This window comes from Phyllobates terribilis, unplaced genomic scaffold (genome assembly GCF_046119375.1).
Source record: "Phyllobates terribilis strain yellow unplaced genomic scaffold, ASM4611937v1 Scaffold_3__8_contigs__length_932513732, whole genome shotgun sequence".
NCBI lineage: Eukaryota > Metazoa > Chordata > Amphibia > Anura > Dendrobatidae > Phyllobates > Phyllobates terribilis.
The window spans coordinates 425,823,441-425,895,529 of NW_027362763.1; the positions used below are offsets into that span (position 1 = coordinate 425,823,441).

The window sequence follows — 72,089 nt, forward strand, 5'->3', positions numbered from 1 at the left end:
AATGAGGCAAGGGCCGTAACATCCTTGTACCTCACAATCAACACCAGCAGCAGGAGAAGCAATGACTTGGTCCATGTGGGGGGGGTGCGTCTCTCGGGCTTCTGTCCCCTGTGGCAGGCAATATCTTCCTGCCAGTGGATCCTCAATACCATCAAAGAGGGTCTTCTTTTGGAATTTGAGTCTCATCCTCCTCAGGTCTTAAAGGTCACTTCCCTTCCTTCTCGAGGAGCTCAAGACCCGTTATCAGCCGGTATACAAGACCTTCTGGATTCCGGGGTAATATCTCCAGTCCCCCCTGGCAGGGAAGGGACGGGTCATTACTCAAAACTATTTCTAATACGGAAACCTTCAGGGACCCATCGCATCATAATCAACCTGAAGTCCCTTAACCATCAAATAAAGTACAGACAATTCAAGATGGAATCCATAAGATCAATTATCCCACTAATAGGGAAAGACTGTGATGGCAACAATAGATTTAAAGGATGCATATTACCATGTACCAATCCATCCGTCCCACAAGAAGTTCCTACGCTTTGCAGTCTCCCGGAACAATGTGACGAAACACTACCAGTACAACGTACTGCCATTCAGCATCTCGTCAGCACCTTGGGTGTTTACAAAGATTATGGCAGAAGTCATTGCGCTCAATCAAAAGCAGGGTGTCTGTATAATTCCATATCTAGACGACATGTTGATTGTCGCCCCTTCAGTTGGGACCCTCAATCTTCATGTGTCCAGAGCCTTAGAAACCCTCCGCTCTTTAGGTTGGATTCTAAACTTCAAGAAATCGGAACTCCTTCTTTCATCAAGGAGAAGATTCATGGGTGTCCTACTAGATTCCAACAAACAAACTTCATTTCTTCCGCTGGAACATCAAGCAGCACTCAGATCTAAGGTTTCGATTTTCAGAGATCAGAAAAACCCAACCTTGAGAGTGGCCATGTCATTCCTGGGATCGATGACGGCTTGTATCCAGTCGGTAGCATGGGCTCAGTCCCACTCAAGACTCCTTCAGGAACATATCCTGAACTCATGGAACAGACGACGGGACTCTATAAACAAACGGATCAAGACCCCCGGTCGAGTAAAGGCTTCACTCTCTTGGTGGCTAAACTCCAAAAATCTTCAGAGGGGGTTACTTGGATCCAAGACCCTCTAATTATGATTACTACTGATGCCAGCATAAGAGGCTGGGGGCCATGGTGGCTCGGACTCCATTTCAAGGCAGATGGAGTCAGGAGATGAGTATCAGATCTTCCAACTTCAGGAAGCTAAAAGCAGTAGAAGAAACACTCAGAGCTGCAATCAACCTGATTCAAGGGGCTCACATCAGAGTACTTTCGGACAATACGACTACAGTCGCCTTCCTTCGACATCAAGGAGGCACAAGGATAGACAACCTGAAATTAGTCACTGGCCGAATATTCTCCAGGGCAGAACAACATCTTCTGTCGCTTTTGGAAATTCACCTGCGGGTCTTAGACAACACACAAGCAGACTTTCTGAGCAGGAAAGACATCCATGCAGGAGAATGGAGCCTGAATCATCCAGTTCCTAGCATCAAAATGGGGTCTCCCCGAAGTGGATCTCTTTGCCTGTCGCCGAAAAGCAAAAGTTCCTCTCTTCTTCTCGCTAGACAGAAGAGACAATGTCCTGGAGTTAGACGTGTTGGCTCATCCATGGCACTTCAAACTGGTCTATGCATTTCCTCCAATTCCCCTTCTGTCAAAAACTATCCAGAAAATTTGATTAAAAAAAGTTGCCACAATACTGGTGGCCCAAGAGGCCCTGGTTCGGAGCAATCTCAGAGCTCTGCCTGGACGGCCCAATGATACTTCCACAGGTCAACAACCTTCTCTCACATGGCCCACTATTCCACCCAGTCCCTCAGTGGCTAAACCTTGCAGCCTGGTTACTGAAGCCAAGATCCTAAAATCCAAAGGTCTCTCGGAGAAAGTCATAAGAACTCTTCAGCAAAGTAGGAAACCAGTAACCAACGCCATATATGGCAAAATATGGAAAAAAAATTATATCCGGAGACTCCTGATCCCCTGCACCCTAACATAGCTCGGATCCTTGATTTTTTACAGAGGGGATTGGAATTGGGACTTAAACCTAGTACTCTTAAAGTGCAGGTTTCGGCCCTAAGCTCTGTGTTCGATCAAGAGATTTATGACTTTGGCACTCAGACTTCATCTGAGAATTCAGACTCATGTTCCACCCTGGGATCTTAACTCTCTCTCTCCCTTTGAACCTCTATCCTCCGGCACGATACAATCTCTCTCTCATAAGACTGCCTTTTTAGTAGCCATCACTTCAGCCCGAAGAGTGGGAGAACTTCAGGCCCTCTCTATCAGAGAACCCTACATGAAAGTGAAAGAGGATAGAATTACACTTCGCCTGGATCCCTCATTTCTCCCGAAGGTGGTTTCAGATTTCCATCGCTCTCAAGAAGTCATCCTTCCCTCCTTCTGTCAGAACCCTGCTAATTCAAAAGAAGCAAAGTTCCACCTCCTAGATGTCCGCAGAGTTGTTTCTACACTATCTTCAACAAACCGAGTCTGGGAGATTGGACCAGAATCTCTTTATCCAACACTCAGGGCGTAACAGAAGAAGGAAATCCGCTATATCCACTATAGCAAACTGGATTAAAAAAGCGATCAGCGAAGCCTACATCAACCAGGAGCTAGCTCCACCGATTGTTCTGAAGGCACATTCTACCAGATCTACATCAGCTTCCTGGGCCGAAAGAGCGGGCACATCTTCAGAGCAGATCTGCAGGGCAGTGACATGGTCTTCCCTTCACACGTTCTCCAAACATTATAGAATAGATCTATCATCTAGCAGCAATTTAGCCTTTGGTAGGAAAGTCCTCCAAGCTATTGTCCCTCCCTAATGAAATATCGTTGGTATTCCTCCAATGCTGTCATGGAAGGCGTTTTGAGAAAATACAATTAGTCCTTACCGGTAATTCGTTTTCTGGGAGCCTTCCACGACAGCATGAATTTCCCTCCCTATGTGGTTCTGAACTGTCAGGTAACCATTTTCCGGGTGATCTTGGTAAACACTGGTGATTGACGGTGGGGAGGGGCTTTTGACCTCTCTGTGTTCCTGTCCCCCAAAAGAGCGTGGACGACATCCTACAATGCTGTCGTGGAAGGCTCCTAGAAAACGAATTACCAGTAAGGACTAATATTTTTTTCTCCACTGTAATTGAAAATTATCCAGATTTTAAAGTAGTGGCCCAAAACGCAATTGCAATAAAAAAAATACAATTTAGTAAGGAGCCGCTTTAGTGATAGGAAAACCAGGCTTGGGTTTCCAGTGCCGCAACTGCACGTCACAGAACACTGTGACGTGCAGGGGAGGAAGTGGCATTATAATGAAGAAGAGGCAGGGATATCTTCCAGGCCACCTATGCTCTGGAAGGAAACATTAGCATAAAGATATGAAAGATGATTTCACAACAACTAGACCTCTAATATTAGGCATATAGGTAGGACTAGATTAGCATTTCTACTTCATGAATGCCTAGATTAGTAGGTTATATGCGTCCCAGGGGGTGACAGGTTCCCTTCAAAGTGATTAAACATGAAAAGAACATAAATTTTATATCACTGTATCATCATTTTGACTTGCAGAACTCCAAGTCACCACACTGACCCCAATCACTCCTCAGTGCGCCCTCACACCGCCCACAAAGCACCTCAGTGTGCCCTCACACTGCCCCCAAAGCACCTCAGTATGCTCACCCAGCCCCCAAAGCACCATCATGCACCTCAATGCGCCCTCACACCACCATCATGCACCTCAGTGCGCCCTCACACCACCATCATGCACCTCAGTGCGCCCTCACACCACCATCATGCACCTCAGTGCGCCCTCACACCACCATCATGCATCTCAGTGCGCCCTCACACCACCATCATGCATCTCAGTGCGCCCACACACCACCATCATGCACCGCAGTGCGCCCTCACACCACCATCATGCACCGCAGTGCGACCTCACACCACCATCATGCATCTCAGTGCACCCTCACACCACCATCATGCACCTCAGTGCTGCCCCAGACACATGCCGCTGACTGCTGGAAACAGAGAGAAGTGAGAATGCTTCTGTACAGGTAACAAAAGGGGAAGATGCTGTAGAAAATGTAAATGGCCACGACAGCAGCTGAACCACGTGATCTTACACTGACACATGACCTTCTGACATCAGGCGGTATCTAATCTTGCTCTGCCGCTTGCTGTCTTTATGGTTGTGGCTAAATCCAAGTCGGCTAAAAGACCTGGTCCCTCTGCCCACTTGGAACTAGCCGGCTCTGTATAGAGAAAGCTAAATCCAAGTTTAAATCCAGGTCCTTCTGTCCACTAGGATTTAGCCTGCTGTCTACGAGAAAGCGAAATCCCAGTGGGCTAAAGGACCAGGCCTCTGTGTTTTAATACTAGACCTAGCAGGCTAATGGACCAGGTCCTTCTACCCGCTTGGATTTAGCCTGCATTATATAAGAAAGCTAAATCCCAGTCGGCTAAAGGACCAATCTTAAACAGTTTTATTAAAACATAGAATTACTTGTATAACAAAAAGGAGACATATAATTATATTTATACATACAAATATATAACAATGATCTTTACAAATCAATACGTAGAATTAAGCCATGATGGACATTAGGGCCAATGAAAACAAAAACCTTTGGTACCCGAGTTCCCAGGAGGTGAAACCAAGCTGTGTCCCCAAATGGCAATGGTGACAGAAGTAACCTGGGACTTCTGTCTGGATGTTTGAGGAAAGAGGGGGCATGGGAAAAAGAGGGAGGGGCACGGGTGGAGGCAGTACACCCAGCCCCGTGCAAGTAACAGGACCCTGACCTCGCCATGCAGACCCCCCAGCCCCACGCAAGTAACAGGACCCCCTACTTCCACACGCAGACCCCCAGCCTCATGCAAGTAACAGCACCCCCTCCTTCCCCAGCAGACCCCCAGCTCCATGCAAGTAACAGCACCCTCTCCTTTCCAATGTAGACCCCCAGACCCAAGTAACAGGACCCCTTCCTTCCCCCACCTACAAAATTCCCTGTGCAGCCCCCATATATGAACATCCACTTATCTGCGCCCCCAAAACCCCTCAGCTCCTCGGTACCATCCCCCCACAGCCTCAGCGCGGCTTCCTGGTATCAGGTTTGCAATGAAGAATGAGGCCCCGCCCCTTTCAGGGACATCATCAAATTGCATGGTCACATGGGCATGACGTCAGCAGAAGTCCTTTAGCCGACTTGGATTTAGTCTCTACCCTGTCTCTATGGTGACGGAGATGTAAACAACCCGCGGCAGTGACTAGTATACGCCGTGATCCGGGGTGAGACCGGGCTGCCGCCGCTCTGCCCGTCCCTCCACGATGTCTCATACACAAGCCGAGAGCGTGATCAAGAACATTATCAGGGAAATCGCCCAGGAATGTGCTGCCAAGGGGCACACGGTGTCAGAGACCATGGCGGCATTTGTGGTGAGTGACCTGTGATGGAGTGGACTGTAGCTGATCTTTCACCGCTCAGACTGGCAGGGCATGCTGGAACTTGTAGTTTTGAAGATTGTCACTATAGTAATGTGACTGCTGAGTGTGAAGCCACCTGGTGTTGGCCACCAGACCTGCACCATGGCCACCAGCAGCCTCTGCTCCTGTCTGTCCAGCAGTGGCCTAATAGTCCTAAACAACCAGGGTAAGGTGAGTGCATGAAATAAGTGTTAGCTTCCTGGAGAGCTGTAGTGCTCTGCCCCGCCCACTGCACTTACAGCTCATTAGCATACAATATCACTGATGGATTTCTCAAAGACAATAAAACTGATTTCTACAAGGAAGGTGAGGATTTACTCCACATTACAGCGCCTGTACATACATGCCATTAGTTTATGGTATAAAATCTTGATGACAGTGCTCACTATGCAAACTGAGGGGACATAACTGTGCACTTTGGCCACTCCAAAGGTGCCCCGAAGCCCCCTCGTTTGCATAGAAAATACAGTTCATTTAAGGCTATGTGCCCATGATGCAGAAATGCTCTGGATTTTTTCCTGAGCGTTTCTGCATCTCCCTGGCAGAAAAAACGCATGCGGATTGTACATGCGGATTGTACATGCGGATTGTACATGCGGATTGTACATGTGTTTTTCCTGCCAGGTACAAGCGGATGTGAAGCGTTCTTCACATGCATTTCTGCATGCGGGTTACAAAGCGCTTTCCTAGCGATTTTAGCATCACTTGGAAAGTGCTTGACAACTTGTTCACACTATATAAATCCATGCAAACGGCATGGATTTATATACTGTGACCAAGTTAGTTAAAAAAAGAATAAAAATGGTAAAAAATAAAAAAAAAAACATACTCACCTTCCGATAGCCCCCGGTCTCCTTCTCCGGTCTTCCCTGTGTCTCGCGGTGCTGTAAAAGGACCTTCCATGACGTCATTTAGTCATGTGACAGGTCACGAGACCACCAACGTCAGCGGTCGCATGACCTGTCACATGACTGAATGACGTCATGGAAGGTCCTTTTAGACCATCGCAAGCCATTGGGGAGCCAGGACGCATCGCTGAGGAGACCGGGGGCCATCGGAAGGTGAGTATAATGTTTTTTTTTAATTTTAATTCTTCTTTTTTTTTTTCAGGTACCATGACACTCGGGTCTGGATGAGAGTCTCCTCTTCTCCAGACCCGGGTACCATCAGCACATTGAACCGCACGATATCCGCATGTGCACATGTAGTCATGCGGATATTAAGCGATTCAATGCAAGTCAATGGCGGCCAAATCACCGCAATTCCTCAAAATAATTGCTGCAGATTTTTCTGCAATGATAATCCGCAGCCGAAATTTCTGCAACATGTGCACAGCTCATGCGGATTATCATTGGGAAACATTGCAGACCTTCTACCATGCGTTTTTTAAGCGTTTCTGCAGCGGAATTGCCGCTGCGGAAACGCTTAAAAAAACGCATAGTGGGCACATAGCCTAAAAGTAAAATTTTTCTAAGGGCTAAGTCCCAACATATTTGCTTAAGTGATTTAGTTAGAGTTTTGGGGGTGACAGAATCCCTATAAAAGTGTTATGCCACGCGATCCCTGCAGCTAATCAGCGCTGGCTTCACTCTCTCCACCTTCGCACATATCCCATACATCTGGAAGTAGTGAGAGAGCAGCGGCTCTCACTTCTTCTGGATGTTTGTGATTTGTCCAAAGAAGGGGAGAGTGAAGCGAGCTCTGATTGGCTGCAGGGATCGTGTGACATAACACTGTCACGCAATCCTGGGGAGAGCTAGTGCTGATACCACCGGAATCGCGCCAAAGGTTATTATACGTGTTATTATTTTACAAGGTTGAAACAAAGGGATTCAGAAGGGGTTGTCCGAGTAGTGGACAACCCCTTTAAGAAAACCTTAACAGATAAGATTTTAGGGTTCACAAGGTCTATTGTTAACCCCAAACATATTAAAATACAATAAAATAACCATTTATTTTATGTGTTTTGTTTTTTTTGTTAAATCTCAGGTGAAAGCCATAGTATTAGACCCCAGAAATGGATTTAATGTGGATCGCACTCTGACAAAGGATGATGTACAGAAGCTGATCAAGGTAACACATCAACTTCTGACATACCGTACAGACCAAAAGTTTGGACACACCTTCTCATTTAAAGATTTTTCTGTATTTTCATGACTATGAAAATTGTACATTCACACTGAAGGCATCAAAACTATGAATTAACACATGTGGCATTATATACTTAACAAAAAAGTGTGAAACAACTGAAAATATGTCTTAGATTCTAGGTTCTTCAAAGTAGCCACCTTTTGCTTTGATGACTGCTTTGCACACTCTTGGCATTCTCTTGATGAGCTTCAAGAGGTAGTCACCGGAAATGGTCTTCCAACAATCTTGAAGGAGTTCCCAAAGATGCTTAGCACTTGTTGGCCCTTTTGCCTTCAGACTGCGGTCCAGCTCACCCCAAACCATCTCGATTGGGTTCAGGTCTGGTGACTGTGGAGGCCAGGTCATCTGGCGTAGCACCCCATCACTCTCCCTCTTGGTCAAATAGCCCTTACACAGCCTGGAGGTGTGTTTGGGGTCATTGACCTGTTGTAAAATAAATGATGGTCCAACTAAACGCAAACCGGATGGAATAGCATGCCGCTGCAAAATGCTGTGGTAGCCATGCTGGTTCAATTTTGCCTTCAATTTCAGTTGATCCCTTCCAATACTGTGAGCTTTCGGTGCATCCATGGTGACGCCAAGGACTATCCCGTGGCCACAGTGGGGACAGACTGTGGTGCCCAGTCCCATGAAGTCGGGGTAGTGAAGGACCTGATACACCCCGTCATATTGGGCCGTGATTTTTCCTTATTTTGGGACTTGTGGGAGAAGGGAACTGGACTAAGTAGCATGGGGAAAAGCCAAGTCCTTGAAGAAGAACCCCCGACGAAGTCTCAGATGGAGGAGTTCCCACTGTGCGTCCTTGTCGGTGACGAGGGTGAGACGGTGACCGAGGAGGCCGACCTCCCTGCGTTAGATATGTCCAGAGAGAACTTTGGGACTGCTCAAGTTCGAGACCTGACCTTAAAAGGGGCGTTCGACCAGGTTACTGTATGTAATGGGGTTGCCCAAGAGCCGGGGGCCGACACAAGATTCCCCCACTTTGCAGTGCAGGGGGAGTTGCTATATCGGGTGGCCAAACTGAGGGGTGGTGAGATAGTGGAACAGCTGTTAGTGCCGGGGCCGTACAGATGGCGGGTGCTAGATATGGCCCATTCACATGTTCTGGGGGGACACCTAGGGGTCGAGAAAACTCAGGAGAGGATACTGATAAGGTTTTATTGGCCAGGGTGTTATCGAGAAGTTCAAAACTATTGTAGGTCCTGCCCCACCTCCCAAATAACCGCTCCCTTCTCCCACTTTCGTAGCCCCTTAGTCCCACTACCTGTGATAGAAGTTCCCTTTGAGAGGATTGCCATGGACCTTGTTGGCCCCTTAGTTAAATCAGCTCGGGGCCACCAATATATCCTGGTCGTCATGGACTATGCGACCCGGTACCCTGAAGCGGTTCCCCTAAGGAACTCGTCCAGTAAAAGCATAGCCCGAGAGCTGGTCCATATTTTTGCTCGGACAGGTCTACCTAAAGAGATTCTGACAGACTAAGGAACCCCCTTCATGAGGAAGGTAATGAAGGAGCTTTGCAGAGTCCTTCTGATAAACCGAGGTCCGAAGCTGAGTTATCATCCACAGACGGACGGCCTAGTGGAACGCTTCAACAAGACCTTAAAGGCGATGCTCAAGAAGGTCCTTGAAAAGGATGAGCGAGACTGGGACTACCTGCACCCATTTCTGCTTTTCTCGGTCAGAGAAGTTCCTCAAGCCTCCACTGGCTTCTCTCCATTTCAGCTCTTATATGGGCGGCATCCAAGAGGTCTCCTAGACTTCGCCAAGGAAACTTGGGAGGCTGAAGTCACGCCACACCGGAGTATCATCGAACATGTCGCCCAGTTACAGGAGAGAATGTCAAAGGTGATACCCATCGTGAAGGAACATCTCCTCCCCGCGCAGGAAGCCTAGGCGAGGGTCTATAACCGGTCGGCGAGACTAAGACAGTTCCAGCCCGGGGACCGTGTTTTGGTGCTGATCCCTACCGTCGAGAGCAAGTTCCTCGCCAAATGGCAAGATCCATACGAGGTGGTGGAGAAAGTCAGCGAGGTTAATTATAAAGTCCACCAGCCTGGCCGAAGAAAGCCGCATCAAATATATCATGTAAATTTGCTCAAGCCATGGCGGGACCGTGAACCTGTGGAAACTCCTTGCCTGGGAGCCGCAACAGAAGGCATGGTGGAGGAGGTCACTATTGCAGAGACTCTATCACCGGCCCAGAAGCAACAGTGTCGAGAATTACTACAGCGGAATCGGGAGCTGTTCTCAGAGTTGCCGGGGCATACTCAAGTGGTAGAGCATGATGTGCTGACAGAGCCGCACGTACGAGTGAATCTGAAGCCGTATCGGATTCCGGAAGCACGCCGGGAGGTGATCTCGGCTGAGGTGAAGAGGATGTTAGACCTCTGGGTAATAGAAGAGTCAAAGAGTGGGTGGTCGAGCCCAGTCGTCCTCGTGCCGAAACCCAATGGAGAGTGGAGGTTTTGTAATGACTACCGCCGGCTGAATGAGGTATCCAAGTGTGACGCGTACCTGATGCCCCACGTCGACGAACTCATCGAGAGGCTTGGACCGGCGAGGTACATCACCACTCTTGACCTGACGAAGGGCTACTGGCAGATCCCCATGTCCCAGATGGCTAAGGAGAAGACAGCTTTCTCAACACCTGATGGGTGTTTTCAATACACGCGGATGCCGTTCGGACTACAGGGGGCCCCAGCCACGTTCCAGAGGGCTATGGATCGGATCCTAGCCCCACATAAGAAGTATGCCGCAGCCTACCTCGACAGACTGGACTAGTCACCTACCTAAACTACAGGCCGTTCTGGAGGCGCTAAGGAAGAAAGAATTTGTGGTCCAGACGGACGCTTCAGAGGTTGGTCTAGGGGCTGTACTCTCCCAAGAGATAAAAGGGGAAGAACATCCCTTTCTCTATCTAAGCCGAAAGCTGTCCTCCTGCGAGAAGAACTTCGCCATAGTAGAGAAAGAGTGTTTAGCCATAAAATGGGCCGTGGATACACTGAAATATTACCTACTAGGCCACAAGTTTAAATTAGTATCAGACTATGCCCCGTTGAGATGGTTGAGGGAAAAGAGGGGTAAAAATGCCAGGGTAACTAGATGGTTCCTAGAGCTTCAAGATTTTAACTTTCACGTGGAGCATAGGCCCGGGAAGTTACATGGGAATGCAGATGCCCTCTCTAGGATTCCCTGTCTGGTGTCAGAAGGTGCCCAAACCCCCGGCTTTGGGCAGAGGGGGGAAATATGTGACAGTGTCACTGGTTTTATATGTGAGGGGAGGTATGTGTCACTCAGGATGCTTTCCTGTGTGAACTAAGACTACTTTATGTTTCTGCCAGCGTGACCCCCCTGGGTTAAACGGGAAAACAAAACAAAGTATAGCTCAGTCCATAGGTGAGCGGGTTCCGCCCGCTCTCGGTAGCATAAACTGCACAGGTACAGTCCAGGTAACAAGCTCTGCAGCTTCCACAATACTGTCTGGAGACTTCCCTCTCCAGACCACACTCCAGAGAGAAAAAAAAAAGGACTGAGCTTTTACACATTGCTCAGCCACACCCTGAGGGGAGGTAGGGGGAATGGCGTCCCGCCCTCTTTGCCATTCCCATAAAACCGCACACCCTTTAATAGAGTAAACCTACCAGCATATAACACGCTGGCAGAAACATAAAGTAGGTCTTAGTTCACACAGGAGAGCATCGTGAGTGACACATACCTCCCCTCACATATAAAACCAGTGACACTGTCACAACTGTTAGAATTTGTATTATGGCAAGAAAAAAGCAGCTAAGTAAAGAAAAATGAGTGGCCATCACTACTTTAAGAAATGAAGGTCAGTCAATCTGAAAAATTGGGAAAACTTTGAAAGTGTCCCCAAGTGCAGTTGCAAAAACCATCAAGCGCTACAAAGAAACTGTCTCACATGAGGACCGCCCCAGGAAAGGAAGACCAAGAGTCACCTCTGCTTCTGAGGATAAGCTTATCCGAGTCACCAGCCTCAGAAATCGCAGGTTAACAGCAGCTCAGATTAGAGACCAGGTCAATGCCACACAGAGTTCTAGCAGCAGACACATCTCTACAACAACTGTTAAGAGGAGACTTTGTGCAGCAGGCCTTCATGGTAAAATAGCTGCTAGGAAACCACTGCTAAGGACAGGCAACAAGCAGAAGAGACTTGTTTAGGCTAAAGAACACAAGGAATGGACATTAGACCAGTGGAAATCTGTGCTTTGGTCTGATGAGTCCAAATTTGAGATCTTTGGTTCCAACCACCGTGTCTTTGTGCGACGCAGAAAAGGTGGACGGATGGACTCTACATGCCTGGTTCCCACCGTGAAGCATGGAGGAGGAGGTGTGATGGTGTGTGGGTGCTTTGCTGGTGACACTGTTGGGGATTTATTCAAAATTGAAGGCATACTGAACCAGCATGGCTACCACAGCATCTTGCAGCGGCATGCTATTCCATCCGGTTTGCGTTTAGTTGGACCATCATTTATTTTTCAACAGGTCAATGACCCCAAACACACCTCCAGGCTATGTATGGGCTATTTGACCAAAAAACAGAGTGATGGGGTGCTACGCCAGATGACCTGGCCTCCACAGTCACCAGACCTGAACCCAATCGAGATGGTTTGGGGTGAGCTGGACCACAGAGTGAAGGCAAAAGGGCCAACAAGTGCTAAGCATCACTAGGAACTCCTTCAAGATTGTTGGAAGACCATTTCCGGTGACTACCTCTTGAAGCTCATCAAGAGAATGCCAAGAGTGCGCAAAGCAGTCATCAAAGCAAAAGGTGGCTACTTTGAAGAACCTAGAATATAAGACATATTTTCAGTTGTTTCACACTTTTTTGTTAAGTATATAATTCCACATGTGTTAATTCATAGTTTTGATGCCTTCAGTGTGAATGTACAATTTTCATAGTCATGAAAATACAGAAAAATCTTTAAATGAGAAGGTGTGTCCAAACTTTTGGTCTGTACGGTACGTTGTTGGTCGCAGGCTGGGATCAGTAGTCTGCATTAATCATTCATCAAACCATCTTAACATTTTAATTCCAGACATACATGGATCAAGAATTGAAAACAAAAAATCGAAAAAAGGGTATCTGCTCAAGGCGACATTAAGAAGCAGGCAGAAACATTATTTGGGTTTCATGTCTGTCATGCTATGGTTTCCAGAAGGGAACAATATTTGGGGAGATTTTTAAGAAAAACTGAATTAGCCTCCTAAGGGTATGAGCCCACGGCATCTTTTTCAGGCGGAATCTGCCAGAAAAGTGCCATAAAACCACTGCAAAAGTGATCAGAATGCACAGTAACGTCAGGGCGACATTGCTGTGCACATGTTCCGTCTTATGTTATTTCTTTTAACCGCTTCAGGATTTGGACACCCTGAAGCGACTAAAAGAACTGATATGCTCATTTTTCGTGTGGTTTCCCAGCCGCCCGCTCATGATACTTAAAGGGGTTGTCCAATATCTATAATGCATTTAATTCACTGGAAGTTGTGGTAAAAATGCACATATAGGGATTAGCAGTATAGAGTGAACAGTAGGGAATTTTATATAAATAAATATATTACAAACATCAATAAAACTACTACCACCATTTTTTCTGAAGTGGCTTCACTTGGGAACACGTGGCAGCTGAGAATAAAATGACCATTTGTGAACATTTTTTTTTTCTGCCAAAATAACCAATCCCTAATTCGAAACGTCCATCGAATGAACATATCAGCAGGAAAGAAAAGAATTTGTTGTTACCTTAGTTATGGTTCTTGCTGTCCTGACTAATACATGTTCTTTCCTTCAGCTTTGCGTGGATAGACTACTTGACACAAAGAGCCCATCCCTGGAAACAATAAAGATGCAAGTGTACTTTGACATGAACTATACAACCAGAGGTAATTTGATTATTAAGCCAGCATTAAAGGGGTTGTCTGGGACTTTTATATTGATTTCCTTTCTTTAGTATAGGGCATCAATATCAGAACGGTGGGGGTGTGATACCCGGCATCCCCGCCGATCAGCTGTTCCTGTGGTGCCGCCGACTGGATATGATCAGTTTATGAGCAGAACAGTACAGCTCGGTCATTTGTATAGTGGCCACAGCGTTGTATGGCAGGTCCACCCGGCTGCTATACACAGGAGAGGGAGATGACAGCATGACATACGGCAGGGGCCGAGCACGTGCACAGTGTCGGTGTGTAAGTGTTCTCCTGTGTATAGCAGCCGCTCTGCACGCAGCATCACACAGCATAGGGCTAAGTCCCTTCTACGAAGATCTAAATCATTCAGTTTTGGGATGACAGACTCCCTGTCCAGTGAAAGCAAATGATCACCTATCCACAGGCTAGGTGGTAACTTATAGGCCGGTATCTGGGACACGCACTAATTGGCAAATCAGAACATTTTTATTCCTGAAGAAAAACTTTTAGCCCCATTACAAAATAGTTGGACGCGCGACCACTGCTCCATTCATTCTCTATGCTTCCAAAAAAAAGCAAAGTGCAATGCTCGCAGCCCCATAGGGAATGAATGGAGCAGCACTTGAGTGTGTGCACTGCCACTCCATTCTAACAGGGATAAAAGTGTCCTATTCTGCTGATTAGTGCGGGTCAAGGGTGATCAGACCCCAAACTTTCCACAAGTTATCACCTGCCCTGTGGATAGGTGATAACGTGTTTTCCCCAGATAACCCGTTTAACCCCTTTCCGACATGTACGGCACATGTCTGGTCTCTCCCTTTGGTGCGGGCTCATCGCACCTCATTCCGGGGACATGACAGATGATGTGCCCCTAACAGCCGCGGGTGGAATCGCGATCCATTCGTGCTGTTAACATGTTAAATGCCGCTCTCAATCTCTGACAGCGGCATTTAACATGGCCGTGGTGGAAGGACGTCATAAGTCCCGCCCATCGGCGTACATGTCACTTGATCGCGGGTCGCCGATGGATTGACATGACAATCCGGGGTCTGCAGTCGGCGCTCATAGCCAGTGAGAAATTCCGCTACACACAGGCAATCTGATGATCGCAGCTTCTAGTCTCCCATGGAGACTATTGAAGCATGTAAAAAAAAAAAAAAGTTTTTTAAAAAATAAAAAAATATATAAACGGTTAAACGGGTTTAAATCACCCCCCTTTCGCCCCATTCAAAATAAAACAAGAAAAGAAAAAATCAAATATCCACATACTAGGTATCGCCACATTCAGAATCACCCAATCTATCAATGTATAAAAAAAATTAATCCGATCGGTTAACGGCGTAACGAGAAAAAAAATCAAAACGCCAGAATTATGGTTTTTTTGGTTGTTGCAACTTTGCAATAAAATATAAACCTATATTTGAATGCCAAAGCATCCAAAAATGCCACCGACAATTTCAATAAAAAACTAATAATCTTTATTAAACAATGTAGACAAAAATACAATAAAATGCAGCAATATAGAAAAACTGCACAGAGATATGTGACAAAGAAAGATTAACAAGCAAAACATGGCAGTAAACCCAGTGCTGAGTAAGGTACTGTATTTTTCGGACTATAAGACGCACTGGACCATAAGACGCACCTAGGTTTTAAAGGAGGAAAATAGGAAAAAAAAATGTAAGCAAAAAATGTGGTCCTGATGCTCTGTTATGGGGGAGGGGGTCTGCTGCTGACACTGGTATTGGGGTAATGTCCCCCAATTCTGTTAATATCCTCCATCCTGGTATGTATGGCCCCTCCTTCCTGGTATAAGTGGCCCCCATCCCATCCTGGTATGCATGGCACCACTTTATCCCCCATCCTGGTATGCATGGCACTCCTTTATACCCCATCTTGGTATGCATGGCACCCCTTTATCCCCCATCCTGGTATGCATGGCACCCTCTGAGCCCCGATCCTGGTATGTATGGCACCTTCTGAGCCCCCATCCTGGTATGCATGGCACCCCTCTGAGCCCTCATCTTGGTATGCATGGCACCCTCTGAGCCCCATCCTGGTATGTATGGCACCTTCTGAGCCCCCATCCTGGTATGTATGGCACCTTCGCTGCGGCTCCAGTGTGCCGGCTATTGAGAGAAATGAATATTCATTGCTCTTTACGCTGCTCATAGGCGTGGGGAGCAGGGAATATTAATTTTCTTTGGTAGCGGGCACAGCTAGGCTGCTGCAGGCAGCTGCTGCCTCCTGTGCCCCGCTGATCCTCCACTACCGCTCCCCCACACACACCACCATGCGGCCATACAATAATATAGTATTCGAACTATAAGATACCCCCCCCCACACACACTTTCCTCCAAAATTTTGGAGGAAAAAAGTGCGTCTTATAGTCCGAAAATTACGGTATTCTTATCCCAATCTTATCTCTAAAGCCTAGTCAGAGACATTAGTATATCCTCTAGCCTCTGGAAATATATCAGATTCAGGATCAAAGTGTAACAGTCCATCAATATGCGGATCAGGTTCTCAGGATGGCCCAGTGATTAAAATAATGCTTGGCCAGTCCAGCACCTTTACTCTCAGTTTGTTTAGCAAGGCAGTGGTCGTCTTGGAGGTGTGATTGGGGTCGTTATGTTGGTATACTGCCCTGCGGCCCAGTTTCCGAAGGGAGGGGATCATGCCCTGCTTCAGTATGTCACAGTACATGTTGGCATTCATGGTTCCCTCAATGAACTGTAGCTCCTCACAGAAGGCAGCACTCATGCAGCCCCAAACCATGACTCTCCCACCATCATGCTTGACTGTAGGCAAGACACACTTGTCTTTGTACTCCTCACCTGGTTCCCGCCACACACGCTTGACACCATCTGAATCCATGTCGAGGCCTGTTCTGAGTGGTTAAATCGCTGTATGGTCTTGGTCACCGTACTGCAGCTCAGTTTCAGGGTGTTGGAAAGCTTCTTATATCCTAGAACATCTTTATGTAGAGCAGCAATTCTTTTATTCCGATCCTCAGAGAGTTCTTTGTCATGAGGTGCCATGTGGAACTTCCAGTGACCAGTATGAGAGTGTGAGAGCGGTAACACCAAATTTAACTCGCCTGCTCCCTATTCACACCTGAGATCTTGTAACACTAATGTGTCATATGACACCGGGGAGAGTAGATGGCTAATTGAGCACAATTTTGCCATTTACACTTAGGGGTGTACTCACTTTTGTTGCCAGCAATTTAGACATTAATGGCTGTGTGTGGAATTATTTAGATGTCACAACAAATTACACTGTTATACAAGCTGTACACTGACTACTTTACATTGTATCAAAGGGTCATATCTTCAGTGCTGCCCCATGAAAAGATATAATAAAATAGTTACAAAAATGTGAGGGGTGTACTCACTTTTGTGATATACTGTATACATGAATTGAATAAAAGGATTTCTAGTGATTTCCAATGTCTCCTTTCCTATTCTAGGTGAATTTCTTGATGAACATCATCGTGTCCTGGAATCTAGACTGGCACCAGTGTGCAGGGAGATCACTGACAGCCGAGCTCGCATAGCGGAGGAGTTAGAGAGCCTGTATCGGAAGATTGTCAGCTATGTTCTACTGAGATCTGGTCTTGGGTCTCCTACAGATATCAAGGTTGTCAGAGAAGCTACAGGTCAGCAAAGCAACTGCAGTGAGCCGCAATACAGCTCAAATTAGGGGGAAAATATGAAGATATCTGCTCATTCAGCCATCATTTCGCCATCTGCTATCAATCATAATGGCAAGGCCGAAAAATTATGATAATGAGGTTGTTTCTTGAAGATCTCTGTCCATATGCCCTATGGGTTAATAGGGCAAACTTAAGCCATGCATGAATCACAAAGACAGCCATTCATGTAAGGCTACTCGTCCTCCCACCAATAAATGAACAGTGGACTCGAGACAATATGTAGAAAGCTAGCTTCCAACCTTTTGGCATTTTGCTAGACTGATCAGGGGCACAATTAGGTTACCATTGTTATACCTCCGAAATGCCTTGATGTCATAAGTCCATTCCAGATGAAGTTTACTTTAGTGGGGTTTTCCTGGATTAGAAAAACATGTCTGCTTTCTTTCACAAACAGTGCCCTCATGGACCATGAGTTGTGTGTGGTATTGTAATTCTGCCAGTGTTGCAATACCAGGCACAACCTATGGTTAGTAGGTGGCAAGTTAAAATTCATAGACCGAGGCAGTCAGTAAACTTACAGCGTGAATAAGGCATATTATCAGTTAATTTGTTTCTTTTGGTTTGATCATAGGATGTAATGTGTTAAAGGGAATCTGTTAGCAGGTTTTTGCTATCTAATCTTTGAGCTGCATAAGGTAGGGGAAGAGAGCCTGATTACAGTGATGTGTCACTTACTGAACTGTGTGTTTTAGTTTTAATACAATTAGTGTTTTATCATCAGGAGATTATCACTAGAGACTAGGTGTCTAGTGCCAGGCAGTCCAGCTAATCTGTGTAACCTGGCCCCCACTACTGATTTGCTTGTGTACACTGTACAATGTCAGCAAACTGTCAATCATTGGTGTGGGTGGGGTTATACACAGCTCAGCAGTCATAGCACTGCTACAGCACTGGAATCAGAGTCACTTCTCCTACATCTTGCTACTCTTTGATTCCATAACAAAAACCTGCTGTCAAATTTCCTTAAATTGTGTCTCTGTATTTTCCTAGCTGCCCTTCAGAGCATCTTCCCACACACAGAACTTGGTACCTTTCTATCCCTTGTTAAAAAAGACAAAGAACGACAGCTGAAAGAGCTCACCATGATCGTAACTGGGATCCGTCTCTTCAACAAAGACTGTGGAAAAGGTGGCGAGGGCATTGATGACTGTAAGTGCGTGGGTCCTGTGCCTGAGGCTGGGTTGGTGATAAATTATTTGTAATAATTATTCATAGTCAGTTAATGTGTTGTGTAAAAAACTCTACATTTATAAAATTATTTGCAATTATCAGCTTTTTTCCTGCCTTTTTTAATGAATCTTTCTGGCTCTGTTCACATCTGTACCGGAGACCTGATCCAGTTCCGTAAGGTGTGATTGAGAAGTAGCACGGCATGCAGTACTATTTTTACTGACAAGACCCAGTGAACCCAGTGTCCGTCCGCTGGGTCAGGTCCAGCTAAGCGCTGTGGCTTCTGTATATAACAGCAAACTACAATGCAGATACAAATAGAGCCTTAAATGAGTATCACCTTGGACTAAGACCGGAGTCACACATCTGCACATCATGATCTGAGTACGGACTGCAAGTTATGGACTGGCTGTGGACTGGGCTGTGAGGCTGAGTTCAGTCAGGAGACCGGCGGCCCCTCCATATATATCGAGGTCTGTGCTCAGTGCGTGATCTGCGGATGTGTGATACCGGCTTTACATGTCATTATACATGCATGGTAATAATACATATCAATGCTTTGCCTTCTGTGCAAACACAAGGTATCTTTATCAAGGCTGTAAAATGGCTGCTGGCTGCACACATAATATATTAACACCTATAATCCTGGGAGATTTGCATATACCATATATATTCCCTGAAGCTAAAACTTCCGGTGCTCCAATTGTGTTACGCGAGCCCTGCAGCCGCTAATTGGCCGCTTCATTCTCACTTCCGACAAGAGCAGTATTCGATTGGCTGCAGGGGTCTCGTGACATAACGTCATCTGAGACCTGGCGCCGATGTTGCTGAAACTGTTCCAGCATCGGAGGCGAGTACAGGCTGTTATTATTTTAGAAGGGGGAATATAGCAATTGAGAAGGAGATGTCTGAGTAGTGGACAACCCCTTTAATCTTGCAGGGAAATAGCTGTTTCATCAGCAAGATCACAGAGCCTGTAATAATGGCTTTGCTGGCAGGTTCCCTGAAAGATTAAGTCATTGTCCAGGTAAATAGTGGAAAGACTCCAAATGCGGAGCAATGATGACCATTCCTTGTGATTGCAGCCATAAGGCATGTGCACACCACGTCCTTTTTCTGGCAGAATCTGCCTGGAGCGCACCTGAAATGCGCTACTAAAAAATGTAAAAAAAGAATGAGCAAAATGCACGGCAATGTCAGAGCAACTTACAACATATATGTCCTGTCTCTTGTCACTTCTTTTAACAAGAAACAGGCTTCGAAAGCCGTGAAGTGGCTTAAAGAATTGGCCTTACCATTCTGGCTGACTCTATTTTATACACAGAATGTAAAATAACGCTGCCGGAAGCACAGAATTTGTCAAAAGAGACGCTTCAGATAAAACACCGCCTGCCTTTTCCTGAAGCTTTTTCCTATGGCAAAAGCAAGGTATGCCGGCATCTAAAAGGTACTATGTGCACATACCCTAAGGGTCCACTGGCCCCTTCCTAGGAATGCTCATTCCTGATAACCAGCCGGCCTAAGCTAGCTGCCAATCACCCAATGAACAAGAAAATGCTCGTTCGCCAGGTGAAATTATTAAGCTTTCTTGATTAAAAATCCTCATTCTCGGCAGCACATTGTCCTGTGTAAATCAGACATGTGCTGCCGATAACATGATGTTCTGTGCACATGGAGCTGTGGGCGGCCTCTCTAAACAGTCTATTAAACGATCGTCCAGTGTAACCCCAGCCTAATGTGAGTAATGTTCTCCCACACCCCCCCTGCTCAGTAACATGCCACAGGCTGATCAGGCTGCATTTTCCAAGTCAGTTTCCCTTTAAGGCCACGGCCCCACTTTCAGTATTTGGTCAGTATTCGGTCAGTATTTTTTCTCAGGAGTAGGAGCCAAAACCAGGAGTGGGTGATAAATGCAGAATTGGTGACTTGTTTCTGTTATACCTTTTCTCTGATTGTTCCTCACCCTCTCCTGAGAAAAAATACTGACCGAATACTGATCAAATACTGATAGTGGGGCCGCATTGTAGTTACAAATTTGCATTTTTTTATACAAAAATGTTCTTGTTTTGGCAGTGCCAACTATTTTAAAGGAGGCCATACCAGCCACCACCAAACATATCGATTCAGAACTTCAGTCATGCCGAGAGATGATATATAGATACACGGCTCTCATAGAAGATATGGATGGCAAAAAACAGAAGAGCAATCTGCTCAACCTATCACAGCTGAAAGAAGCCCTTTACAATGGAAGGCAGCATGAGGCTCTCTTACATATTTTACTGGTAAGATACTGAAATATAAAGTGACTCTTTCCAGTAGTAACTGCAGTATTGTTACCTGGTGCCTCCTTTGCACCCTTCTGCCACTGATCTGCCTTTTTAGGGTCGCCTCTGCGTTGTCACAAAGCCGCTGTGGGGCTTCTCAGGCTAAGTGCACAGTCAGACGGCCATATAAATCAGACCACAATGCACGGACTGGCCAGTGGCTCTCCTGATCCGACCATGACCGCTTCATATACACTGCTCAAAAAAATAAAGGGAACACTCAAATAACACATCCTAGATCTGAATGAATGAAATATTCTCATTGAATACTTTGTTCTGTACAAAGTTGAATGTGCTGACAACAAAATCACACAAAAATCATCAATGGAAATCAAATGTATTAACCAATGGAGGCCTGGATTTTTAGTCACCCCCAAAATTAAAGTGGAAAAACACACTGCAGGCTGATCCAACTTTGATGTAATGTCCTTAAAACAAGTCAAAATGAGGCTCAGTATTGTGTGTGGCCTCCACGTGCCTGTATTACCTCCATACAACGCCTGGGCATGCTCCTGATGAGGTTGCGGATGGTTTCCTGTGGGATCTCCTCCCAGACCTGGACTAAAGCATCCGCCAACTCCTGGACAGTCTGTGGTGCAACGTGACATTGGTGGATGGAGCGAGACATGATGTCCCAGATGTGCTCAATCAGATTCAGGTCTGGGGAACGGGCGGGCCAGTCCATAGCTTCAATGTCTTCATCTTGCAGGAACTGCTGACATACTCCAGCCACATGGGGTCTGGCATTGTCCTGCATTAGGAGGAATCCAGGGCCAACCGCACCAGCATATAGTCTCACAAGGGGTCTGAGGATCTCATCTCAGTACCTAATGGCAGTCAGGCTACCTCTGGTGAGCACATGGAGGGCTGTGCGGCCCTCCAAAGAAATGCCACCCCACACCATTACTGACCCACTGCCAAACCGGTCATGCTGAAGGATGTTGCAGGCAGCAGATCGCTCTCCACGGCGTCTCCAGACTCTGTCACGTGTGCTCAGTGTGAACCTGCTTTCATCTGTGAAGAGCACAGGGCGCCAGTGGCGACTTTGCCAATCCTGGTGTTCTGTGGCAAATGCCAAGCGTCCTGCACGGTGTTGGGCTGTGAGCACAACCCCCATCTGTGGACGTCGGGCCCTCATACCACCCTCATGGAGTCGATTTCTAACCATTTGTGCAGACACATGCACATTTGTGGCCTGCTGGAGGTCATTTTACAGGGCTCTGGCAGTGCTCCTCCTGTTCCTCCTTGCACAAAGGCAGAGGTAGCGGTCCTGCTGCTGGGTTGTTGTCCTCCTACGGCCCCCTCCACGTCTCCTGGTGTACTGGCCTGTCTCCTGGTAGCACCTCCAGCCTCTGAACACTACGCTGACAGACACAGCAAACCTTGCCACAGCTCGCATTGATGTGCCATCCTGGTTGAGCTGCACTACCTGAGCAACTTCTGTGGGTTGTAGAGTCATTCTCATGCTGCCATGAGTGTGAAAGCACAACCAACATTCAAAAGTGACCAAAACATCAGCAACAAAGCATTGGTACTGAGATTTGGTCTGTGGTCCCCACCTGCAGAACCACTCCTTTATTGAGGGTGTCTTGATAATTGCCAATAATTTCCATCTATTGTCTATTCCATTTGCACAACAGCATGTGAAATTGATTGTCAATCAGTGTTACTTCCTAAGTGGACAGTTTGATTTCACAGAAGTTTGATTTACTTGGAGTTATATTCTGTTGTTTAAGTGTTCCCTTTATTTTTTTGAGCAGTGTATTTCTATATAGCTGTCACGCTTGGGACAGGAGAGCTGTGGCGAGTCTGAGCATTTCGGTCTGATCTCTGTTCGATTTATACAACCATCTGACTGTGCCCTTAAGGCTGTGTGCCCACTATGCGTTTTTTAAGCGTTTCCGCAGCGGCAATTCCACTGCAGAAACGCCTAAAAAACGCTTGGTAGAAGGTCTGCCATGTTCCCCACTGGTAATCCTCATGTGCTCTGCACATTCTGCGGAAATTTCCGCTGCGGATTATCATTGCAGAAAAATCCGCAGCACTACCAATCATTTTGCGAAATCGCGGCGTTTTCGCCGCCATTGACTTGCATTGGACCGCATGACATCTGCATCACTACATATGCACATGCGGATATCATGCGGCTTAATGTGCGGATGGTACCCGGGTTTGGAGAAGAGGAGACTCTCCTCCAGACCCGGGTACCATAGTACCTGTAAAAAAAAGAATAAAATAAAAAATATACATTATACTCACCTTCTGATGGCCCCCGGTGTCCTTATCCGATCCGTCCTGGCATGCCGGCAGCTCGCGATGGTCTAAAAGGACCTGCCATGACGTCATTTAGTCATGTGACGGGTCACCTGACCGCCGACGTCAGCGGTCGCGTGACCCATCACATGACTAAATGACGTCATGGCAGGTCCTTTTAGACCATCGCGAGCTGCCGGCAAGCTAGGATGGATCTGATAAGGACATCGGGGGCCATCTGATGGTAAGTATAATATTTATTTTTTATTTTTTACCATTCTTTTACGGTCACACTATATAAATCCATGCCGGTTGCATGGATTTATATAGTGTGACCAAGTTGTCACGCACTTTCCAAGTGATGCTAAAATTGATTGGAAAGCGCTTGACAACCCGCATTCGGAAAATGCATGTGAAAAACGCTTCACTTCCGGTTGTCCCTGGCAGGAAAAACACATGTACAATCCGCATGTACAATCCGCATGCGTTTTTTCTGCCAGGGAGATGCAGAAACGCTCAGGAAAAATCCGGAGCATTTCTGCATCGTGGGCACATAGCCTTAAGATGCACACAGTAGTGGGTAGGCTGATGCTTTTCCTATGAGCTAATTGACCTGGGTGACTATGCACATGGCACTTTATTGCACAGTGTTACTCCTGAGCTCTTATATATACATTTTGATGCTGCATTATTTATGTATTATCTGTACATGTATATTGCACCTTTTTCTTTATTGAATAATATTGGACATCACTTTTAGGGGTAGTTTCTATTTATGCCAATTTCAGATATTCATTACATTTATATGGCTCTATTCTTTATCATGCTGGTCATATGGCTTGCATCCTAGTGCTAGTTTTTGGCCTAGGAAATAGGTTCTGGTGCAATGGGTGTATTTTTAAATGTTCTTATTTGTACTGTCTAGGTTTTTGTGTTTGTTACATAATAAATACTTATATTGTTTAAATTTAGGAAATGCAACCGATCTTTTTTATGAGTCTTCCCCTTTTTTAATATTTGGAACTGTTTATAATTCCCTCTATCTTGACCAAAACCCCCAGTTCCAGCTGCCAAAAAAAACAGCCAAAAAGCATAATGCTGCCATGCTGCCTCCGCCATGCTTCACTCTGGGTATGGTGTTCTTTTGGTGATGTGCAGTGTTGGCTTTGTGGAATTTTGCAATTACGACCAAAAAAATTTAACCTTGGTCTCATCAGACCATAACAAGTTTTCCCACATGCATTTGGCAGACTTGTAGGTTTTGGCAAAACATAGCCAGGCTTCTATGTTTTTCCTTGTAAGCAAAGACTTCCTTCTTGCCATCCTATCCAACAGACCAGACATATGAAGGATACGGGAGATTGTTATCACCTTCAGTATACAACCAGTACTTGCCAGAAATTCCTGCAGCTCCTTTAATGTTGCATTAGGCCCTTGGAAGCCTCTCGGATAAATTTTCTACTTGTCTTTTCATCAAATTTTCAGGAAAGTTTTTTTCAAGGTAATGTCACTGTTTTGCTAAATTGAAGTCACTTCTTGATGACCGTCTTCACAGTGTTCCATGGTGTATCTAATGCCTTGGAAATTTTGTTGGAGAAAAGGGTAAATTGTTCCAGCTCTCAAGGGAAAGCTGTCCATTTATATCATTATTTTAAAATTCCATCACTTGGACAAGACAATACAAATAAATAACAAATCCAACAGGTTTCAAATGCTGCAAGTGTCCTGGCATAGTATAAACTGAACAGAATGAAGCTAAGCAGGCAGGTGAATGCGTTCAAAGTGAATGCAAAACTTTCTGAATGAAATGTAACATTTGGTTTCACCTAAAAGAGACCATGAGTAATAGCAATGACCGTGATCAAAACCAACTATTTAAAAACAACATCTAACATCTAATCTAACCAGGGGAGTAGCAACATGAAAATGCACCTTATTGACAGGAAAGTGGGAGGCACTATTTTTCCAGGTGGCATGAATCAACAAAAAGAGTTAATATTTCATTATTAGTTATTGCTATCATGTCCAATTGATACTTAGTAATTTTTACACACATTATCCAATATCTAAAGGTGTTTGAGTCTATATAAATTGGAATATTTAAATATATCATATGCCCTTCTTTCTGTATTTCTTTTTTTTCATATATTATTCATTCATATATATTCATTTGTTTTCTTAAATTATATTTTTTTCATATAATTCTACAAAGGTGATAGCCTGAGATAGATATTGTTTTTAAATAGTTTGTTTAGATCCTGGTTATTGCTTATGGTCTCTTTTAGGTGACACCAAGTGTAAAATCACATTCAGCTGTTTTGCATTCACAAGGAACACAGACATGTGAATGGCTGTAGTATGCCCTTCATTGTTGTGAATGGCTCTAGTATGTCCTCTAATGTTGTGAATGGTTCTAGTATGTCCTCTAATGTTGTGAATGGTTCTAGTATGTCCTCTAATGTTGTGAATGGTACTAGTATGTCCTCTAATGTTGTGAATGGTTCTAAGTATGTCCTCTAATGTTGTGAATGGTACTAGTATGTCCTCTAATGTTGTGAATGGTTCTAGTATGTCCTCTAATGTTGTGAATGGTACTAGTATGTCCTCTAATGTTGTGAATGGTTCTAGTATGTCCTCTAATGTTGTGAATGGTACAAGTATGTCCTCTAATGTTGTGAATGGTTCTAAGTATGTCCTCTAATGTTGTGATTGGTTTAGTATGTCCTCTAATGTTGTGAATGGTTCTAGTATGTCCTCTAATGTTGTGAATGATACTAGTATGTCCTCTAATATTGTGAATGGTTCTAGTATGTCCTGTAATGTTGTGAATGGTTCTAGTATGTCCTCTAATGTTGTGAATGGTTCTAGTATGTCCTCTAATGTGATTGGTTTAGTATGTCCTCTAATGTTGTGAATGGTTCTAGTATGTCCTCTAATGTGATTGGTTTAGTTTGTCCTCTAATGTTGTGAATGGTTCTAGTATGTCCTCTAATGTGATTGGTTTAGTTTGTCCTCTAATGTTGTGAATGGTTCTAGTATGTCCTCTAATGTGATTGGTTTAGTATGTCCTCTAATGTTGTGAATGGTTCTAGTATGTCCTCTAATGTGATTGGTTTAGTATGTCCTCTAATGTTGTGATTGGTTTAGTATGTCCTCTAATGTTGTGAATGGTTCTAGTATGTCCTCTAATGTGATTGGTTTAGTATGTCCTCTAATGTGATTGGTTTAGTATGTCCTCTAATGTAGTGATTGGTTTAGTTTGTCCTCTATTGTTGTGAATGGCTCTACTATGCCCTCCATTGTTGTGAATGGCTCTAGTTTGTCCCCTGTTGTTGTGTCTTATTGCTTTATTTTTTTTTTCATATAAATATAAACCAGCCTGTGTTTAACGGGGCTGTGGAGTCGGTAAGCCAAACCTCCGACTCCTCAATTTCCATGACACCAACTCCGGCTCCCTCATACATGACTCATGTTTAAGTGATAAATTTACTGTAGCTCAGATTCATCTCAGCTAAAAGTCTAGACCCTTAGATCAGGAATAGGACAGACATTTATAGGACATTTCAGAACTTTCCCAAAGTCTTATGAAAATATATTCCCCACAAACTGCATTGTACTGCTGTACCCAATTTATTATATATTTTAGGAGTTGGAGTCGGGGTCGGTCCATTTTATACCGCCTTTGATTCCGACTCCGACTCCACCAAAATGGACACCAACTCCGACTCCACAGCCCTGGTGTTTAAGCCTAAATAGTAGTTTAACCCATTGAAGCCTATTTTCCAAGTTTCCTTTATTTTTTTGCTGTCAACTGTTTTCATCAACTATAGCTTTATGAGAACTTGTTTTTTTTTGCAGGACGAATTATAGTTTTAAACAATACCATTCACTTTACCACGCACTGTACTGAAAAATGGGGAAACAATGTAATGCTGTGTGAAATGGGGGAAAAAAACACAATACCGCCATTATTTTTCGGGTTTTATTTTTACGACACTTAATATACGGTCAGATGATTTGGTATCTATGTTAGTTTCCATCACTGCTGCTATAGTCAGGTGCTGAATGTACAACACAGCTGGCGTCATACAGTTTATGGAGGAAACTTAGCTACTGTACCCTCTCCTGGACCCCGTACCCTCACAAGGCATATACATCTCATATTGGGAAGAGGTTAAAGGGAGTTTGTCACCAAGTTTATGCAGCTCCATCTGGAGAAGAATAAAGTCGGGACAGAAACTCAGTTTTGTCTTTCATTTTCTGGGCTTCTTTCACCTTTCATTAATAAGCTCCTGCTGTGTAGACCTAAACATGTATGAGCTCTAGCTTAGTGATTTTTGGTGCATTTTTCTAAATCATACATTTTTTTTAAATAATGCTTTTTAGAATCTGTTGTTTTAAGTAGTGTACGGTTCAGGTGTGAATTCAGTTTTCCACTGTGATCACAAGTTGTAACGTCAAAAACTAAACCAATGCATGCAATCAACTTCACATGCCTTTTTTCACTTTGAAAACAAAAAAAATAATAACATTTTTTTCTCCCATAGCTTTATTACATGTCCGCAAAAAACAGAACAAGATAAAAAAAAACTCTAATAATGCAGTTTATGTATTTTGCATAACTGTATCTTATTGACCCCGCAAAAAAATCCAGTGATTTTTGCTGCAGATATGGTGCTTTTTGTTACAAATGTGTTGTATAAATGCACGCTAAATATGCTGTTAGGTGTAGTATGATATTATAGGGTGATTATATATCTTATCTACTGCTTTGTAGTCAGATGTCATCACTTGTGCACAACAGCTGGAAGTGATGGACAAACAGTACGGAGCACAAATGGAACAGTTGAAAGCCACAGTACAGTCAAAGACTGCAATCCCCACTGCACAGGTCTATGTAAGTACACACAACACAGAGTTTCTTTGCTTTATTAAGGTAAAAAGTAAAAGAAACATTCTTTACATTGACACATACTTTCTTCATGGTATGTCTTAACCAAGGCCAGAACACCAATGGAGGGCATAATAGAGCCATTCACAACAATAGAAGACAAACTAAAGCCATTCACAACAATAGTGTTAAGCCCTGTTTACACAAGACCGTATGTACTCTGGAGGACTGCTCCATTTTATATTTCCTGCAGCAGAAAATAAGACAACTATGACATTCGGTGGAGAGCAGATGTCTATATGTTCAGTCCTGGTCACTATGAACATATACTCTACATTTCAATTCTGTGGTTGTTGTTGCTTTTTTGGTATTATTTTGGGGTTCAAGAGGCTTTTTGATCACATTTTATTCAATTCTTTAGGGGGCAAGGTGACCAAACAACATCTATTTTCTCGTTCACTTATCTCAAACCCTAGGTGTTGCGCGAGGTGTCAACTCTATAATAAAGCTGTCAAGATTATCTGATTGCACCATCACCATGATGTAAATGTATATGAGTGTGGCAAAGCCCAACTTCCTATGATGTTAATACACATGAGTACCATTTTAGATATCTTATTCCTTAGTATATACTAATAAAATGTTCTAATGTAGTGAAAGATTTAACTATCGTTTACAGTCTGTGCATTACATTATATTGATTGATTGCTAACGAGTTAAATCTGCGTAGATCTAAGCAGATGCGTCTCTATATATTGAGACATAGTCAAGGGGCAGCATTTATGTGGGGGCATTTATGCATATAGCATTTATGCATACTTTATCGAAGTGCCATAGTTTATCAAAGTGCCACGGCAGTTAGATATGGCAGTTGGACAGGGCAGGAGACAGGTAAGACATGCAAGACAATTAAACAAACTTGGTTCCAGGTCATCTGTTTTGCAAACAGCATTCACCATTTGTATTTGTGCCATTTACTTTCTGGCTGCTACAGTCATCCACATTCACCATTCTCCCACAAATTCGGCACACTTCATCCATATTAACCCCTCTCTCCTCTCTTCTCCTATGTACAGCTGTCATGCTCTCTTCACAATGTTATACCACACAGATCCATTCATTCCCACCATACAACACAGGAAACGCTCTCACAAATCACTCAACCATCTGCTCACTCTCTGTATCTTCCTTCTCTTAGTCGCAGGTGATATTTCTCCTAATCCAAGACGCTCCAGTAATAATAACACTAACTCTTTCCCTGTTACATTCAGAAACCCTGCTAATCTCATTAATATTCCCTGCATATCTTCTGTCTCATTCAACTGTGCCCTTTGGAATGCGCACTCAGCATGTAATAAACTCTCTTACATCCATGACTTTTTCCTCTCTAATTCCCTCAACCTTCTGGCTCTCACCGAAACCTGGATCCAGCAGTCAGACACCACCGCCGCTGCAGCTCTCTCCTATGGTGGCCTACACTTCTCTCATACCCCGAGACCTGACAACAAAATGTACTTTTCAGGTTATCCCCCCAGTACTCTCCCTTATCTTCCCTTCTTTTGAGGCCCACACAGTCAGACCCTACCGGCCCTTCTCCCTGCGAGTGGCGGTTGTCTATCACCCTCCAGGTCCCTCCCGTCAGTTCCTGGATCACTTTGCTGCCTAGCTTCCAAGTTTTCTATCCTGTGACATCCCCACTCTAATCATGGGAGATTTTAACATCCCAATTGGCGATTCTCTTTCCCCATCTGCCACTCATCTTTTATCCCTAACCTCCTCCTTTGGCCTTTCACAGCTTGCTGATTCTCCTACACATGAAGACGGGAACACATTGGACCTGATCTTCTCCCGGCTTTGCGCAGTACATGACTTTACTAACTCTCCCCTTCCACTCTCTGACCATAATCTTCTTTCATTCTCTGTCAAGAACTGTGAGGCTACTCAAGAAACCCCCACTTTCCACACTTATAGAAATATACGCGCCATTAACACCCAGAAATTTATGAAAAAGTTGCAATCATCATTGGCCCCAATCTCCTTCCTCTCATGTCCCGACTCTGCATTGAAGCATTATAATGAAATATTGCTATGCGCCCTGGATGAAGCCGCACCTCCTACACAAAGAAGAATTCGGCATAGACGGCGACAACCCTGGCACACGCCTCAAACACATCTTCTCCAGAGGTGCTCCAGGTGCGCTGAAAGGCTGTGGAGAAAATCTAATCTGCCGAAGATTTCCTCCATTATAAATTTATGCTGAAAACCTTTAACTCTGCCCTTCACCTCTCCAAACAAACCTACTTTAACAATCTCATCATCTCACTTTCCAATAATCCTAAACGCTTCTTTGACACGTTTCATTCTCTCCTCAATCAAACACCACAGGCCCCGACCACCGACCTTAGCGCTGACGATCTGGCCAATTATTTCAAAGAAAAAATTGACCATATCCGACAGGAAATTTTCTCCCAATCCCCAAACGTTATGCATGCTCTCCCCCGCCACATTGTATCTTGCTCACTTTTCTGACTTCGAACCAGTCACGGAAGATGAAGTGATCAGGCTCCTTGCATCTTCTCGCCCTACTACCTGCACCAGTGACCCTATTCCCTCACATCTCCTTCAGTCCCTTTCTCCAGCTGTCACCACTCACCTGGCGTATCGCCTAAACACACTACCTGCCCATCCCAGTTTTCCCCCATATTAAAATCTTCTTCAATTTCATGTTCATACCATCCATGTACTTAATAGCCTTGTTCAGGACTGTACACATACTGGCAGGCGACCAGTCCATGTATTATTATTATCCTATTTAGTATATCAAGGCTGCATTATACAATATATGTACACTTTACCTTTTGTGTCTCCCCCATTTCCTCATAGACTGTAAGCTTGCGAGCACGGCCCTTACTCCTTTTTGATTTGAGAAATGCTTATTCTGTATTGTTTGTATAAGTCCCCCCTAAAATTGGAAAGTGCTGCGGAATATGTTGGCGCTATAAAAATAAAAATTATTATTATTATTTAAAAACCAGTTGCATTCATTTCTTTCAGCCACTTTTTATCTCATTGTCTAAGCTGTGGAACAGCTTCCAAGATGAAATTGTATTGTTAAGTGTCCTTAGTAATATGACTGCAAATCTGCAACCATTTCTGGAACTTCACGAAGAGCTCTTTCCTGCACGCATCATCCAACCATTTCTCAGTGATTTACCTGTGAAATCTGATGAAGAAAGGATTAAAGAGAGTGCAGGTAACTTCTGTGCATTGAGGCTGGTGTATTGCTAAATCCAAGGTATGAAGTGCTCTGGTCAGATGAGATCAAAATAGAATTTTTTGGGCTAAATGCAAAACATAGCGGCATGTGTGGCAGAAAACTAACACTGCACATCACTTTGAAAACACCATCCCCACCGTCAAACATGGTGGTGGCAGCATCATGCTGTGGGAATGTTTTTCTTCAGCCGAGATCAGGGAAGTAGGTCAGAGTTAATGGTAAGATGGATGGAGCTAAATACAACGCCCCTAAACATTCTGCCAGAGCTACAATGGAATGGTTTAGATTAAAGCATATTCATGTGTGTGAATGTCACAGTGCAGACCTAAATCCCATTGAGAAGCTGTATCCAGACTTGAAAATTGCTGTTCACAGGCGCTCTCCATCCAATCTACCTGAGCTAAAGCTTGCTTGCAAAGAAGAATGGGCAAAAATGTCAGCCTCTAGATGTGCAAAGAAAGTAAAGACATACGTCAAAGACTTATCGCAGTAATTGCAGCAAAAGGTGGTCCTGCACATCACAATTTTCAGATTTATATTTTTTAAATATTTAGAAAACCATGTATCATTTCTTTTACACTTCACAAATACTTGCTACTTTGTTTTGGTATATCACATAAAATACATTTTATGTTTGTGGGTGTAAGGTGAAAAAATGTGGAACAGTTCACTGGGTATGAATACTTATTCAAGGCACTGTATATAAAAAAGATTCTCTATGTGATTGACAGGTGTCTCGCTATGAGAGAGATCTGTTAATCAAATGTTGCGGTTCGGAGGGATTCAACATCCTAAACTCATCATTAACTCAAAACAGCAGCTGACTTCCATTTACGTCAGTGTTTCCCAAACTCCGGTCTTCACGGCCCCCAACAGATCATGTTTTCAGGATTTCATTAGTGTTGCACAGGTGAAGGAGTTATTATCAAGGCATCAGGAATTGCTGCAGGTTCTCTCAGCTGTGCAACACGAAGGAATTCTTGAAAACATGATCTGTTTTGAGGGCCTTGTGGACTGGAGTTTGGAAAACACTGATCTATGTTAAAACAAGATGGACTGCCAGCTCAATAAGGTATCAGATTAGAAGTGCCTATTGAAGTCTATGAAAATGGGAGGAGAGAGAAATTGAGCGCTAGAGAGGCAGGGAGACACACACAGAACACTTCAGGGTTCATAAATGTTTATATCATCTCAGTGCTGGATTCACAGCTAAACTGCTTAGTACTGCTGTATAATGTCCTCCATGCTGCTGCTGCTACTTATGAAGATGTGATACGCACAGACGGCAAAGCAGAAATCGCTCATGTTTTGGTGTACAGTGTATGGGAGACATCATAGCAGCTACTCTCCACCCACTAGCTCAGAGACAACTGGAAACCAGATATAGATATTGCTATTGTTAGCTATGTGACCAGTAATTTTGCACATAAAAAAATCAATTTGAATTAAGGGGAACCTGTCACCTGAATCATGCTGCCCCAACTAAGGGCACCATGAATCAGTCTTGCTTCATGATTATTGCCAGGGATATTTTTCTTTGAAACTCTACGGCGTTTGGAGGTCCGGCCGGCGACCGTGTTCATAGACTACACTAGTCTGGCACTGCCTCCGACCGAACCTTTTAAAGTGTATTTTCTGTGAAATGCTCTGATTAATGCTGCCCGTAGTTTTGCCAGCATGAATTAGGTGACAAGTTCCCTTTGATTCAAATAAATTATTTTATGTCCAAAATTACTGGTTACATTGCTAACAATAAGTAGCCGGAAATCTCTACTCAGTTTAATTTGTTCAAAGATTAGAAAGTTTAACGTGAGACCCTTAAAAAGAGACCTGATATTTTGCATAGTATAAGTACTATTGTGCAGCTTATAGGTTTGCAGTAAACCAGTCACATCATTATGACACTGTTCAAAATGTTTTGTAGTTTTGATTATATTTTTGAGTTTCTGACACCAATGGAATTGATAAGTTGATAAACTTTCCCCTCTGCAGGGTATATAAATTGTTTCCAGTTGTCTCTGATATAGTGGGTAGATAGTAGCTGCTGTGATATAACTTATACACAGTACACTAAGACATGGTTGATTTCTGGTTTGCCGTCTGTATGTATCATATCTTCAGAAGTAGCAGCGGCATAGAGAGCATTATACAGCAGTAGTAAGCAGCGTAACTGTGAATCCAGCACTGAGATGATATAAACAGTTAGGAACCATGCAGCAGTTCTCTGTGTTTCCCTGCCACTCTATCACTCTGTTTTTCTCTCCTCTTCCTCCTCCCCTTTTCATAGACTTCAAAAATCAGCTCTCATCTGACACCTTACTGAGTCTGACTTGTTTTAACATGGATGAATTTGAGCTGTTTTTTGAGTGATTGATGAGCTGAGGGGTAGCAATTGGGAATGAAAAGAAGCTTATGAGTGGAGAAAGAAGCAGATTTCTCTGATAAGTTTTATTACAAAGTTTCTCCTTACTTCTATTGATTTATAGAAAGTTTGTTGAGACAACAGTGACCATTTAAAAATAAAAGCCTTCCATATTTTAGAAGACATGCACTTTAAGGTCAGGTTCACACATGCAGTTGATGTCATTATTGCTGCATCTTCTTAAAGGGGTTGTCCACTACTTGGACAGTCGCTTTTTGAATGTCAAAGTTTCCTGAGTGAAATAAAATCTTACACTGCTTTCCCTCACTGACGCTGTTCCAGCAATGTCGGCGCCGGGCCTCCCAGTGCTTGAGTTCCATAGCTTTATCACAGGTCTGCTCCAGCCAGTTCTTAGCTGCTGATAGGCTGCAGCCTCTAGTATTTTGTCAGGATGGACGTCCGATGGAATATTGATGAGCCGCAGCCAGCCAGTGACTGCTGGATGGCTGCAATGTCAGGCGAGCGCTGGGAAACCCAATGTGGACATTGCTAGAATGATGAAGGTGTGGGACGTGAGAATAAACTTCTTATTTTACTCTGAGGGGCTCAGGCATTTAAGAATGACTTATTCAAGTAGTGGATAACCCCTTTAAGACAAACTAATGATACTTACAGGTGCTTCTCACTAAATTAGAATATCACCAAAAAGTTAATTTATTTCAGTTCTTCTATACAAAAAGTGAAACTCATATATTATATAGAGTCATTACAAACAGAGTGATCTATTTCAAGTGTTTATTTCTATTAATATTGATGATTATGGCTTACAGCCAATGAAAACACAAAAGTCATTATCTCAGTAAATTAGAATAATTAACAAAACACACCTGCAAAGGCTTCTGATGTGTTTACAAAGGTCCCTTAGTCTGTTTCAGTAGGCTCCACAATCATGGGGAAGACTGCTGACTTGACAGATGTCCAGAAGGCAGTCATTGACACACTCCACAAGGAGGGTAAGCCACAAAAGGTCATTGCTAAAGAAGCTGGCTGTTCAGAGTGCTGTATCCAAGCATATTAAAGGAAAGTTGAGTGGAAGAAAAAAGTGTGGTAGAAAATAGTGCACAAGCAGCCGGGATAACCGCAGCCTTGAAAGGATTGTTAAGAAAAGGCCATTCAAAAATTTGGGGGAGATTCACAAGGAGTGGACTGCTGCTGGAGTCATTGCTTCAAGAGCCACCACACACAGACGTATCCAGGATATGGGCTACAAGTGTCGCATTCCTTGTGTCAAGCCACTCATGACCAATAGACAACGCCAGAAGCGTCTTACCTGGGCCAAGGAGAAAAAGACCTGGACTGTTGCTCAGTGGTCTGTGTTTTCAGATGAAAGTAAATTTTGCATTTCATCTGGAAATCAAGGTCCCAGAGTCTGGAGGAAGAGTGGAGAGGCCACAATCCAAGCTGCTTGAGGTCTAGTGTGAAGTTTCCACAATCAGTGATGGTTTGGGGAGCCATGTCATCTGCTGGTGTAGGTCCACTGTGTTTTATCAAGACCAAAGTCAGTGCAGACGTCTACCAGGAAATTTTAGAGCGTTTCATGCTTCCCTTTGCCGACAAGCTTTTTGGAGATGGAAATTTCATTCTCCAGCAGGACTTGGCACCTGTCCACACTGCCAAAAGTACCAATACCTGGTTTAAAAACAACAGTATCACTGTGCTTCATTGGTCAGCAAACTCGCCTGACCTTAACCCCATAGAGAATCTATTATAGAGAATCTATGGGGTATTGTCAAGAGGAAGCTGAGAGACACCAGACCCAACAATGCAGACGAGCTGAAGGCTGCTATCAAAGCAACCTTGGCTTCCATAACACCTCAGCAGTGCCACAGGCTGATCGCCTCCATGCCACACCGCATTGATGCATTAAATAGATCACTCTGTTTGTAATGACTCTATATAATATGAATTTCACTTTTTGTATTGAAGAACTGAAATAAATGTAACTTTTTGATGATATTCTAATTTAGTGAGAAGCACTTGTACTTATTTTTCTTCTTTCTTTAGGATCCACAACTTCCAAATAAAACTTTGTAATAGTTATGTGTCCCTCGTCGACTCGTTGTATGGGCACTTTTTTATGTTGTAACCATTTTTGTATGGACAAGATACTTAGATGATTCCTCTTTTTTCTTTAATTTAGGAGTATGTGTAAATCCCGTAGAGTTTCGTAGTCAAGAGTGGTATTTTCCAGAAACCACTGCAAATTATGATCGACTTCCCATTCAATACCATGGATTTTGTGGTTTCACAGTTGCTACAAGAGATGGGCTTCTCTTGCCAGGTACTATATATGCTTGACTAGAACAACCCATGAAATGTATGACTCTATATATATCAGCTTTGTGGCTTCCGTTGACACCATGCTGGATCCTTTACAAGACTGAAACTCTTGGTGCCCAATGGACCTTGATGACTTATAATCAAATGCATCCGGATCCCTGAGGTGTGCTTCATTATGACAGAATCTGGGATAAAGCTCTGACACACATCTCAACATTGAGCTATGGAGTGGCACAGGTGACATGGACCATGACACTGGGGTTATTTTTTGATTCCCTGTATTTGCCCTGCACCCTCAAGCCCGGTGCCCATTAGGCATAACCCAATGCGTCCACCTTTTTATTGTTCTCTCTAGTTTATACTGTGTTGCTTTGTCTTGTTTTTCTTGTATTGTTTTGTCGTTTCTGTAATTTTGTTGCAGATGAGCCATTGTAGTTTTAAATGGGATCTGTCAGCAGGTTTTTGATATATGATCTGAAAACAGCATAATGTAGGGACAGAAACCCAGATTCCAGTGATGTGTCACTTACTGGTCTGCTTGCTGTCATTTTGATAAAATCAATGCCTTTTCTGCTGCAGATCAACCAGGTCTCTGAATGCTGAGCTCTGTATACACTGCCCACACCACTGATTGGCAGCTTTCTGTGTACACTGTGCATAGGCAGAAAGCTTCCAATCAGTGTTGGGGGCGTGGCAACACAGAGCAGGAGGACTTCATGGCACGAGACAATTAGTCCTCTAGTGATAATCTTCTGTTGATAAAACACTGATTTTATTGAAGCTGTAGCAAACAGCCCAGTAAGGGATCCATTGCTGGAATCAGTGTCTCAGCCTCTACATAATGCTGCTCTCAGATTACGCAGCAAAAACCTGCTGACAGATTCCCTTTAACAAACAGCACAATGGGGTGAACGTATTATCCCTTCTACTCAAGAAAACTGGAGTAAAAAAAATTCTGTCACATGTGGTATTTTGTGTGAAATTTTGCGACTTTTTGTGCCAGGCCTGACACTTTTTTTTCAAATTTGTCGCCACTTGACAACTTTACCATCATCAATGCCAGAAAAGTGGCATACATTGTAGCTGAAATTCATGGCAGCTCACAGGTAGTATAATTGTCATTTTTTTGGTCAATGGACAGTCGAAAAGTTAGAGGCGTGCCCCCCTTAAATGAATGTATGCTTCTTTTAAACCAGTGTGAATAGTTGTAGCAGTTTTCCACTGGTTTAAAGGGAATCTGTCAGTAGGATCAATCCTTCTAAGTCGTCTATATGGGCACGTAGGTCATAGGAAGCTGAATAAAGGGATACCGTCATATCTACGATCCAATGTCTTATGTAATGACTGACACTCTGCCCTCCGATCTAAGTGCCTGCACCGGCAATGCCTCTTTTCATCTAATTTCTGCCCATCTAGTGTCCTGCTCATAGATCTTAGCAGTTCTTTTACATGTTTAAAAACCGTGGATTTCTCTGGAATAACACATTGGATCGCAGATCTCAAGATTTCACTTTATTCAGCTTCCTGTGACCTACATGTCCATATAGACGGCTTAGGAGGGTTGATCCTACTGACATGCATTTCATAAACTGTCAGTAATGGAAGAGTTTTGATTTGTACGTATATAAGGATGATAAGTTAATGCATTCTGATCTAAATCAGGGAACCCAGACATTGGTATTCTAAAGCACCGAGAAGGATATTACGTCTTCAGCTCCAAGGAAGCCGCCTCTAGGTTCTCTCGGGATCCGGATTACTACATCACTTTAATTGGAGAAAAAGCCAAACAGTGTGCAGAGCTGATCCAGTTATTGGAGCTTCACCAACAGTTCTCCGCCATCACACCTTATTCTCAGGTATGTAGATTTCATAGGTTACATATTACTGTGTGACATTAAGATGTTTGAGGTGCAAATAAAATGTCCATGCACACACGTATAGAGTGTTAGGCCATACCTGGAATATTAACGTTTTTGGTCCTCCTGCACCTGTCCTTCTTGTTCTCTCACAGACCAACTTGTGAAATAATGTCTATGACCAGTCAGGTCTGGAAGGAGACTTAACTCCTTGTAGGTATCATTAGATTGAAGGCAGGAGAACATCATTGGTAGTTGAATGGGGCCTCACAGATAAAATATGACTCTGATTATGTTAAAGGGATCTTTATCGATTGGTTTAAACTTCACAGATGAAAAAAAGAAGAATATGCAGTATATACCACTATAATCCGCCCTATGCTCCAGTACTGCAAGCCCAGCAATCCCGCCCAGTCCAGAAGTTATCTCTACCACCAGTCGCCTAACTCTGCAGCCAATCAGTGGTTGGGTCACTCGTGGTCGAGCCATCATTCCTTCTAGTCCGGTGGAGACTGTTGGCGTGGCAGCACTGGAGCCGATTCTGGTGGGAATTACAGAAGGTCTTATTTTTTTTTTCTTTAGGCTTCACTTTCCCTGTGAAATTTAAATATATATTAGAGAACCCCTTTAAATATTGATTTGGCATGAAAGTAAGATGATAAAGGGTTTTTAAGGCCATCAAAATTAGGTATGTACACAATGGTGTACAATGTATTTTCCTAATGAAAAAAAAACCTTCAGTGGAAAATGACCTTCGCTGCGGATTTGTCATTGGCATCAGGTCAATTTATGCTGCGGACTTTCACAGCAGATTTCACCCTCCAATTTTAGCATCTATAGAGAACACATTTCTAGTTGTTACTTTGTCACTAGGATAAGACTTCAAATAGTTGTCTACTACCCTTGGAACAGATTTGTGTGTGACTAGTGTCACCATGTAAGGGTGTGTTCACACTGAGTCTTCATGTAGTCTATCAACTGGAAACTAAGTTTTTGCCCAGGATTTTGGAGCGTTTCTGTTTTAAAAACTCAGCAAAACAGACAAAGGCCTTGATTAATCACATAAGTCTTAATGAAGGGAGATGGTGGAGTAAGTATCGCCTGATTCTTTAAGAGGTGCACCCCACTTAATGAATCGGGTGCATCTTACCAGTGGTGTTCGCCTCCCCGTGCGTCGTTATAAATCTCGCTCCAATCAGGGAGCTGATAATAAATTAGACAGACTGGCGGTGCCATTCCCGCGTCCCGCTCATGCTTCAAACACATTGGCGGAACAGTCGCAAAAATGGAAGAAAAAAAATTCTGACTTTACAAAGCATTTCCTGCCATAAACACTTTGATGTATCGGCCCCTCGGTGTGAGGACACAATAACCATTATCTTCCTAACAGGCTCAGGCTGCTGAAAAACTACTGATGAAGCCAATCACTAAATGCAATAGCAGCACACAAACCGATACACACATCCTGGAAACCAACATTGTGAAGTCCTATGAGTGGAATGAATGGGAACTGCGGAGAAAAGCAATCAAACTGGTTTGTAAATACTTATGTTCTGAAATATTACGGTAAAATAGAGTATACATATGAACAGCAGCAGAATAGAGATACTTAATTTTTGTGCGTGTGTGGGGGGAGGTGGTGGGGTTCTGCCCGTAGTGACATTTCTTCAGTAATGATTACTCTATGGTTGGTAGTAAATTTCCACTGACCCAGGAGGGGTTATAACGTAATGTCTATGTATTTTCACATGTAAAGCACCATGGAATTAATGGCGCTATAATAATAAATAATAATAATAATACCAAATGCGGTAGCCTATGTATTGTACACGGTCTAAAAGCTAAATTAGCTCTCGGAACTTTGCTGAGCAATTCACAATATAGTTACAATTGTCATCAAAATTATTCAACCCCCATTGCAAATTAGGTGTCTTAGCAAAATTTATAAATGTTTTGCTGTTTCCAATACACCAGTCATGTAAGAATAATTTAAATAGCTCAACACAACACTTTACCGACTACTGCAGGGGTTGGAAATCTCAGTGCGGAGAACTGGAGGTCACTGTCCATGAAGAATTAGTGAAGATTCCTCATAAACACTGCCGCAAGCTTGTGTCTGACTAAGTGACATGTTTGTAGCAGGTTATAACAGCCAAAGGTGCTTTATTAAGTGCTAAAGATGCTTGTCTTGGGGTTTAACCGTTTTTGCAATTTTGTTTTTTGCTCCCCTTGTTAACAGAGCCATAGCGTTTTTATTTTTTGTGGGACGAGTTGTACTTTTAAACACCATTACTAGTTTTACCATATCGTGTACTGGAAAACGGGAAAAGAATTCCAAGTGCGGTGACATTGCAAAAAAAATGCAATTCCACAGTTGTTTTTTGTTTTTTTTTCTTTCCACGTTCACTGGATGCTAAAACTGACTCACTATTCTTATTCTCCAGATCATTACGAGTTCGTAGACACCAAACATTTATCGGTTCTTTTTTATTTGAGTAGTGAAAAAAAAATCCAAAGTTTGTTAAAAAAAAAAAAAAATGGCGCCATTTTCCGAGACCCATAGCGTCTCCATTTTTCAGGATCTGGGGCCGGGTGAGGGCTTATTTTTTGTGCACAGGGCTGACGTTTTTATTGATACTATTTTGGGGTAGATCCGATATTTTGATCGCCCGTTATTGCATTTTATTGCAATGTTGCGTCAACCAAAAAAACGTAATTCTGGCGTTTGGAATTTTTTTCTCATTACACCGTTTACCGATCGGATTAATTTTTTTTTTTATATTGATAGATCGGGCGATTCTGAACGCAGCGATACCAAATATATGTATGTGGGGTTTATTTTTTATTATTTTATTTTGAATGGGGCAAAAGGGGGGTGATTTAAACTTTTATATTTTTTTAATTTTTTTAATATTTTTAAAAACATTTTTTTACACTTTATGCTTGCCTCTATAGTCTCCATAGGAGACTAAAAGCAGCAACTGTCCGATTGCCTCTGCTACATAGAGGTGATGAGCAGATCACCTCTATGTAGCAGAAATGCGTCTGTGCTATGAGCGCCGACCACTAGGTGACGATCATAGTGATCATTACATGACAACCACTGGGGTCTGCTGCAGACCCAGGGTTGTCATGCCCACCCATCAGTGACCCGCGATCACGTGACGGGGTCACCGATGGGCGGAGTAAGTGACGTGATCTCCCACACCTAGCCACAATTACCCGGTGTGGTCATAGGCTTTCTTCCCACTCAGGACCGCAACACACCAGTGCGATCCACAATCATCAAAAACATAGAAGAGAGCAGCCCATGTCAGCTCAATTCTTCATTTGCCGGGTTATCACCCCCTAATGGAGCAAAACTATTTCAGACTGTACTGCAACACGCGTTGCACAAGAGGAGATTCCGTCGTATATCCAACTGACTTACGGGATCATTGAGTACCCATTTTCATTATCCCTACTATCCGGGATAGTAAACCATGTGAAATTAGATCTTAGGAGGAGCACAAAGTACTATCATACCCTTTCCTCTTGATGCGGATAATTTAATTTAATCACTGCTTTGGCTTTATTGGTGACATGAAGTGTATTTATATTTCATCCTGACAATAGGGACACGGACAAGATAGGAAGCATATGCATAAACTGGTCAGGGTTACACCATGAGCATACACTTTAATTATGCTAATCCTTGTTCATGCGTTCATACAGTTGTATCCCTCCTAAAAATGAAAAAAAATGACTAAATAATGTCGACCAACTACCAGATACATTGTGCACGATGGTGAGATTCGGGGTGCTGATTTCTAGCAAAGTTTTCATATTCATTCTTTCTCTTACAGACGAATTTGCGACAGAAGGTGACGCATTCTATGCAGACACATGGCAGCCACATGAGACGAGAGAACTTCAGTCAGGTGTATCTCCCGAAACAAGCAGGCACACAAACAAAACGGGATAGCGCCAGCAATGTGCCAAAGCCTCAGGTCTTTCTGTCAGGGCTACGCGGTTGTGGGTTATCGAAACCTACAAACATGGTTAGGGTTAATCTGACAAGAGATGTGGAGGAATCCTAAGTTCAGGTCATACCCTAGACACGGACACTTGGAAGTCATTGTGGTTCTTACTGAAGTACAAGAAGAAAGAAGAAGATGTTATGTGATTTACAGAATTGTTCTGTTGCCGTCTGCACCACATACAAAGTACAGAATAAAGCTTATACCTTTACAATACACAGACTGGTTTATGTGTAATTATGTGAACAAGAAGAATCCTACTGTTAAGTGTTTTACACTATTAAGGCTGAGTTCACACCACCATATAAAAAATTGTCCGAGTTTCATCCAGAAAAAAAATGAATATTTTTTTTTTCTCACTTTACCATATGGCATCCATTGTATTAAAAATTTACAAGACTAACTAGAGTTTCCCATTTTAAGAATTGCAATGTATCTGTTAAAATTGAATGCTATACGGAACAGACTTGGAAGGGAGTTTCAGCTGACATATGGAAGAAACTAGCGCATGCTGCAATTTATTTATTTTTTTCTTAACGCACAGAATTGGTCCCTGAAAAAAACTGCTCATCTGCTCTGCCCCATTGAATAACATTGGTCTGATTGCTGTCCGTTTTTTCACATACAGCACTATGAAAGAAAATATGATCATGTGATCTTGGCCTAAGGGTGTTTACATGTCGGTAAGAAAAAAAAAATCCTTTCCTAGGCCGTGGTCCCATGTAATGTAAATGCTGCATTTTTTTGTGTGCAAAAAATCTGCTGCATTTAAAGGGGTTGTCTGGCTTTAGGCTGCAAGTCTGCAGTCACCCTGTGATTGCAGACTCATGAATCCTCAAATCGTACACACTACGTGCTGTGATGATTACCTGGTGCCAGGAGTGGCGGTCATGTAACCACAAGTATGCAAATTGCATACCTCCAGGCAAATTCTGACTACCCTGTATCTGGCCTCATTCAATATACTGGCATTGAGCGAGGCCACGCCCATCTAGTTGTCACGTGAAAATCACATACTTGCAGTCAGGCCACCAGCACCAGAGAATCCTCACAGTGAGTGAAGACATAGAGCAACTGCAGACTTGCAGCCTAAGGCCGGACAATCCCTTTAACTGTGCACCTAAAGTGGATGTGATGTGATGAAAACTGATGCACACTGTGCGTCTGAAGACAGCCTGCATATTTGTGGGTTTTTCTTCATGAGCTTCTATGGGGAGACTGAAAAAAATGCTAGGAAAAAAACACAGTTACATTTTTAAGTGCAGTGTCATAGGAAAAGTTTAAAATCCATAAGACCTCTCCAGGGAGGGGACATCACATAGTAAATCTGGGACAATAACTTACACTTCAAACTCTTTGAAATACACCTCTTTGGACATATGGGGCAAAGGGAAATGTATGCATAGTGTAGCGCTGGCGTCCCTGCCCTCTGCTAGGCAGGGACGCTGCTCCCCTCACCGCTCTGCTCCGTGCCCGGCGTCCTCTCCCCGCTCTGCTGTCAGCGCGCGCTCCTGCCCGGCGTCCTCTCCCCGCTCTGCTGTCAGCGCGCGCTCCGTCCCGGCGTCCTCCTCCTGCTCTGCTCTCGGCGCGCGCTCCTTCCCGGCCCCTGTGCTTAGGGCGCGCGCGCGCGCGCTCCCCTCCTCTTAAAGGGGCCGCGCGCGCCGCCCTAAAGAGTCCCCGGCCAATGGCCGGAGGACTTCATCATATAAAAGGCACCTCCTCCAAAATGGAGGTGCCCGAGCAATGTTGTTTGCACCTGTGTCTCACCTGTGCTTCAGCCCTCAGGTCCCGTTGCCAGTTACCTGCCAGTTACCTGCCTGATTCCTGCCTGAATACTTGTTACCTGTCTGCCAGTCTGAGGTCCGACGGTCTGCCTTACTACTCCTGTCAGTCTGTCTAAGGACCAGCCTGCCCGCTCACCTGGGAGCGCATATCAGCTACCTGCCTGCTTGCCTGAGGTCCGACGGTCTGCCTTACTACTCCGGTCAGTCTGTCTATGGACCAGCTTGCCCGCTCACCTGGGAGCGCTTCTCCGTTACCTGCCTGCTTGCCAGCCCGGAGGCTCCGTTGTCACGTGCTGTGACCACCAGCTATCTCAGAGACTCTTGCCCGCTCACCTGGGAGCGCATCTCCGTTACCTGCCTGCTTGCCAGCCCGGAGGTCCCGTTGTCACGTGCGGTGACCACCAGCTATTCCAGAGACTCTTGCCCGCTCACCTGGGAGCGCTTCTCCGTTACCTGCCTGCCTGCCAGCCCGGAGGCTCCGCCGTCACGTGCCGTGACCACCTGCTATTCCAGAGACTCTCGCTTGCTCACCTGGGAGCACCCATCTACCATCTGCCTGCTAGCCTACCCGGAGGCTCTGCCATCACAGGTCGTACCTACCCCTTACCCAGAGACTGCCCTGATCACTTGCCGTATCTCCCTGTCCGTTCACCCAGAGACTGCCCTGATCACTTGCCGTATCTCCCTGTCCGTTCATCCAGAGACTGCCACCCGCTCCCTTACAAGGGCCGCCCCCTTGTATAGTAGCTCAGAGGTTCCGCCTCCCGGACCCGTTACAGTTTGCTCGGGCCATGGAACCCGGTGGCACCCAAGCTCCCTCGCTCTCGGACCTCTGTCTTGAACTGTCCCGTCAGAGGTCCCAACAGGAGACCATCCTGGGTCACCTGCGGAATGTTAATACTCGCCTGAACACTCTGTCTGATCCACCAACAACCTCCGCCAGTACCATGGTATCCTTTTCCGGACCCCGGCTCTCTGCACCACCTCGCTTCGGAGGCGACTCCGTCCTGGCTCGGGGCTTCATAAATCAGTGCACCCTGCATTTTGAACTATTATCCCACCAGTTTAACTCCGACCGAGCCAAAATTGCCTTTATCATGTCCCATCTCACCGGGGAGGCCCTGGCCTGGCTAAATCCTCTATGGGAGAGAGGAGATCCCCTGGTGTCCGACTTGCCTGCCTTTCTCATGGCTTTCCGGAAAGCCTTCGACGAACCCGGACGGAGGACCTCATCCGCATCTTCTCTGCTTCGCCTCCGTCAGGGAAGCCTCACCGTGGGCCAATATGCCATACGGTTCCGTACCCTTGCCTCGGAGCTGGCCTGGGATAACGAAGCCCTGGTATCCGTCTTCTGGGAGGGTCTGTCCGGCCGTATTAAAGATGAACTTGCTGGTCGGGACATTCCTACCACTCTCGATGATCTAATAACCCTTGCCACCCGGATTGACCTACGGTTCCAGGAGCGTGCCAAAGAGGTCACCCGTGAGAGAAGGATTCCACGTCTAGCTCCTACTTTCCAGGAACCCGTCATTCCTTCCGTTTCTCCCCAGGTACACTCTCCTGAGCCTATGCAGGTCGACCAGACCAAGATGGTCAAATCCCGTCAGGATTTCCGCCGTGCCGAGGGGAGCTGCTTCTACTGTGGCAGTAAGGAGCATCTGATCCGTGCCTGCCCGGAGAGGTCGGGAGAACGCCTGTATCTAGGTTCACTCAGAGGGGTCGATCTAGACAAAAATAAATCCTCTCCATCCCTGCTGTTGTCAGTCTCAATCATCTGCGGGGAGAATCGTTATTCCGAACTAGCCCAACTTGACTCTGGAGCAGCCGGAAATCTTATTTCACAGTCCCTGGTGGAGAAATTCCGCATCCCCACCAAACCTCTGGCTGTACCCTTGTCTGTTGTTGCCGTGGATGGGGGCCTCTTACCTCGCCCCATCCAATTCATCACCGAATCCATTACTCTGCAGGTGGGAATGCTGCATTCAGAGAGTATCTCCTTTCACGTTCTGCCTGGTCTCCCTCACGCCCTCTTGCTAGGTCTGCCTTGGCTCCAGAGACATGCACCCGTGCTTGACTGGCAAACCGGAGAAGTCCTTCACTGGGGACAGGCCTGTCATAAAACCTGCCTGGTTCCCGTCCATTCCGTCCGTCCCTCTCCTATCCCAGCTAATCTACCTGGACTTCCGATTCCTTATTGGTCTAGTGCTGATGTCTTTGTTAAGGAGGAGGCAGAGACATCACCACCTCATAGACCATGTGACTGCCCCATCGATCCCGCCAGAGTAATGCAGGTGGCTCCCGTGAGTCTAAATTGTCTCCCTCCTGGTAAGACGTTCGTATCGGTACCTGATCGGGAGAGAATCCTACACTGGGGTCATTCGTCTAAACTAGCTGACCACGCCGGTCGGAAAAAGACCCTCCAGCTTATTACCCGACACTACTGGTGGCCTAACCTGCACAAGGATGTTATGGACTTTGTTTCTGCCTGTGTGTCCTGCGCCCGCAACAAAGTTCCGAGACACCTGTCGGCCGGCCGCCTTCTTCCTCTGCCAGTACCTGCTGCCCCCTGGCAGCATTTAGCGATGGACCCTCCTCAATTCCGTCCTGGGGATAAAGTCTGGCTCTCGTCCAAATATGTCCGACTCAAGATCCCTTCCTATAAGTTAGGGTCTCGGTTCATCGGCCCACTGGTGGTCATCGGTCAGATCAACCCGGTAGCCTATAAATTGAAACTCCCGGCCAACTTACGGATCCCTAACTCCTTCCATGTATCTCTCCTCAAACCTGTGGTACTTAACTCTTTTTCTAAGTCTACAGGTACGCCTCCTGCTCTGGTTTCTGCTGAGGACAAGTTTGAGGTAGAGAACATTCTTGCCAGCAAAAGGGTAAGAGGAAAGACCTTTTTTCTGGTAGATTGGAGGGGGTTTGGTCCTGAGGAGAGAACGTGGGAGCCCCGGGAGAACATCCATGCCCCTCTCATCCTAGCTAAATTTCTGTCTGGCCTAAAAAAGGGGGGGCCTAAAGGGGGGGGTACTGTAGCGCTGGCGTCCCTGCCCTCTGCTAGGCAGGGACGCTGCTCCCCTCACCGCTCTGCTCCGTGCCCGGCGTCCTCTCCCCGCTCTGCTGTCAGCGCGCGCTCCTGCCCGGCGTCCTCTCCCCGCTCTGCTGTCAGCGCGCGCTCCGTCCCGGCGTCCTCCTCCTGCTCTGCTCTCGGCGCGCGCTCCTTCCCGGCCCCTGTGCTTAGGGCGCGCGCGCTCCCCTCCTCTTAAAGGGGCCGCGCGCGCCGCCCTAAAGAGTCCCCGGCCAATGGCCGGAGGACTTCCTCATATAAAAGGCACCTCCTCCAAAATGGAGGTGCCCGAGCAATGTTGTTTGCACCTGTGTCTCACCTGTGCTTCAGCCCTCAGGTCCCGTTGCCAGTTACCTGCCAGTTACCTGCCAGTTACCTGCCTGATTCCTGCCTGAATACTTGTTACCTGTCTGCCAGTCTGAGGTCCGACGGTCTGCCTTACTACTCCTGTCAGTCTGTCTAAGGACCAGCCTGCCCGCTCACCTGGGAGCGCATATCAGCTACCTGCCTGCTTGCCTGAGGTCCGACGGTCTGCCTTACTACTCCGGTCAGTCTGTCTATGGACCAGCTTGCCCGCTCACCTGGGAGCGCTTCTCCGTTACCTGCCTGCTTGCCAGCCCGGAGGCTCCGTTGTCACGTGCTGTGACCACCAGCTATCTCAGAGACTCTTGCCCGCTCACCTGGGAGCGCATCTCCGTTACCTGCCTGCTTGCCAGCCCGGAGGTCCCGTTGTCACGTGCGGTGACCACCAGCTATTCCAGAGACTCTTGCCCGCTCACCTGGGAGCGCTTCTCCGTTACCTGCCTGCCTGCCAGCCCGGAGGCTCCGCCGTCACGTGCCGTGACCACCTGCTATTCCAGAGACTCTCGCTTGCTCACCTGGGAGCACCCATCTACCATCTGCCTGCTAGCCTACCCGGAGGCTCTGCCATCACAGGTCGTACCTACCCCTTACCCAGAGACTGCCCTGATCACTTGCCGTATCTCCCTGTCCGTTCACCCAGAGACTGCCCTGATCACTTGCCGTATCTCCCTGTCCGTTCATCCAGAGACTGCCACCCGCTCCCTTACAAGGGCCGCCCCCTTGTATAGTAGCTCAGAGGTTCCGCCTCCCGGACCCGTTACACATAGCTAGGAAGTGAGGAAAACTAAGGTAGGAAGAGATAACAATTAAAACACAATTTGAAGCTGGGACTCCCTGCAGTGTACAGGTAATTGAAAAGAAAATTTCTATTGTGGGAGAGAGGATATCTGCTGGGGAAAACACAGTCAAATTGAGATTTGTGTAAGCAGGGGCTCCTTTGTTCCAAGGAGGAGAATTGAGTTCCCCAGGATGCAAGGCTGTGTATTCAGTAAGACAAACCTCCGACTCCTCAATTTCCATGACACCGTCTCCACGACTCCGACTCCCTCATACATGGCTTATGTCTAAGTGATAAATTTACTGTAACACAGATTCATCTCAGATAAAAGTCTAGACCCTTAGATCAGGAATAGGACAGACATTTATAGGACATTTCATAACTTTCCGAAATTCTTATGAAAAAAATCTTCCCCACAAACTGCATTGAACTACTGCACCCAATTTATTATATATTTTTGGAGTTGGAGTCGGTCCATTTTATACAGTCTCCGATTCCGACTCCGACTCCACCAAAATGGACACCGACTCCACGACTCTGACTCCACAGCCCTGCCAGGATGAGTTTCCTATGTTGAAAGGAAACAGAATCTGTTGTAGACAGCCATCTCCGGGGTCCAGATAGGATTATTGGGGTTTGTATTGATCCAATATTTATGGGATATAGATTTTCAGTGTCTTAGCAAAGGGACAAACATGATTCATTCACTCACATCCCTGTAGGTCACTAGAATCCCTCCAATTGAATAGCAGACTGATAGGTGATGCTATACCTGTCATATTTGGTCTCTATGTAACTGTAAAATCATGATAAAAATATGACATCAATATATAACGCCTGGTACCTTCAGAGGCGAAGATATCCTGCAATTTGGGTATCTCCTAAAATTCTAACAGATCTAGGACATTCCACAATCAACACCACATGAGCTCATCAAGGGGAGGTGTGTGGGTGTAACTTAGGAGCTAATAAAAAGCGGAATCTTGGTTTGAATCTTTGTCAGTACTTGGAAGACATAGTTTGCTGTGGAGGGTTTGTCTAGTTTTCTCAATTGAAGTGCTTCCCTTCTTAAGCTCTGAGACATTTCTGTGACTAGTGTTTAGTACGTTTCTTTCGTTATTCCTTTTCATTTTATGTAATTGTATATATTGTATTGTTTTGTTCCCATTTTTTATCATGAAGGAGCTCTTGTTGCCATCTGTATGACGAAACAGATTGACTCCACTGGCAAAAACAGGCAGCAAATGATCACTGAACTTTTGAAATTCGATGTAGAGTAGGTCCGTCACCTGAGCCCTAATGAAGGGGATGCCAGGCAAATCGTAAATGGCACTGCTGCAGAGGTCTCACCTATAGATGCAAGCCACAGCAGCAACCAGGGTATTGTGGACCCACACCTGCAGCTGGTCTTATGGCAACTCGACACAGATCGTGACGGACTACTGAAGCTGATTCAACAATATCGAGAGGCTGTTTAATGACAGACCCAGGCTGACTAAGAGGCTGCTGAGTGACAGTCTGATAGAGCCAAGTGACAAGCCAAGCGAGAGTACCAGCTGAAATTAATCCGGCTCCAGAAGGAGCCATCCATCCCACTGAACAGTGAGTCCACTAATGTCTCTACCTTAAAACCCCATCCTGAGCATTTTCATGTCATGGACAAGGATGTGGACTTGGACATATTTCCGCTGGGATTTGAAAAAACTAGCAGACAGTATCAGTTGCCCTCTGGCCAGTGAACACGACACTTAACCGCAGGGCTGTGAGGCAAGGCCCTGGAACTGTTTGCCGCTCTCCGTCAAGATCAAGATGGAGAATATGAGGCCATCAAACAGGCCCTGATAGATAAATAAATACCAGCTGACTCCTGAAGTGTTCAAAAAAAGTTCCGGACCTTCCAATGTGTACCTCATGACCGCTACAGTGGTGTGGTGGACGGGCTCAGAACCAACTTCAAACAGTGGGTCCAAGGACTATCAGTCACCACGTTCGAGTAACTGAGGGACCTGATGGTGAAGGACTAGTTTCTTCATCTTTGCCCTATGGAGGTGCAACAGTTCGTGCTGGACTGGGAGCCAAAGGAGGCTGCCAAGGCTACACAGATTGCAGACGTCTATGAAACCAACTATACACCTGAAGTGCATACGACAGCCGACGCCAGCTGAAATGGGGGTAAGCCAACACCCTATGACCCTGTCAGCCAGTCCTCGGGGGGGTTCCGTTCCATCTTCCAGCACCCGGCCTGCATCTGACTCCCGCCAGTGCTATACCTGCAACTGAACTGGTCACATCGGCCTCACCTGCCTGGAGAGGCAGAAGAGGAACCCCACACCCAAGGTCCAGTGGCCTAATGCAGCTGTTCTTTATCTGGGTGGGGCGGTTGGAAGGGCCCATGAAAACTTGCAACCGGTTACTGTGGGCGACACCATCACTGTGGGACTCAAGGACCCCAGCTCAGAATGAACCCCTATCACCCCTATAATCCAGAAAGATGGGCAGTTTCTGTTACCTGAAAAACTCATCCCTGGGAAGACCCTGACTGTCATCGGGTTTGGGGGGGTTCGCTAACCCTTACCAATGGCGTGAGTTTTCCTGGATTGGGGTGCGGGGAGGGGGTTAAGGGAACTGGGGTGTCCAAGAACCTTCCCACAAATGTTTTATTGGGAACTGATCTAGGACAGTTGGTTGCCCAATACATTCCTGACAACACTCCCAGACCTGGTATTTCATGTGTTTCATATGTTGCTAATGTGAATATCAGTGTCATGCATAATGATAATGTGTCTTGTGGTACAAAAGAACACAGCCATGTCACTCTGCGGGGTGATGTTGCTAGGGATCTCCTAAAAGGAGCAAGCGTCAGTGCTAAGGGAGATGGAGACAGGTACGGGGATCAAGAAGCAGGTGGTCCCGTGCAGCTAACCAGTGTGACAACAGATGGTGACATGGCCAGTTGTAGCTGCCCCATGATTAGTGCTGCTTCTGAGGTATTCGGGGAGGATGGGGTCAGGCATTGGCATCATAAAAAGGGTGGTCGCGTGCAGCTGATTAGTTTCATGACGGACTGTGACATGGCTGGTGATAGCGGCCCCATGATTAGCATGGCTCCTGAGGTAACAGGCGATTTGGGGAAGGTTTTATTCCCAGCCTGTCCAGATGGTGGAAAAGTGTGTCCCACGGTCGGTCAGGGTGAGGGAAAATTGTTACCCACTGTCTGTCAGGATGATGGGAAAGCAGTACCGATAACGTGTCCGTGTTGGGAAACTTAGGTCCGAAGCCCGTCAGGCTACTGGGAAAGCATTGTCATCCCCGGGGAGACAGCCTACATAGCCGCTATCACCCGCAGTCAAGAGTGCCCAGAATGCAGTTAACACGCTGCCTTCTGGACCCTCATCCAGCAGGATACCAGGACCAGTTACCGACCCAAAGAAGGTTTCAGAGGGTTTCTGTGAGGTTGGGGATTCAACGTCACTTCCAGCTACCTCTAGCCAGGAGTTTCAGACTGGTCTGAAGGCGCTGAGTGACCTCATGGAGAAGCCCGTCTCCGAATCCCAGAAGGAGAAGGTACTGTGAGATCCAGGGAAGTCCGCTGTAAGGTGGGCATGAGAGATATTCTTTAAACCAGTCTGACATGCCACTCCTAAAAGGGGGAAGTGTTATAGAAAAAGATGAAAATTCATAAGACACTCCCATAGGTCATAGTCATAGTCATAGTTAGTAAAGCCGAATAAAGACTTGCGTCCATCAAGTTCGACCTGTTAGTTCTGTAATTGCTAAAGTTGATCCAGAGGAGGGCAAAAACCCCAAATGATTTAGCCAATCTTCACCTGAGGAAAAATTCCCTCCCGACTCTGAAACCAGCAGTCAGAATAAATCCCTGTATCAACCTACTATTTTATTCTATTTTTAAGTATATGCAGAAATCTGCCTGGTATCTAGAAAAGCATCCAGTCCCCGCTTGAACTGGTTTAGTGAATCCGACATTACCGTCTCCTCACTCAGTGAATTCCATATTCTCACTGCTCTTACCGTAAAGAACCCCTTCCTATGCTGGTGCTGAAACCTTTTCTCTTCCAGTCTTAGTGAATGCCCTCTTGTTACCGTAATATCCCTCCTTTTGAACAAATCCCGGGCAAGGTCTCTATACTGTCCCCTAACATATTTGTACACATTTATTATGTCCCCCCTCAACCTTCTCTTTTCCAGGCTGAATAGTCCTAGTTTTGCCAACCTCTCTGGGTATTGCAGTCCCTCCATTCCCCTTATTAATTTTGTTGCCCTCCTTTGTACCTTTTCAAGCTCATTTATATCCTTTCTATATATTGGGGCCCATAACTGAGCACAGTATTCCAAGTGTGGTCTGACCAGTGCTTTGTACAGTGGAAGAACAATGTTCTCATCCTTTGCAGCTATACCTCTTCTGATACATCCCATTACCCTGTTTGCCCTTACAGCAGCCGCCTGACTTTGGGCACTCCAATTTAGTTTGCTATCAATCAAGATGCCCAAGTCCTTCTCCATCTCTGAATTCCCCAATGATTTCCCATTCAGTGAGTACTGGTGACTTCCATTTTTCCTTCCCATATGTATGACCTTACATTTCTCCTCGTTAAACCTCATTTGCCATTTAATGCTCCACCTACCCAGCTTATCCAAATCCCTCTGTAGGTCTTCACTATCCTCTTTTGTATTAATTGTTTTACATAACTTTGTGTCATCTGCAAATATTGATATTTTACTATTTATCCCGTTGACTATGTCGTTAATAAAGATATTAAATAACATTGGGCCTAGTACAGACCCCTGTGGTACCCCACTAGTGACGCTTACCCAATCTGAGTATATTCCATTTATAACCACCCTCTGCCTTCTATCCTTTAGCCAGTTAGCTACCCACTTGCAGACATTTTCGCCCAGCCCCATCATTCTCATTTTGTATACCAACCTATTATGTGGCACGCTATCGAACGCTTTTGAGAAGTCGAGATACACGACATCCACTGGTTCCCCCTGATCTACTCGAGAGCTAACCTCCTCGTAGAAGTCAATCAGGTTTGTTTGGCAGGAGCGATTCCTCATGAATCCATGTTGGTTCGGGGTTAATAGATTATTAGCATCAAGATGCTCCATGATTGCCTCATTAATAAAGCTTTCAAAAATTTTGCCCACAACGGACGTCAGACTCACCGGCCGATAGTTTCCGGCGTCACTTTTCGCTCCCTTTTTGAATATTGGCACTACATTCGCCTGTCGCCAATCAAGTGGTACAGACCCAGTCTCAACAGAGTCCTTAAATATAAGATATAACGGTCTGTCTATCACATTACTTAGTTCCCTTAGTACCCGTGGGTGTATGCCATCAGGTCCTGGTGATTTGTTTATTTTAATGTTACTGAGGCGTTTCTGTACCCCAGCTTGGGTTAGATTTGTCATACTTAGTGGAGGATTAAGTTTGTCACTTCTCATTTCGCCTGTTTGTTCTTTTTCCTTTGTGAAAGTTGACGAAAAAAATTTATTTAATAGATTAGCTTTATCCTCATCTTTCTCTATGATTTTGCCTTCATCACTTTTTATCGGTCCAATATTATTCGATTTAATCCTTTTACTATTTATATACGTAAAGAACAGTTTGGGATTTGATCTACTTTCCCTAGCAATACGTCTCTCTGTTTCCTCCTTTGCTATTTTTATTTGTTTTTTGCAGGTTCTCGTTTTTTCCTTGTAACACATTAGTGCCTCCTTGCTGTTTTCCTGTTTTAATCTCTTGAATGCCTCTTTTTTGCTATTTAACGCCCCTTTTACGTTCTTATTCAACCATATTGGTTTCCTCTTATTTCTGGCCCTTTTATTCCCATACGGTATATACCTCTCGCACTGAGTATTCAGAATTCTTTTGAAGGTTTCCCATTTACTATTCGTATTCCTTTGATTAAGAACTTTGTCCCAGTCTATAAGTTGAAGGTTTTCTTTCAGCTGATCAAACTTCGCCCTCCTAAAGTTTAATGTTTTAGTTGTTCCCTTATTGATAACCCTACTGAAGGGCATTTTGAAATTGATAATATTATGATCGCTATTACCTAGGTGCCCCCCTATCTGTACCTCAGTTATTCTATCAGGCCTATTAGTCAATATTAAGTCCAACACTGCCTTCCCTCTCGTTGGTTCCTGCACTAGTTGGGAGAGATAATTATCCTTGATATTTGTCAAGAACCTTTTTCCTTTCTGCGATCTACAGGTTTCTGTTTCCCAGTCAATATCCGGGTAGTTGAAGTCCCCCATTACAATCACCTCATTATGTTTTGCTACTTTGTCTATTTGTCCTAATAGCAGTTTCTCATTCTCCTCTGTTATATTGGGTGGCTTATAGCAGACCCCCAGTAATATTTTATTATTATTTTTTGCCCCCTCTATCTCTACCCACATGGACTCGACCCCCTCTTCTCCCTCTCCTATATCTTCCCTTAGTCTGAGCTTTAGACGTGACTTTACATATAAGCAGACTCCTCCGCCCTTCCCCTGTTTCCGGTCCCTTCTAAATAAACTATAATCTGTTAAATTTACCGCCCAGTCGTAGCTATCGTCTAGCCAAGTCTCTGTTATACCTACGATGTCATACCTCTCCTCCGATATAAGCGCCCGCAGCTCATCCGCCTTATTGGTCAGGCTTCTTGCGTTGGTCAGCATGCAAGATAAAACTTTGGGGTTATTTAGCATCCTATTCTTCTCTAACGATCTAACTGTACTATCCCCACCCCCCTCTCCACCCTCATTATATTCACTTCTCCCCTTCCCCCTTGCTTGCCTCACATCCCACCTATTTCCTTGGTTTCCCCCCCAGGGGGGGAACACTCCCCCTCACATAGCCCAGATGTGCTAAGACTTCAAACTCTTTCAAATAGACCTCATTGGACATATGGGGTAGAGGGAAAATTATGTATAGCTAAGAAGTGAGGAAAACTAATTAAGATAGGAAGAGCTAACAAGTAAAACACCCTTTGAAGATCGGACTCCCTGTAGTGTACATGTAATTAAAAAGAAAAATGTCTATTGTGGGAGACAAGATATCTGCTGGGGAAAAGATAGCCAGATTTGAGATTTGTGTAAGCAGGGGCTCCTTTGTTCCAAGGAGGAGAATTGTGTTCCCCTGGATGAACTTCCTATGATGAAAGGAAACTGAATCTGTTGTAGACTGCTGTCTCTGGGGTCCAGATAGGAATATTGGGGTTTGTATTGATCTGATATTTATGGTATATAGATTTAACGTCATAGAAAAGGGACAGATGTGATGCATTCACTCACATTCCTGTAGGACCACTAAAATCCCTGAAATTGAATAATAAACTGATAGTGTTAGTGCTTCATTTCGATAACGTTATAGCTGAGATGCCAGTATGGTATAACACATATTTCTCTATTCTGTTAAACCACCCATTTACTCAGTTTTGAATATTACATAATATATTTCTATTAAAAGACATATACGAACAAAACGTCCTAATGTCCTTTGAATATTTACAAAACAAATATGGAATTCCTACGTCCCAATTTTTTCGATACTTTCAACTTAGAAGAGTAGCTCAATCTCACTTACAAAATATGGGCACCATCAAGTTAATATCATCTTTTCCTTTAATATGGATACTCAAATCACAAGGCCCACAGGGCCTCATTTCCACTTTATATACAGTCATGGCCAAAAGTATTGAGAATGAGACAAATAATAATTTTTCCAAAGTTTACTGCTTCATTTTTTGTAATAGCAATTTGCATATACTCCTGAATGTCAAAGAGTGATCAGCTTAACAGCAATTACTGTACTTGCAAAGTCAATATTTGCCCAGAAAATGAACTTTAACCCCCAAAACACATTTCAACATCATTGCAGTCCTGCCTTAAAAGGAGCAGCTAACATCGTTTTAGTGATTGATCCATTAACACAGGTGTGGGTGTTGATGAGGACAGGGCTGGCGATCAATCAGTCATGATTAAGTAAGAATGACATCACTGGACACTTTAAAAGGAGGCTGGTTCTTGGTATCATTGTTTCTCTTCAGTTAACCATGGTTATCTCTAAAGAAACACGTGCAGCCATCATTGCACTGCACAAAAATGGCCTAACAGGGAAGAGTATCGCAGCTACAAAGAGTGCACCTCAGTCAACAATCTATCGCATCATCAAGAACTTCAAGGAGAGAGCTTCCATTGTTGTCAAAAAGGCTCCAGGGCGCCCAAGAAAGACCAGCAAGCGCCAGGACCGTATCTTAAAACTGTTTCAGCTGCGGGATCGGACTACCAGCAGTGCCGAGCTTGCTCAGGAATGGCAGCAGGCTGGTGTGAGTGCTTCTGCACGCACTGTGAGGCGGAGACTCTTTGAGCAAGGGCTGGTTTCAAGGAGGGCAGCAAAGAAGCCACTTCTCTCCAGAAAAAACATCAGGGACCGACTGATATTCTGCAAAAGGTACAGGGAGTGGACTGCTGAGGACTGGGGCAAAGTCATTTTCTCTGATGAATCCCCTTTTCGATTGTTTGGGACATCTGGAAAACAGCTTATTCGGAGAAGAAGAGGTGAGCGCTACCACCAGTCTTGTCTCATGCCAACTGTAAAGCATCCTGAAACCATTCATGTGTGGGGTTGCTTCTCAGCCAAGGGAATCGGCTCACTCACAGTCTTGCCTAAAAACACAGCCATGAATAAAGAATGGTACCAGAATGTCCTCCAAGAGCAACTTCTCCCAACTGTCCAAGAGCAGTTTGGCGCCCAACAATGCCTTTTCCAGCATGATGGAGCACCTTGCCATAAAGCAAAGGTGATAACTAAATGGCTCATGGAACAAAACATAGAGATTTTGGGTCCATGGCCTGGAAACTCCCCAGATCTTAATCCCATTGAGAACTTGTGGTCAATCATCAAGAGACGGGTGGACAAACAAAAACCAACAAATTCTGGCAAAATGCAAGCATTGATTATGCAAGAATGGACTGCTATCAGTCAGGATTTGGTCCAAAAGTTGATTGAGAGCATGCCAGGGAGAATTACAGAGGTCTTGAAGAAGAAGGGGCAACACTGCAAATATTGACTTGCTGCATTAACTCATTCTAACTGTCAATATAACCTATTGGTACTCATAATATGATTGCAATTATATTTCTGTATGTGATATAAACATCAGACAAACACTAATAAAAACCAGAGGCCAGCAGATCATGTGAAAATATCATTTTGGTGTCATTCTCAAAACTTTTGGCCATGACTGTACATATATGTTATCCATAGGTGTTGAATCTACTCCCCTGGGGATAAAAGAAAAATGGAAGTTTCTTATTCCTAGTATTCAGGATGAGGACTGGGAAGAGATTTTGGAGTTTTCAACCAAAGTTTCTCCGTCTACTAATAACAAAATGATCCAATTGTGCATTATACATCAATCATATATAACCTCATTGAGGTTATTTAGGATGGGGCGATACCAGACCTTGAAATGTTTGAAATGTCATGCACCTGACACGGACTTTATACACATGGTGTGGAAATGCCCAACTATTCTATCTTTTTGGAATGAGGTTACTTCACTACTATTTTCCCTAATATCTATTCCAATTCCCCATGACCCATTAATTTGTTTATTTCGTGTTCTGGAGGAAGAGTGGTTGGGACACCATACTAAAATTTTCCTAAGGGAAACCCTCTTAGCCAGGAAATTACTAGCTCTACACTGGATGGGTAATTTCCACCCATCTCTTAGATCCTGGATTGAACTGGTCAATTCAGTCATACCATATGAACGAACGATTTATCAGAATAGAGGATATTTGGAGAAATTTAATAAGATCTCTGGAATTCGTCCCATTTTACTGTCCCGACACACAGATAATGATTCGAGATATAATGACGAATACAACAAAAGGTATAGTGACTCATATTTCATTTTTGTAATACAATAAACAAAGCAACTTTAATTATCTTTCTAAATTTCTGTAATAGGATAATGTTTGGCAACAAAGTAGTTCTTTTTTTTGTAGTTTTAGAGAATACTTGTTTTGTTAAACACATCATTCTGGGTAATAATTAATCACACGTACAGAAACTTGAAACAATAAGTTTATTGACATTATAAACCTTGTGTACAATATCTGGTTGTATAATTGATTGGAAAATATATAAATAATTCATTTTCATGAATATTCTGCTTTATTAATGTAAAAATCTATAATATCTATCTGTTGAATATGCATTATTCTCAATGTAATATGTCTATTTGTTAATAAACAAATTAAAAAAAAAACTGATAGTGTTACGATACTGGCGTAGCACTGCTGGAAACCAGTGGCCAAAGGAGCATTAGCAGAGACAGCAAGCGGTAGTAGAAGTTCTTGGAGTTTAGCAAAGGAGTTGTAGGGAACAATCTGTAGATAGGTGAGAACAGTCTGGGTGAGAATGTTCAGAGCTGGAGACTTGAATGAGGCTAACAGCTAGACAAAATACTCAAGCAATTAGTGAGAGATTCATGCGGCTTTAAGTAGGCCCAAACAGGAAACAAGATGAATACCACAGGTTCAGAATCTTCCATCACAACAGCAACCTCCAGTGGTAAGGAGTGGGATTACAGCACAGTTAATAAGATGAACAATAGCAGCAACTAGTGGTCAAACCATAGAAGGACAACAGGCATTCTGACATATTTGGTCTCTATGTAACTGTAAAATCATGATAAAAATATGACATCAATATCTAAAGCCTGGAACCTTCAGAGGCGAAGATATCCTCCATGTTGGGGAGCTCCTAAAGTTCTAAAAGACCCAAGACATCCAACAATACACCTCACGTGAGCTCTTCAAGGGAAGGTGTGTGGGTGTAACATAGGAGCTAATAAAAAGCAGAATCTTGGTTTGGATCTTTGTCAGTTCTCGGAAGACATAGTTCGCTGTGGAGGTTCTGTCCAGTTTTCTCAATCAAAGTGCTTCTGTGCTAAGCTCTGAGCCATTTCTATGACCAGTGTTTAATAAGTTTCTTTCATTATTCCTTTTTATTTTATGTAATTATATATATTGTATTGTTTTGTTCCCATTTTGTATCATCTTGTATATTTTTATAAACACTGCCTACCTTTCTGGATTAAATATAATATTTAACAATTCTATTTCTCTTGCTCTGTAAACTGCACCCCGAAGCCATATGTTACCTGTAACGAGTGTCCAATCAGCCTGTTAAAACGATTGGTGGTGGCAGCGAGTAATTTCTTTTGTTATTGTGGAGTTGGCAGTGACAGTATGGGGGTATATACATCAATTTCATGCATTGGAATCAGAGGTGTATATACCATACGCTCAGTGGTAATTTCTCAATAATTGGCTTGTAGTGGAAGCAGCTGCAGTCTCGTCCATCACTCGTCAGACAATTGCGTAATTGTCCTAACAATTGGAGGCAGCGGAGTTGCATCCCCTGACAAAAAGGTATCAGCAGGTGGATCGCACATTTTAAAAAAGACATCGAAAAACTGGAGCAAGTTCATAAAAAAACTACCAGAATGGTGAGCAGACTGCAAACTATATCTTATGAGGAACGGTTAAAGGATCTGGGAATGTTTCGCTTGCAAAAAAAGAACGTTAAGAAGAGACTTATTAGCTGTCTACAAATATCTGAAGGGATGTCACAGTGTAGATGGATCATCCTAAGGGTATGTGCACACGATGCAGAAATGCTCAGGATTTTTTCCTGAGCGTTTCTGAATCTCCCTGGCAGGAAAAAACGCATGCGGATTGTACATGCGTTTTCCTGCCAGGGACAAGCGGATGTGAAGCAGTCTTTCATTTCCGCATGCGGGTTGACAAGCGCTTCCCAAGCGATTTTAGCATCACTTGGAAAGTGCTTGTCAACTTCACACTATATAAATCCATGCAACCGGCATAAAAAAATAAATATATACTACCCTCCGATGGCCCTGGTGTCCTGCTTCCCTCCGTCCCGGCTGCCGGCAGTGGTACATTGAGGACCTGCCGACGTCAGCGTCACGTGACCCGTCACATGACTCTGACATCAGCGTAGGTCCTTCATTCAACCACGAAGTGCCCGGGAAGCCAGGAGGACGCAGCGCGGGATGCCAGAAGGTGAGTATATATATATTTTTTATTTTATTCTTTTTTTTTTAATGGTACCTGGGTCTGGATGAGAGTCCTCTCATCCACACCCGGGTACCATCCGCACATTAGAACGCATGGAATGCGCATCTACATATACAGTGATGCGGATTCCATGCGTTCTAATGCAAGTCAATGGCGGCGAAAAAGCAGCGTTTCCGCAAAATTAATGGACATGCTGCGGATTTTTGATCACAGCGTTTACGCTGCGGAAAAATCCGCATCATGGGCACAGCACATGCGGATTTCCATTGGGGAACATTGCTGCCCTTCTACCATGCGTTTTTAATGCGTTTCCGCGGCGTTTCCGCAGCTGCAAAAACGCCGCGGAAGCGCATTAAAAACGCATCGTGTGCACACAGCCTTATTCTCACTTGCACATGGAAACACGAGAAGCAATGGGATGAAACTGAAAAGGAGAAGATACAGATTAGATATTAGAAAAAAACTTTGTGACAGTGAGGGTGATCAATGAGTGAAACAGGCTGCTTAGTGATGAGCGAGCCTGCTCGCCACTGCTCGGTACTCGCCTGAGCATCACTGTGCGCAAGCCCACACCCTGCATGTTTGGCGCTCTTTAGAGAGCCAATGAACATGCAGGGATTGCCTGCCACGCACTGTAATGCCGTAGCCATGTTGGTTGTGGCATTACAGTGATTGGCTAACCGCATAGCATCATCAGGTCTATATAAGACCTGGTGCCCCTATGCTCTTCACAGTCTAACCAGGAAACAGAAAGAGTAGGGAGGGCTGCTGCTGAGTCAGGGAGAGATTTGCTTGTTTATTAGTTAGTATAGGTATTCCACAGCATATCTACAATATATATATCCATCTGAACTAACAGTCCTTCTGAGGACTAATCCAGCTGCATATATTCAGTGGTGATAGCAGGAGTTAGGCAGGCAGGCAGGGTTTGTGGCAGTGTATACAGCACAAGAGGGTCCATTGCACGTTCTGTCTGCTGCTGCTGTTACAGATATCCGTATACATAGCCCCAGATATCAGGGGCCAGAACTATTTTTTTTTATCTTCATCCTGATTATTTATTATCACCATTATTGATTATTATCACCATTTTAGTGCTCCATTTGCTTGTTAGCACTGCAGAATACAGCAAGATCTTTTCCATCATCAGACGTGATCCCATATTACAGCAATAAAAATCCACAAATTTGTAGTGAATGTGGAAAATATTGTCCTCCATTTAGAGTTTTGCATCAGTGTGGCAGTGAAGCTATTCACACGAGGTCGCTGCCAAGAATGGTAAACTACAGGGCCACTATTTAAACCATTAGTGTCCGTCAGACGTATCACATATAACTGTAGTACAAATCCAGCCATTTGTAATGAACGTGGAAAATATTGTCCTCCATTTAGAGTTTTGCATCAGTGTGTCAGTGAAGCTATTCACACATGGTCGCTTTGAAGAATAGTAAACTACAGGGCCACTATTTAAAACCGTGGGTGTCCGTCAGATGTATCACATATAACTGCAGTTCAAATTCAGCCATTTGTAGTAAATGTGGAAAATATTGTCCTCCATTTAGAGTTTGTAGCAGTGTGTCAGTGAAGCTATTCACACAAGGTTGTGCCAGGAATGGTAAACTACAGGGCCGCTATTTAAAACCGTGTGTGTCCATCAGACATATTACATATAACTGCAATTCAAATCCAGCCATTTGTAGTGAACGTGGAAAATATAGTCCTCCATTCAAAATGGGCAAGGTGCCTGGCAAGGGACAGGGAAGTGGATGTGATGGTGATGGTGCATGCAGAGGCCAAGGCCGTGGGTAAGCTGAAATTGTGCCACAACAAACACCCACATCTTGTTGCTCGACCTTCCTGTCCCAATTAATAGAGGACCACAGAACACCACTATTGAATACAGAGCAGTGTCAAAAGGTTGTTGGTTGGATAGCAGATAATGCTTCCTTTCACTTTGCCACCATCACCACCCTATCTTCCACATGGTCAAGTCTCAGTAGCCGTGAGTCTGGACCGCATATTCCTCACCCTGATCCTCCTACCTCCCTCCATGCCGAGTGCCCGGAGACAACTGATCCCACACTTGGACACTCTGAAGAGCTGTTCACTTTTTCATTTATTGATTCGGGCCTCTCTCCCGGCCAGCTTCAAGCGGGTGAAGAGGAGAATGTGTGTAGCGATGCCCAAATATTTGAGCAGCCACAGTCACACGAAGGCAATGTGATGATCTGCAACATGAACTAGGGAAAGATAGGGGAAAACTGTCCCTACAGTAAGACTAAGCTGAATCCCTACGATGTAGTGGGCTGCCTGTTCCTAGCGAACAGACCCGCCTTAGTCCTCGGCTAGTCTGAACGAAGACCTATAGCATTAAGGGAGGGGTCCCTAAAAGAACTAAGGACTGGGACAAAAATGGGACACCTCCTAAACAGAAAAGTAGTTGCAGAACACAAAAAGACAAACTGTCAAAAAGTACTAGAGGTCCCAGAAGGACCAAGCGAACTGACAGAGAAAGGCACAGAAGCACCTGGCTAGAGAAACAGTCAAACACTGAAGTCCAGCACAGCCAAAAGGGCGGAGCTGGAATATAAAGGCAGATGGTCACGTGACCGCAAAAAACAAGATGGAAAAAACAAACAGGAGGGTTCTAACAGGCAACTGTGGGAAAGTGCAATTACTGATGATGAGACACAATTGCCAGAAAGTCAGAAGGAGGACAAGGGTGCGGAAGTGGAAGATGAGGTGGTGGACGATGAAGTCACTGACCCAACCTGGCAAGGTGACATGCAGAGTGAGGACAGGAACACACAGGGTGAGTGAGGCGTAGCACCACAACAGGCAGGAAGAAGCAGTGTAGCGGCCGAAGACACAAGGCAGGCAACCGTTCCCTGGAACACCAACACGACGGAAGTTGCCAGTACAACTGTTAGGTCTTTCTGAGTCTGGTTGTTTTTTTAAAGACTCTACAGATACCCCAAAAAGGCCATTTTCACCATCTGCCAGGCCAGCATCAGCAGGGGTAGCAAAACTAGCAGCCTGACCACCACCAGCATGATCAGGCACTTGACAGCAAAACACCCGACTAGGTGGGCCGAACGCCAGGGTCCAGAAATAGTGTCTGTGGGTAACACCACTGCTTGTTCCTCTGTTGTGCGTGCATGCCAATCCCCTGTCCATGGCACATGCGAAGATGCCTACCGCACGGCACCTGTCGTTGCACACTCTCAACTAGCACCATCAGCAACCACATCCACTTCCTTGTCCCAGGGCAGTGTTCAGTTGTCCCTACCCTTGGATTGGGCCAGACTTCTCAAAAACACTGAATGATAGCAGCGTAACATAATCTCAAATTCAGTGTCTTTTTTTGGGAGGATTATTCCCATGCACCTCTTCACACCCAGACATGGGTATATGCTTCCTGATTTTGTCTATTTGCTCTTGTCGTCCTCCTTATCCTCATCGTCCACCACCACATCTACCATATCACCAGGGTCGGACTGGGGTGCCTAGGGCCCACCAGGAGAACTGACTCTAGGGGCCCACACTACAGCCCACCATAAACGGTTTTATTACTTGTTATGCTTTTCTCTAATGTACTATAATCACATGACTGGCCGCGCTGTGGAGCACCAAGCGGCGGGACTTTGTTCGAACTGTCATTCCGTACTGCCAGAGTCCCTTTAATGGTAACTTGTTACCTTGAAAAACGCTATTTATCTGCAGATATAGGGGTAATCTGCAGATAAATAGGGTTTAAAGCCTGGTTAGACGGCTTATTGGAAAAGCGTTGGCTACACGGAGAAAATTACATTTTATTCTCCCTGCCGCCACTCGCTTCCTGTTATAGGGTCGGTGCAAGGAGGGAGACATTACAGTCACCGCGAACTGCAAAGTGAGCGTGCTGCAGTGAGGTCCGGCACCTTGATTGTGACACTTCCATGGAGCCCAACCTCAGGCTGAGCTTCATTGAATGACTAACATGGCAGCAGCACCTGGCAACTAGTGTTGAGCGAGCGTGATCTGATAAGGTGTGATCCCCGCATGCTCAGGTGTTATCTGAGTATCTTGTAGTGCTCTGCTAATATGCTCGAGTCCCCGGGGTAGCATGTTTTGCGGCGGTAGACAGACGCAACACATGCAGGAATTGTCTGTTTGTTAGGTAATCCCTGCTTGTGTTGCTTCTGTCTACCGCCGCAAAACATGTTACCGCAGGGACTCGAGCATATTAGCAGAGCACTACAAGATACTTGGATAACACCCGAGCATGCTGGGATCACACCTTATCCGACCACGTTCACTCATCACTAGTTGCCTAGTGCTGCTGCCATGTTAGTCAATCAATGAAGCTCAGCCTGAGGTTGGGCTCCATGGAAGTGTCACAATCAAGGTGCCAGACGTTATTGCAGCACGCTCACTTTGTAGTTTGCGGTGACTGTAATCTTATCTGACCATGCTCACTCAGCACTACTGGCAACCCATCAGCGACCTGCAACTGCATCACAGGGGGCTGAAGGGAACAGGTGACTGCATGCACCGGCCATTATGCTATCTAAATGCCGCTGTCAGTGATTGACAAGGGCACTTAAATACTCAAAACAGCAGCAATCAAGGCGAGCTCTGATCACTGCTGTTACAGGCAGACGCCGGCTATGTAACACAGCCAACATCTGCTCGGTATGGAGCAGGCTCAGCTCCTGAACCCGCTCCATACAAGCACATCCCTATGGTGACAGTTATGACAAGGTTAGCAAATTTCACTTGTCTGTTCCTAAATGTGGAAAGACAAATGGAATTCCCTAACACATGTGAGTGAGACCTAATAGATTTAGTAAAGGTGCCTCAAGCATATGAATGTTATTACATACCACAATGCACAGTTACATACAAGCATCTTACAAAAATACATATTATTCCAGATACGCAGGCGCGCACAAACACGCAGACGCGCACAAACACGCAGACGCGCACAAACACATAGACACGCACAAACACGCAGAAGCGCACAAACACATCAGTACATGAATACATCATCTGAACCACCATCAATTGTAATGTCAGATCAGCCCCATATATCTTTGTATCGCATAAACCTACAACTCCCAGTATGTAATTAACAATAGAGATACTGGGGGTTGTTATCAGTCATCATCAGACTGCGGACCATACAGGAACCACAGTACTGATGAGACACAGGCAGGATCACAAATGAACATTTACATCCAGGTATCTTACCTGAGACGTCTTCTCTGATTAGAGTCGTTCTCTTTCTTTTCTCCCTCTTGTCCAGTCTCCATGATGACTTTTCTCATCCACAGCTCGTCTCTGCAGACTTCCATCTTCTCCGGTCTTCTGCAGCACATCCCGACACGATGCCCTTAAAGATAGCAGTGTCATTATAATGCTCCTGAATAAAAATATCTACACTGAGCCCCTGAATAAACCTAACTCTTACAATGCTCCCTGCACAAAACATGACATACACTCTACCCCTCTTATGGTATATGCTCTCCACGCTGTCCTCTCCTTACCATACTGGACCCCCTCTTCACACTGTCCTCTCACACTGTGTCCCCCCTATACTGCCCAGTCTCTATACTGTGACCCTTCATCACACTCCCCCTCCTCAGCATACTGTTCCCTCCTTTCTGTGCCCTCACACTGTTTCCCCTATACTGCCGCATCTCTATACCTTCCCCCACACTACCTTGTCTCTGTGCTGTGTCACCTCACACTTTTCTCCCTCCATACTGTCTCCTCACACTATTCCCCCACTCCCCATACTGTCTCATACATCCCTTCCCCATTCTGTTCCTGCACTCATTCCTACCCCTCCTCTAGTTCACCATACTGTTTCTTGACACATCTCCCCATTCTGTCCCCTAAAATTTCTCTCCCATCTCTCCCCAAATATAATAAATCTTCGGAAGACCACACAGACATGCAGAAGCGCGCTTACACACACGAAAACAAGCGCACACAGACACATACTAAGGGGTCCTTCACACGTCAGTACGTGTGGTGACAGTTTCCTCACGTACCAGAGACATTGGTACAGGTAGACCCATTCAAATGAATGTGCACATGTCAGTGTGTTTCCACTTTCCACAGACCATGTGGTGTCCGTGGGCAAAACACAATGACATGTCTGTTTTTTACCTGCTGCACCTCCTGCAAAAAGTCCCGCACACTGATGACAGTTAGCGCTCTTCCCAAGCACCGGGTGCTGAACGCTGCCCTCATCATAGATCCCTGCCGGCGCTGCGATCAGCAGCAGCAGGGTCAATGATGAAAGTAGTAGTCTACTCCCGCCGTGTCCAACTGTAAAAATAGTAAAAAATAAAAAAAATCCTTATACTCACCTCTCCTAAGTGTCACCCGCTGTAATCCATGCGAGCACTCACGCCGAGGAGAATGACTCCTGCAGCGAGCGGGCCCTGGAGCTGCGCTCAACAAGTGGTGACCTGTCAATCACTGTGAGCAGCTCCGGGGCCCGCTTGCTGCAGGAGTCATTCTCCTCGGCGTGAGCGCTCGCACGGATTACAGCAGGTGACACTTAGGAGAGGTGAGTATAAGGATTTTTTTATTTTATTCCTATTTTTACAGTTGGACACGGCGGGAGTAGACTACTACTCTCATCATTGACCCTGCTGTTGATCACAGCAGCGGCAGGGATCTATGATGAGGGCAGCGCTTGGCACCCGCCTCTTGGGAACAGCGCTAACTGTACACTGATTCCCAAGCGCCAGTATGTGTCACACGGATGACACACAGGTGGACACAGATATCTCCAGTCCCGTAAATATCAGGACATGTGAAAGAGCCCTAATATACACAAGCAGATACAGATACTCACAGAAATGGGGACACGTACACATACAGGCAAGCACACACAGAAATGCACACGCAGTCATGCACAGACACACTCAGACAATCACACACAAAAATGCAGACACGCAGGGAAGCACGCACACACGTGTGAAGACACATATACACACGTAGACATGCAGGCACTCAAATACATACACGCAAACACATGCAGGCATATACACACACACATGCAGGCATATACACACATGCAGGCATACTCACAAACATGCAGGCATACACACACTACACACACACACACATATGCAGGTATATACACACATGCAGGCATATACACACACATGCAGGCATATACACACACACACTGTACACACATGCAGGCATATACTCACACATGCAGGCAGGCATATACACACACACAGGCATATACACACACACAGGCATATACACACACAGGCATAAACACACACACACACACACTGTACACACACAGGCATTTACACACACACACAGGCATATACACACACACACTGTACACACAGGCATTTACACACACACACACTGTACACACACAGGCATATACACACACACGCAGGCATTTACACACACACGCAGGCATATACACACACACACACGCAGGCATATACACACACATTGTACATGTAATAGTGGGGAAGGGCGTAGCCTTCCCTTGGTACTGAGATAGTTAAAGGGAGTGTTCCTGAAGTCAGACCTCTCTGAACAGTTGGTAGACCAAGCTAAGGGGTTAGCTTTACTGGTCCAGTCAGTAGAGTAAAGGGGGAACTTAGTGCCCGGATCAAGCCTTGAGTGATATAGAGCTTGGTCCTGGCATAATTCGTTGTGGGCTGCAGTACCTGTAAACAGCCACAAGATGCCACTGTTCTGAGTGCAGATGTCAGGTTGAGTCTGCTAGCAGGGTTGCAGGCAGTGATGAGTTAATGCTGTGTGATGACAGCTCACAGGGGGTGGGCACATTGGCAAAAAGCCTCGGTTTTAGTGTCCAGAGGCCAGTAAGAGACAGTACGGGGAATCGTGCGGGCAGCCTGACTATAGTGGCTGCTAGGGTAGACGGGAGCTCTACACCCTCAGACAGTGGGATCACTACTATGCAAGTCTCCTCACGCAAGAGCAAGAGTCCTGTTAGCTGGTCGGAGAAACTCATCAGAGGTAGTGAGGACCCGAGGCACTTCTAGTCTGCAGGAAGCAGAAGAAGATAAATAGGACTCCAGGCTAGGACGTGGGGTAGATATTTGATCCAGGTCACTGTTAATGTTACAGAAGAGTCTCGTGGACTAGAGATAGAGTCACAAGAGATGCTTCACTTAAAGAGGGAACCAGGGCTGAAGATGTTGTCAGTGCCTGTGAGAGAGATGATAGCCTGTCGGGCCTTATCCATTATATCTGCCTGTAAATACTGTATATATCCCTCTTCCCCAAGTAAAGTTCAAGTTCTGGTTAAGAACCTTGTGTCCTCTGAAGTTCTTGCTGCCCTGGTCCCAGAAGAGCAATGCCTGGAGACAGCCGCGATCGGATGGCTTGAAGTAAGTGAAGAGCAACACATACACAGCCACACTTCAGAGGGAGGACACGTATTGTCTGTAGGGTGCCATAGCGAGTGGGGACTACAGCTCGCCCACGACTACCTCGCTGGGGCACCTTACATACACACAGGCATTTACACACACACAGGCATTTACACACACACACGCAGGCATATACACACATGCAGGCATATACACACACACTGTACACACAGGCATTTACACACACACATGCAGGCATATACACACACACGCAGGCATTTACACACACACACGCAGGCATTTACACACACACGCAGGCATACATACACACACGCAGGCATACATACACACACGCATGCATACATACCCACACGCAGGCATACATACTCACACACACACACACACACACAGACATACACACACACAGGCATACACACACACAGGCATACACACACACATGCAGGCAGCATATACATAAAAATTCATACAAACACACACAAATATTACACTACCTGTACAGTACAGACGCGTTCCTAAGGCGGGAGACTGCAGTGCAGGGCGCGCTGTGACGTAACTTTTAGCAGACGTGCGCCCCGGCCCTCTCTGCTAAGTGTAACGCTGCAGTGCAGCCCCTGCTCTTCTCTTCGGCTCTCCTGCTCTCAGGCCCCTCCAGCTACTGTCCTGGGCATCGCGGCGGTGAGAGTGCGTGCGCGCGCCCTTAATGGGCCTGCGACCACTTTTTTTTTTTTTAATTCTCCTCTGTCTTCTCTGCAGGGGGCCCGGGGCCCACCGGGAAATTTCCCGGCACCCCGCCAGGCCAGTCAGAGCCTGCATATCACCATATCTACATCTCTTCCTAGGGGCATTGGAGTACCTCCAAATTTTTGGCAGCCCTTGCATTCACTGCATAGGCAAACAGAATGGGAGACCCACTTCCTAATAATGGAAACAATTTTTTCATAAGACCCTCCTCTACGTCTCTTCCAAGGGGCATCGGAGTGCCTCTAAATTTTTGGCAGCCCTTGCATTCACTGCATAGGCAATAACAGTATGGGAGACACACTATAACTGTATAGCAGAACAGCTCCTTTCTAATGGGAACATTTTATTACTGAGGCCCACCTCTGTGTGTCTTTAAATTGGTATTGGGGTTGTTCCCAAATTTAGGAAGCCGTTGTACTCGCTGCGTATGCTATAGCTGTAGAGCAGAACCGCTCCTTTCTAATGGGAACATGTCGTTACTGAGGCCCACTTCTATGTGTCTTTAAATTGGTATTGGGGTTTTTCCCAAATTTATGCAGCCGTTGTACTCACTGCATACGCTATAGCTGTACAGCAGAACCGCTCCTTTCTAATGGGAACATGTCGTTACTGAGGTCCACCTCTATGTGTCTTTAAATTGGTATTGGGGTTTTTCCAAAATTTAGGAAGCCGTTGTACTCACTGCATACGCTATAACTGTATAGCAGAACCGCTCTTTTCTAATGGGAACATGTCGTTACTGAGGCCCACCTCTATGTGTCTTTAAATTGGTATTGGAGTCTTGCCCAAATTTAGGCAGCCGTTCTACTCACTGCATACTCTATAACTGTATAGCAGAACCACTCCTTTCTAATGGGAACATGTCGTTACTGAGGCCCACTTCTATGTGTCTTTAAATTGGTATTGGGGTTTTTCCCAAATTTAGGCTGCCGTTGTACTCACTGCATACGCTATAACTGTATAGCAGAACCACTCCTTTCTAATGGGAACATGTTGTTTCTGAGGCCCACCTCTATGTGTCTTTAAATTGGTATTGGGGTTTTTCCCAAATGTAGGCAGCCTTTGTACTCTGCATACGCTATAACTGTATAGCAGAAATGCTCCTTTCTAATGGGAACATGTCGTTACTGAGGCCCACCTCTATGTGTCTTTAAATTGCTATTGAGGTTTTTCCCAATTTTAGGCAGCCGTTGTACTCACTGCATCCGCTATAACTGTATAGCAGAAATGCTCCTTTCTAATGGGAACATTTTGTTACTGAGGCCCACTTCTATGTGTCTTTAAACTGGTATTGGGGTATTTCCCAAATTTCGGCAGCCCTTGCAGTCACTGCATGGGCATTACCACTAAAGGAGACCCACTCGTCTATAATGGGACCATTTTTTTTACTGAGGCCCTCCCCTATGTTTCTTCAAAGGGGTATTGGGGTGCGTCCAAATTTTTGACAGCCCTTCCAGTCACTGAATATGCAATAACAGTATAGGAGACCCACTCGTTAATAATGGGAACAACAAAACATAGCCGGCTGATGACTCTCTAACAATAGTGAGGGCCGACTGCTGGCCCCTTAAGAATAGTAAGGGCCACCTGACGGTCCTATAAAAATATGCTTTGTGACTTTCAGAGTCCTTCCTTCATAAATGAAACAGGATGTGTCTGATCATGTCTCACACACAACATGGCCAGATAAGGTAGTAAAATGTTAAAATGACTTACTGGTGAATGTATTTTTCAGCGTTGAAAGCAATGCAAAAGTGCAAAAACGCATCAAAAAATCTACGTGTAAATGTAGCCCAAGGTGTGGAGGAGCATTTTTGTTTTTGGTTATTTATTTTGCCTTATATACAAGTCATTACCCTGGAAAGGATGTTCCTTAACATTTTTCCCAGGAAAATCCATTTTGGTTTCGTATTTGTATGTTTTATTGTGAGTCTGTAAAAGTGGCATAATACTCTGACAACATTGTTGACAGCAGTGACCTGGGAGTCAGAGATGCTTCCAGGGGTCTTCCCCATATTGTTCCCATGCAATTTGAGCACTGTTTCCATCGATTTGGGCAAATTTTATGCCCACTGCAGACTTTTGGGGAGGGGTGCCGGACAAATGCTCGAGTTTCCCATAGACTTACATTGGGCTTGTTGCTTGGATCGAGCACTCGAGCATTCCAATTTGCTCGACTTGAGCAACGAGTACCCGAGCATTTTAGTGTTCGCTCATCACTAAGGCTGCCACGAGAGGTGGTGAGTTCTCCTTCAATGGAAGCCTTCAAACAGAGGCTGGACAGACATCTAAGATGGTTTAGTGAGTACTGCATTAAGCATGGGGTTGGACACCATGACCCTCTTCCAACTCTATCATGCTATGATTCTATGACATCTGCAAAGCAATTTAATTTAAGCTACAGGGCCTCTCAGAAGCTACATGGCCTTTCAGAATTTCAAAAACCATGAGTTTTCAAGCAGAAACAGCTTCAGAAAACTCTCCTGGTTTATAAAGTTTTTGGAAGACTTTTTTTGTTTTCTTCAGTGTTTCCTGAAGATGTTTTGAAGAGTTTTGGTAGATTTTTTTCCTTGAGTTTTTTTTTTGCAGCCTCTTGGACAGTGCAGAGTTTGAAGAGGTTTTCTTCAAAGAAATGACATACACTTTCTTTTTTTCCCTTCATGACAGCACACCTGAGAGAGGGATCCGCCCACCAAGGACAGGAAACCTACTGAAATAAAAGTGCAGCACCTCTCCCCCGCATCAGTTGGTTTCATGTCTTTGATGGGAACCATGTTCTGAAATCCAGGGTGAAGATAGAAAAGTTCTTACCCAGCCCTGTCCTGGCGCTTGCAAGAGCAGACTGCAAGCCTGTGAAGCCGGCCTTCAGGTCTCTAGAAGTGCCATCCACGGGTCTATGGTGGGCTCCATTGTATGTGCGTTCGCGGTCTGCAGAGACGCAGATTCACAGCATGTCTCAGACCGCTGCGCCGCTTTCCCCCCGCTATGTATG

At 45.0% G+C, this 72,089-nt stretch overlaps 1 protein-coding gene across 2 annotated transcripts; it reads left to right on the plus strand.

The window, feature by feature from the left end:
• Positions 1-5,192: 5,192 nt before the first annotated feature.
• CFAP206 (cilia and flagella associated protein 206) lies at positions 5,193-42,067 on the plus strand. 2 transcript variants are annotated; one of them, XM_073675680.1, is made up of 12 exons: positions 5,200-5,511; positions 7,549-7,632; positions 13,527-13,617; positions 17,114-17,302; positions 18,350-18,508; positions 20,603-20,811; positions 27,884-28,003; positions 31,052-31,250; positions 35,837-35,977; positions 37,639-37,832; positions 39,223-39,366; positions 41,678-42,067. In XM_073675680.1, the coding sequence occupies exons 1-12, from the start codon at positions 5,404-5,406 to the stop codon at positions 41,909-41,911; spliced, it is 1,872 nt and encodes a 623-aa protein (XP_073531781.1). In that variant the 5' UTR covers positions 5,200-5,403; the 3' UTR covers positions 41,912-42,067. The 2 variants fall into 2 exon arrangements, with proteins under 2 accessions (XP_073531782.1, XP_073531781.1); XM_073675681.1 differs by lacking the exon at positions 27,884-28,003 and having other exon boundaries at positions 5,193-5,511.
• The last annotated feature ends 30,022 nt before the right edge of the window (positions 42,068-72,089 follow it).

Coding starts and splice junctions, on each gene's coding strand:
- CFAP206 (XM_073675680.1), top strand. CDS start 5,404: ATGTCTCATACACAAGCCGAGAGCGTGATCAAGAACATTATCAGGGAA. Junction 5,512..7,548: donor AGACCATGGCGGCATTTGTG/GTGAGTGACCTG, acceptor GTTAAATCTCAG/GTGAAAGCCATAGTATTAGA. Junction 13,618..17,113: donor CATGAACTATACAACCAGAG/GTAATTTGATTA, acceptor TTCCTATTCTAG/GTGAATTTCTTGATGAACAT.